The 54760-nt window shown below is 41.8% G+C and overlaps 1 protein-coding gene across 1 annotated transcript; it reads left to right on the top strand.

Moving 5' to 3' along the window:
• Positions 1-4363: 4363 nt before the first annotated feature.
• On the top strand, positions 4364-48984 carry fat2 (FAT atypical cadherin 2). The gene is made up of 24 exons (XM_036548236.1): positions 4364-4551; positions 9171-12452; positions 12680-12991; positions 15487-15545; positions 16491-16802; positions 17823-18033; positions 20370-20509; positions 20886-21161; positions 21549-21759; positions 22327-26379; positions 26829-27025; positions 27389-27542; positions 28162-28395; positions 29312-29701; positions 33328-33539; positions 34032-34169; positions 34649-34792; positions 36089-36286; positions 36901-37702; positions 38289-38452; positions 42468-42921; positions 44060-44213; positions 44949-45478; positions 46128-48984. The coding sequence occupies exons 2-24, from the start codon at positions 9200-9202 to the stop codon at positions 46610-46612; spliced, it is 13083 nt and encodes a 4360-aa protein (XP_036404129.1). The 5' UTR covers positions 4364-4551; positions 9171-9199; the 3' UTR covers positions 46613-48984.
• Positions 48985-54760: the final 5776 nt, after the last annotated feature.

Below are 54760 nucleotides of genomic sequence, written 5' to 3'. Positions count from 1 at the left end.
AAATCTGCATCTTTGTCATGCAGTCAGTTCCCTTATAATTACGTCACTTCACACTGTAAATGAACTGTGTTAATTAGCATTATTACAGATTGTCAGGAAACATCTTGGAGCATGCGCAGGAAGTTGCTATCTGTTCTAAACGTCCCGTGTCTGTTTGTTATTTGTTTACAAACTGATGCCTGCCCATTTTGATGAGGGAGAGGTGATCTCTTTAATCTTTATTTGCATGTGTAAACCGTCAGAAAATGTTTCTCAACTTCACTGATGGTGATGTTATCACAGTGGTGTATGATAGACACTGACATTGTCTTGGACTTTGCTACAGTCAATCCAGCAAATAGCAATCCTCAAAGCACAGACAATTGCTGATGGAGTGTCAAATTTGTCCTATTATCAACATGCATATATATATATATATATATATATATATATATATATATATATATATATATTCATTTCCTTTCTTCAATTGTGGGGATGAACAAATTTTATATGAAATGGAAAAATTCAGATGACTAGGCTACTCGAAGAGGAAAACCTCTTTTCCACAGTTATCATTATCTCTAACAGCATTTTCCAATGCTGTAGAATTCAATTCCACAGTGAACGATGGGAAATGAATCGCCTCAACTTAATCACCCCCTAACCATTGACAACTTAGATTCTTGATTAGGAGTCCAGGAAATTGATTATGATACTTCTGATGAAACCACAATCAACAACCTCTAATAATATTACCAAGTCATCTCTCCCCCCCAATGTACTGTTTGTTTCAGTTGGGTCCTTCATCTTGTTTTTGAAATGGATTTCTGGGTAATAAATCATTCCTCTCATCATTAAAATTTCCCTCACACCCACAATTGTTGTGACTGATGTAACTATTCCTTTCCCGTTAACCACAAATGAACCCCTGACAAAAAATGTAAATGAATAAATTACATAAATAAAAGTGGTATTTAATTAAAAACAAATCACATTTTGTGGCAGACAGGTGATGAAAACTCAGTGAAGCTCAGGATAATCTTGCCTGGCCTTTGAAGATTTGTTTATGGTTTAGATTTCCAAATTACTTTGTATGACTTAAAAGCACCCTTCTTTTCGTAATGTGGATATTTAATGTCTTTAAACATGCAAATGTAATGTTTAATGTTCATTTGGATTATTCTGGAGATTTAGTAAATGCAATGGGCCATGCCATGAGCATAAGTATGCACATTCATCCAAGGAACTAAAGCTCTGTAGTCATCTCTCAACTCACATTTGAATGAAGCCACAGTCCAAAGCAAATGTAAATATTTCTTATTTCAGCCTAAAGGCTGACAAAGATACTAACGAATAACAAAGCACAACACTCTAAAAATAATGAACAATTTAATTTTGGTTCTTCAATGGGGTGACAGTTTTCATCTTATACCATATTATTCATCTTATACTTTTTGTGTTACTGTGCCATGGGCCTTGCCAAAACAAGGGCGCAAATGATGATGTTATTCTGACACTCTTAGCATGCATTGCAAGCACCATCGAAACCCTTTTGTGAATGTGGAGACAGGCCTGTCAGTCATGCAGTCTGTGTTTGTTGGGAGATGTTTACACATGCCACACATTTGTGGGGGAGAGATCACCTTTTCCTCAGATGGACTCCTAAAGGCCCTGAGGTCCTGCCTGACAGATCACCAGACCATAGAGAGGTGTGAGCTCTCCACCCTTTGTTAGTGGAAAGCAGTTCCTTTTCACACCCCTGAAAACCAGGGAAACAATTCTCCCCTATTCACTTGTAGAACTGTGGCCAGAGAGAAGGAGCAGGAGGTGGCCTTGTGGGTCAGTTCTCTCCAAAGAGGGACAGCTGGTGCCTCTAAATTCTGCTATTAACAGCATGGCCAGTCCCCTCAGGTGTGCACAAAACTCCCAACCAGACCATGGAAAAACACAAGTTGCTTTGGGAGTGACCCTCATAAACTTTCCATTGGTGATCTCTGAAGAACTCGTGAGAAACACAAGGACACTGTAATTTGTCTTTTAATGTTTGTTATTGTTTAACACTTGGATTTTTAATAACTAATAATAAACCTTGTTAGGCTGTAATTCAGTGAGAATGAAATACGGGATATATACAGTATGCTACATGTCTTAGTATGCATAAAATGACATTATCATTACCTGCCACTTTACACAAAGATGACTGGTACTTCCAATCAAACAAATAAAATGGTTTAATGAATTTCAAGAACAGACTGCACATGATCTGTAAAATATATGAAAATTCAATGTGTGACTTTTTATGTATTTTAGTAGAAACCTTCTTTGCATAATGTGTTACAAACCTGCAAAAAACTGTTGCATAATTGATAGTACTGGTTTTCAGCAGGGGCAGAAATGATGTCTTGTATATGGTGATGTTAAAATGAGATTTCTAATGTCCTGAGAAATGCACGTTATTTCCAGGAAACCTAATTTCACTCAGTCCTTGTCCTGTATATGACCCCAAGTTCCTTTTAGAAACAGCCGGGAGAGAGGAGAAGAGAAAGGTGAACTTATTGAGTGAGGTATACTAAAGGGGTCAAGCCAATGCTTGAGAGAGGGTGAAAATCTGCCATCGAGAGGCTGAGAGGTCAGCCTAGGTCTTAATGAGAATGCTTGATGCTATCTTGTGCTGACAGCAGACGACATAGCTTTTTCTAGAAGTTTGTCATTGGTGGGCTATCAGCAAGAAAGATGCGAAAGAAGGCAGAGAGGCCATTTTCAAATTAACTGTCCTTAACATTTTTTCAGGATTAACAAGCTTAATCGTGACTAATTTCATGGCACTGCATTACTGTTATACACTTCCAGTATGTCCACTATGTCCAATATGTCAGAGCAAAACACATGAAATATACCTCACAATCACCAGAATATAGCTTTGGCAAAGAAACTATTCCTCATAATCAACAGTTGTTCTTTGCGAAACCAGCTGTCTACTAAAACAAACAGAATCCTCCATGTACATACCACAGATGAGTGAATCTCCACCCTCCTTTTCCAGCACTCAGGAGTGTGTGTTGTACTTTATGTTCAGAGAGCAGCTCTGTGAGGTCCACCCACTGCCAGTGGCCCAGTGCCCACCTTCTGTTGGGTCTTGTTTTGTGGGCCACGCAACCTCTCCCTTTCACCGGGCCCGTGCGGTATTGGCTCCATCTGTGTGGCCTGTTTCCACCGCCTCCTCTGCCTGGAAGACATGGCTGTCCCAAACGAGAGGAGGAGAAGCAGCCCCCCCCCTCCGCATGGCAGTCCAGAGCCAGGAGGGTGGACATCGTGAGGCTCTGCTCGACCCACTTTGAGGACACAATGTCCTTTCACAGAGGGCTGGTGTAACTCCTGCGTCCTTATTCCTCACCACTCAATACACCCCACAAATTGAAAAATACAGCACTGGGCACAGCTACCAATTGGTGTTTACATAACAATAGCACAAAGACAATGTGCCTCAGGGTGTGAACAATAGCTTGAGAACCTGCGCTAAGTAATTACATTTGAGAAGCAGCACTGTGTTCTCTCTCCCCCCTGAATTCAGGTATGCATCAGAGTAACTCCACTATATTGGTATAGTGAAGTGAAGGCAAGTGCAGGTGAACCCTGTTAATGTCTTTGTTTTTGGACACAAAATTATATATAAAATTATATATTACAAAAGGAGCTTTTGATGTCAACAACATAACTTAATTTAGAAACCACTGACACATTCTTTTCTTAAACCTGATATAAGGTGAATCAGTGTATTAAGCAAGAGGGTACTAACCAGGTTTAACTGTACTTAAACTATGAGAAATATTATTAGAACCATGTGTCACTACATTTTTTAAAAATTAGCTTTCATTTTCCAGTGCAGTCTGTATCTGATAAAAAAAAAAAAACTATTTTAAAAATACACCTATTAAAAAAGTTAGCTCCACAAGAAGAAATAAAAACAAGCATGCCCATATGATAAATCTGATGAGAAATTAAATAATCTAGCCTGATTCTTTCAAGAGCCTGAGCACCACTGACCCTTGACTACAAATATAACCTTACAAATAAATGACTCAAATTTCAATGTTGAGTTTTGCATGTGATCAATTCTGACTTTTGTGTGCGATGTCTGGGGGCTCAATGTGCAGGCATTGATGGGGTGTCCTTTCCAAACGTGCCATCACCAACTCCAAAAAGGACAGAAGCACCTCAAAGAGCTTGTTGCAACACACCCTCCCAGAGCACTTTCCTGGCCTCAACCCAAATGCAAAGAAAAAAAAAACAGCCCACAATCTGTGTTCCTGCTCCTGGGTGAATGGGGGAGGGAGGAGGGAAGGGTGTCAGAGAGATGAGGGAGGGGAAGGACCTGAGGGAACAAGGTATCTCCTCACCACACAAACTCTGTTAGCCTGCGTTGTCAGTCAGTTTTTGGGACAGGCGCAAGCCGCGGTACAGTATGGGAGCACGGCGCCTTTCGATAGCCCCTGACTGGATTACCACTCTCCGCAGAGCGTGAGGACAGGTTGAAAAGTTTCAGGGGTGAGCCATCTCTGGGGACTTATGGTAAGTTTTGCTTTTGTTATTTCAGCCCGTAGGAGCCACTTTACTCAGCTTGTCTCTGGCTCTCCACTTCCTAAAGAAGTTATCTAGCTTCATCACAGGTCCTTATTGTTGAATTACCATGGGAAACATAGTTTATGTTTAAGCATAAACACCTGCATGGTCAATTTCAATGGACCTGTTATTTTATTAAACCCAGTTTTGTGTTCTTTTACATTTAATGTTGATTCTATACTTTGTGACATTGCTCCCTGGCAAGATGATATTAAAAAAAAATCATAGATAGATAGATGCTCTTACCTTTCAGTGAACACTTTAACATTCCTGGCTATCGTTATTTCTCATAAATGGGATTAAAGCTAGAAATTATAGGCAGAAATGTTAAAATGTTTTATTGGTCACTTGGGATTTTTATTTGCTTATTTTACTTCGTAAATTAAGTATATTTTTTACATTTTACTATCTTTTGAAAATGCAGTTGAGAATTCAGACTTAGAGTTGTCTTGTAGTTTTTTAGAAGGGACTGACTTTTAGACTGCCAAAAAGGTCTGGATGATGTTTAGTGTGACAGCAGTTATCTAAGGCCACACAAACAAGTGCTGATCATTATTTTGTGAATGGTTCAGTTTGACATCTGTCTGTAAAATGTGCAGTCTGATCTATCGCACCATGATCTCAAAGTGTCATTTGGGTGTGCTTTGGTGCCATTTGATGGATGTGCTACCAGATAACCTTTGAAAGTCTGGCAATTCATTTTTACGATCATAACTTCCTATTTTGATTTATTGATGTTACCCTCACATTCTTGTCAGTCTGTACCTGCACCCATAAACGTTTCTGTGGTAAACAGAAATAAAGTAAAATTCTTTAAAGTTACTTTACTGAACTTATGTTGACCTGGAAGCAGAAAACTCATTGTAAACATCGCTGTGGGGTTTTTCTAGGCATATTACTTAGGCCTCCGTAAAACAGTATTTAGATCGTTAAGCCAGCATTAAGGATTTTGACTGTGCCATTCATTACTATGACCTGTCCTGGCAATTTGGGTAATTACCTCCCAGTGGCATTGGGTGTGGATAAAGTCAATTGCTTTAATCCACAGTTAGTTCGGCAGTTACTCTTGACAGATGAGTGACATGCAGTGCTATAAGGGCTAATTTTAAAGCACACTTGAATGTATTTAACCATCTCACAATCTTATTGTGTATTCTATATCACCGTGAAAGTATTAATAGGAGGTGCATGTCCTTCTACACTACATCCCCATTTATATTTGTGTAGCCTCATCTATTTATGTATAAACAGAGTCTCAGAGAGGTACAACATGCTACTGGTAACTGTACAAACATGGAGTGGTGGAAGTGTTTGGGTTTGAAAATAGTAGGGGGTAATACAATGAAACCATGGCCTTCTTCTGACAACCACACGACTGTCAGAGTAAAAACTGGAATTGTGACTCGTCTGCCCGAGTATCTGTACTGTACATTGTAAGTGTAATCGGATAGCGACTCTCTCTCTGTATTTGTCAAGATACACGACGTCTACACAGACAGGGGTATCATAATGCTATCAATGGCCTCAGGTGTTTCTTTCCCTCCCTCTTCACCTTTTCTGGTGTAGATCCCAAGGTGATCCAACATTTTTGGCCAAAAGAGTACTGTAAAAGATAGTGCCAAACCAAAATGCATCTCATACTTGAATCTTAAGTTTACCCACCATTTCCTCTAGCATGTAAAACATAATTAGATCAGTTGAAAACAACTATCTCTTTTGACATGTTCAAGTAAACAAGCTGCAAATTTCAGAAGGCAAATGAGGAACTGTTCAGTTATGACAGTTGATGCACAGGCAACGGTTTCTTATTTTACTTATACCATAGTCAGGAGACTTATGATAGATTTGTAATATTATTAATTAGAAAATCTGATTATGTAGATATTAATCATGCCATCCCAAACAAATGAGTGTTTTATAGGTGGTAGAAATGACTTCTGAAGCGTTTGGAAAATTAGATTAACTGTTCATAGCTGTTTATTACAGTATTACAATCTTAAGGCTAATGTGTAGAGTAAACAATCCTAATGTGTGTGAAAAGGCAAACCAGAAAATAGGTAAGTACTGATATGGTGAAACGGGGTGAGTTTAAATCCGCAAGCTGAAACACAGGTCCTCACAGCAGATCTGTTTGATCTCAAACCCCGGAGCAAATTCAATGGGGAGAGCAGGCATGCAGTGGCACAATTTGCATAGGTAATAAAAGGCTACAACCACCAATGTGGAATGCTGATTTGAGCGACAGCTTTCAGAGGGGGAAACTGGCATGCAGACCCAAAGAAGAATGTAATAAAAGAGGAAAATCAGCCATTTTCAGTCAAGAAAATCCGTACCATGCTGGGGCTTTCTCTCACACATACTGGGGATGTGCTTTTATCAGAGTGGTTATTTCAGATAATAATGGAAATTGTATTTCTTTATAACAAAAATCTCATTTTAGCTGTTATTGAGGAAAAGTACATACGCACACAAAAAATAAGAATGCTGAGCTCTCAAAATCCTGCCCGAATGGTGCCAAGTTTGCCAAATGCTTTGAGGATCAGGGGGGTGATGTTGAAACGCGATCTTAGAAGGTTGGTGCCTGGGCTGAACATGTGCATACAGGTCGGCGAAACTGCGGTTTGTAGAAGAGGGCTGGGACACACAGCAGCAGATCAGCCCACAGCTTACAGAGCTCACTGAGTCACTGTTTGCCTGGCCAACGATTTCACAATCATTATCCGACGCTTGGATCGCTGTCGTTTGATTTTCCCACTAGATTGGTAAGAAGAAGATCGCTCCAGAGGGGCCCTGTGCAGGCTGTGCAAGTCACAATGAAACAGAGCTTTTTAGGAAATGATTAAGAGGCACAATCAAAATAAATTGGTCATTTTGGTTCACAGTCTGTACTCATACTTATTACATTTACTTTCTTGTGTTGTGTGTGATACGTATTGGTATCAGGTCCCATTGTTTTTATGGCATTTACAAATGGGATTTATAAAGGGGCTACCATGACATTCTTGAGGGTTACTCCATGCTGTTATGGGGCTACCATAATCAGTAAAAGCAATAGTAGTAATAGTTGTAGGAGTGATAATACATTCTTGTATTTACCAGTATTAGCCTTATTAGGACCCCCAACCTCAGCACCAAATCAGCACACGTATCTGTCAACACCCATTGACTTTTGCAACCTAGGGTCTCAGCAGCCATTGTTAGGGGTCAAGTGAACATGCTCATTTCCTTGAAAATTCTGTTTCAATGGACGGATCCTTTTGGGCAGTCAACCCTCACTACTCTATGCAACATTGAAACACAGGAGCTAATGCAAGTGCTGCAGCCTTCAGGAATATCAAATTTGTCTAGAAAAAAAAAAAAGATATGAATATCAAATAATGGACTGAATCCAAAGCATTCACATAGCTGGTGACAAGTGCTGATGGTGTCCTATGAGGGATTCCAACACAAACAAGCATTCCTCAGAAATCTCCCTGGTTGATCTCATTCCTGATGCAGATGTGTACCAAATCTCCTCAATCAATGCTTAGGCACTGCTCTCATGCTCAGGCCCCACAGGTCTGTCTCCGTGACTCTCCTGGAGGGTTCTTCAGACCCAAATGCAGGTAGCAGGCATTCTAGCTAGAACAGGCTGTTGCCATCTATGTCCAAGCTTGTTGTATCTGTCACTTCTGGTTCATTAAGACAGAGGATTTTAAGTTATGCAATAGTTTTAGTGCCATTATGTGTTTCTTTTTTAGATGCTTGCCAATACATTGCCATTTTCTGATGTAGACATGTCCTGTCATGTGTTTCTTTTGGAAATCCCTCAATCTGTTATTCAAAAAAAAAATCTTTCTTTCCAAGATTCAGATTTATTTTTGAACAGGAGCAACAGTATCTAAGCATCGATGGTAGTCAAAAGACATCTGAATGGAACAGACTCAGATGGAACAAATTGTCATTCTGTCAGGGGTGCCCGCAAATAATCACACTAATTATTTTTTATCTCCAGTGAAGGCTTTGAAATAATAAACATCGCTCTGAGATTCCACATGAAAGAGAGACATAGTCATGTGAATGTGCACCACCTGCCTAATGCAGCTTTGAGCCCATGTTCAGACTTAAACAATGTATTAATTGCCTTTGTCAAGGCATGCTGGTACAGGAGGTAGAATGCCTGTCTGCAGGTTTTATAGTGTGCAAAGCCTGCATGAATGGTGTTCTATTGTGTGCTTTATGCACACAATGCAACATGCACAGAACAGCAACTTCAAGAAAAGGCTATGTGAGGTTCGGCAGTGCTTCTCTTAGGCAGACAATTGGTTTTTTTTTCATTTTCTTTCATTTTTCAACATTCGAGTCATCTGCAATTTAATATTGACTATATCAAAATATAATGTAGTTATGAATTACTTGATTTACACTTCTCTGAATAGTGTTTTTATATGCAGTAATTTATATGTAGGAAATTTTCCATAATAGGAAAGATTTCATCTGCAAATTTTATAGATGGATTTACTATAAAATATCTCATAATATCATATTTAAAATGTTCACGACATGTATGTTTTCTCTCATCTGCACAGAGCTGACGATCCATGAGGAGCCGCTAAACATGAGTGCCACAGAAGCAGGCCTGCTGCTTGCTCTCACGGCTGTCTTATTGCACATAGCGAGCTGTCATGGGAGCCTGGAAAAGGGCTTCTCTCCTCTGAGCTTCACCCACCATCTGTACAATGCCACGATTTATGAGAACTCTGCCCCAAGGACCTATGTGGACAGCCCAGTCAAAATGGGCGTCGTGGTTACAGATGTCTTCTGGAACATCAAATACAAATTAGTTGCTGGGGATGATGACAGTCTTTTCAAAACCGAGGAGGAAACTGTGGGAGATTTCTGTTTCCTACGGTTAAGAACTCGGAGCAGTAACTCTGCTCTACTGAACAGGGAAGTGAGAGATAGTTACACACTCACCATTGAGGCCACCGAAACCACCTATGACTACCAGGCCAGGACAAAGGTATTGATCCGAGTGCTTGACACCAATGACCTGAAACCACTGTTTTATCCAGCATCCTACAATGTTAACATCAAGGAGGACACTCCGCTGAAATCCAGTGTGGTTCGTGTCAGTGCCACAGATGCTGACATAGGTAGCAATGCTGACTTCTATTACACCTTCATTAGCAGAACACACCCCTTTGCAGTCGACCCCTTTACAGGGATGATTAGCCTCATTAAGAAGCTTGACCACAGTCGAGCGCAAAGGTACGACCTCACAGTTTTAGCTGAGGACAGGACCAAGAAGATCTCAGGGATACAAAAGTTTGGTAATGAGGCCAGGGTTGTGGTGAACATAGAGAAGGTCTCTGTTGAACCTCCATTAATCCAACAAGTCACAATAGTAACACCCAAAGAGGATGACAACAGACTATATGTAAATGTTGCTGTGGAAGCAAGGACGAAAGAGGTTGAATCATTAAGTGTTGTTGCTGGAGATCCAGCTGGGTATTTTGAAATTATTCCAGCCAATCTTGAAGGATATAACTTCCAGGTAGTTTCCACAAGAAGGATAGACTGGTCAAACTACCCATTTGGATTAAACTTCTCCCTTCAAGCAAAAGATAGGAGCAATCCCCCATTGCTTTCTTTGACAAAAGAGGTCCATGTTTCCCCTTTGAAACTTACCCCATTAAAATTTGAGAAAGAAGTCTACCATATTACATTAAGTGAGTTTGCCCCACCAAAGAGTCCAGTAGTCAGAGTAACAGTTAAACCAAGCAATGCTAATGTCACTTACCAAATCAAAAATAACCCAGATAGTTTGAAATTCAAGATTTACCCCAAGAGTGGCCTGGTTGTAACCACAGAAGGTGTGGACTTTGAAAAGAAGTCTCGTTATGAATTCAGCGTGACAGCAAATCACGGGGAGGTGCAGGCACGTGTCATCGTTGTCATAACTGATGAAAATGATAATGCCCCCACGTTTGCACAATCTTTGTACCAGGGTTCGGTCCAAGAGAACGTGCCAATAGGCACTAGCATTTTAACAGTCACTGCTACGGATAGGGACAGGGGTAAGAATGGCTTTGTGACCTATGCCATCGCCAATGCGGGGCCACTGCCTTTTGAGGTGGATCCCTTCACGGGAGTAATTTCAACTTCAGAGGAGCTGGATTATGAGCTGATGCAGAGGTGGTACCACCTCAGAGTCTGGGCTTCTGATAGTGGTAGACCCTTCAGCCGAGTGAGCGAATGTTCTGTGACGATTATCATGAACAATGTCAACGACAATGTACCATTGTTTGAGAGGGTTGGCTGCAATGCCACCATCCCTCAGGACTTTGCCGTTGGAGAGAGCATCGGTGCCATGTCTGCTGTAGACCTGGATGAATTACATCAAGTCAGATACGGGATTGAGTCTGGCAATGAGTACAACTTGTTTGAGATTGACCCAATGACAGGAGTCATCAGATTAGTTAAAAGCATTCCCAAATCTCTGTTCGTTGGAGAGATGCCTTCGTTTAACCTCAAAATAACAGCTACGGATGGGACACACAGTGCCGTCACGACCACTGTAAGCATTGTCGTCACCAACACTGGTACTGAGGCCAGCATGCATTGTCAAGAAACAGGGGTTTTCAAGAAGCTGACGGAAAGACTGATTGAGTCCATCAAGCTTGAGACAGCTGTTGAAGAAGAGGACACATATTCAGATATCCACATTATTAACAGGCACTCTCCAAAGTTTGAAACAGGTTTGCCAAGCTCCATTGACCTCAGGGAAGACTACCAACTGAATTTCACCATCTTACATTTTCGAGCTATGGATGCTGATACAGGTTTTAATGGCAAGCTTGTGTACTCTATCTCTAGTGGAAATGAAGATGGATGCTTCACCATCGATATGGACTCTGGAGATCTTAGGATTATTTATCCTTTAGATAGAGAGAAAAAAGCATTCTACATCCTGAACATTACCGTCTATGACTTAGGGACTCCACAGACATCTGCATGGAAGTTCTTGGCTGTGAATATTTTAGATGCCAATGACAATCCACCCATGTTTGATCAGTCCATGTATGTTCTGAGCATACCTGAGAACACAGAGGTGGATAAAAGCATCTTTGAATTCCATGCTATTGATAATGACTTGGATGATAATGGAATCGTTAAGTATTCTCTGCTAACATCAACCGAAGCATTCAAGATCAATGAGCAAACCGGAGTAGTGAAGGTAGCAGGGCGATTGGACAGAGAAACAAATCCAAGACATGACTTAAAAATTGAAGCAAGAGATCAAGCTAAAGTGGACTCTCCGTTATTATCAGTAACTGATCTGGTGGTGGTCTTAAAGGACATCAATGACAATCCTCCCAGGTTTGTGCCAAAAGTCTACAGGATTCAAGTGCCTGAAGATGTACCTGTAGGGACAGTGCTATTATGGGTTGAAAGCTTTGACTTAGATCTCGGGGCAGGAGGAGAGATCAGCTACAACCTGAAGAACAGTGAGAATGATGCTTTTTTCCTGGATACATCAACAGGTTGCCTGACTCTTGAGAAAGAGCTGGACTTTGAGAGGAAGTGGTTGTATAATCTCACGGTTCGGGCAGTGGACCATGGGCAGCCGCGTTCCCTGTCATCCTCCTGCTTCATAGAGGTCGAGGTTCTGGACGTAAATGAAAATCTGAACGCCCCAGCCTTTTCTTCATTTGTCTACAAGGCACCAGTCATGGAGGATGCAGTAGTAGGCACCTCGGTAGTCACTCTGACTGCAGTTGACAAGGACTTAGGGAAAGATGGAGTCGTGAGGTACCGTATCCATGATGGGACTGGCCTGGGCGTGTTCATCATTGATGAGGAAACAGGTAAACCTAAAAAACTCTATTGTAGCTGTTATTATAATATTAATTATTATTTTTACTTATTATTATACTGTGCCCTGAGTAGCAATACTAAGTTTACAATTAGGGTGAACATGTTACCATTGTTAGAATTCTAAAATAAGGGCTTATGAGTATTTGGCATTATAAAAATAATTTGGTTGTCTTTCTTTTTACTAAAGTCAAATGTTATTTGTTACATATTTTTGCAGGAGTTATTCGAACTGCAGACACCTTGGACCGAGAGACTGTTTCCCACTACTGGTTGACAGTTTATGCCACAGATTTGGGCACTCTACCCCTGGTGTCCTGGACGGAGGTGTTTATTGAAGTGATGGACATTAATGACAACCCTCCGGAGCTCTCCAAACCCATTTACTTTGGGTCGGTGCTCGAAAATTCTCCCAGGGACAAGTTTGTGTTAAAAGTGGAAGCCACAGATGTCGACCTCGCCTCTGAGGGCAAACTCACCTTCCAGATCCTAGACACACAGCGCACATATTTTGCCATCAACTCCAAGACAGGTAAATGAGTCCTTGCTCACAGCTCCTTACAAATGTTCACCTACACTGGCAGGTTATATTTTGTAGAGACTTTGTAGAAACTACTGGTGATGATGGTCTGTCCCTATGATCTCATATGTGTGATGACGTGTATTTTCTTTGTTTTGGGTTTAAACACCAGAATATTTTCGTACTTATTCATTTATCATGCATGCAAGCAATCCTTTGTCCCTATGTTTCACAGGGCAATAAATAGTTGACCTTTGAAATTTAAATGCTTTCATGTTACATGTCTAAACACAAAGTAGGTATTACTAGGGTGTGCCACGGAGTGTACAAGCTCGTAGCTGACATAAGTACTTTCTTTTTTCATGAATACAGCAAATCTACTGAAATTATATATTTTACAAAGGTGGGCTGGTGCTTGACACACGACCACCCAAACAGCAGGTCTGAACTCAAAATGTCCAGTCACCTTAGACTTTTTAAACACATAAGTCTGTGCATACTGAGCCCAATAGACGTGACCCAGCTTGGTCTTTGAAGTGCTCGCAAATTAGCACAGCATTAACCTGCGTCGCAAGCTTGTACTTGTTCATTCCCAACTTCTAAACTTTGGGCTGCTTGAGCAGCCCCACCCCAGGCCAACACTTAAGGACTGCAGAGAGGAAGGATTCCAGTAATGCTGAGAGGACACCATACAAAAGCTATGGGTTGCCAAAAATTTTCACAAAAATACCATTTGAATACAGTAAAAGGTCCTACACAATAGAGAGGGTATTTGTCTCTTTTCAGTCATAAACTAGACAAATACCCAATGGCAATGTCGTGGTTGTTAATTTGTTAGAGGACACTCTTAATACATTTAAGAACACCTCAAAAAGCTTTTGCTGCCGTATGTATTTCAAAACTTTCAGAACCCTTTGACATTTCTCACCTTTCTTGTTGCAGTAACAAGTAAATTTCATCATGGTTTGTGAAGCTAAGCTGAATTGTAATACGGGCATAGTTTATTACTGAAATAATAGCCACAGTAAAGTTAGCACCTTCATAGGTTTAATTGGATTAGAAATCACTGATGCAAAATGCTCCACAGTAGTGGGGCTGGGTGCGGGGGCATTACATAGGGCACCTTACAATACCCAGTTTCAGATGAAGTCTGTGGGTAACAGAATAAACCTTTCCCAGGAATCAACAACAAAAAATCATGAAAAACTACTAACAAAGCATAGCTGCAGAAAACAAGCCCTTCACCAGTCAAGCAACAATGGCCCAAGTCTCACTGACGTGTTAACTAAAATTTCTTCAGCGTGACAAAGCCTGGGTTGTTTCTCTTCATGTCAGGGCTTGAGAAGAATGAATCACTGAGACAGAAGGAAAGGAGTCTGGCTAAGCCCTTAGCATTGTAGTAAAGTGGGGACTGTGCAGAAACTGTCACAGAACACGAGTTTAATTCCATTTACATAATTGCTGAAACTTCAGCCTTAAATAAAGATGACTTTGCATTTTAATAAGAATACTACAGAAAAAGTCCCAGAAAGGAGAATGTGTGACTTGTTTAGTGAAGGTAAGCCACAGACACTAACAGAGGTTGCAGCTTCTTCAGATGGGAAAGGATATATTGTTTGCTGAAAGCCACAGGTGTAAATTACAACACCCACCTCTAGAAATAAAACAACTGTTAGCGGGTTACAAACAAGTGGCACAACCATCTTTCCCAGGCTGTGGCTAATGAGAAAAACACACTTACTAACGGGGGGCGCAGACAGAATCACCTGCTGGTATGGTAAAATCACCAGCAGGATTTGTTTTGAGTGTCGTAAAAGGCTAAATTACCCCATGGGATTGAGCTCCCCCTTTCTATTTCAGGCCTCCCTCCCACAAGTGTTTATTTCCATGATGGTAAACTAGCCTTTCACTTCCATATGCTTTGCCTCAGATGAAATGTTTGCAATATACAGTAGAGCAGATCTGCTCTTATATTTCCACATCAATAACTGAAGCTATCACCAAACCTGTTTTGCAAACAGATGTGTTTTTGGTGCAGTGTCTGGCTTTGATCCTGGAGTTAACACCTGTGTTGTGTGCTGGAAATCTTTTTTTTTTTTAAATAGCATTAACTGCTGAAAAGTGTAACAAAGGAGTTATAATCTCAACAGATAGTCTTTAGCAACCTGATGCTCCTCAGAACATCTAATGGACATTGAACCTCCTTAGCCAAAAATGTTCTAGTTAATTTAGTTTCTTTTCTTCTGCTAAGTGTTTTGGCTGTGAGGGTGTTTTGATTATTTAAGGTATACAGGTTTTGGAAAACAATAGTTTCCATAGAATACTCTTGTGTGGGAATAACAAGGTTCCCAGAGGTTCTAGTTCTTTCCATGAACTGTAAAGTAATATAAACACTGCAAAGAAAACAAGCTTGGTGAGAAGAGAGAGCGAGATGGACAGGTGTATTTCCTACACCAGAGAGTCACATCATTGTCCACCTCATTTACTTTCTGTTTTTGTTTACTTAGGTGCGATCACCACTCAGGCTGTCCTGGATCGTGAACAAAAAGCAGAACACATCATTGAGGTGAGGCCACATGCTATTTCTCTTTTTCTCAATGCAGCAAGAATACGTAGTTAAACCTCACAAAAAAACAGCATTTGTCTTGGAATTTCGTGAATGATTTAGAGATATGTATAAAGTACACATTGTATAAATTACTACATGTTGACCACCCGAGAATGTGAACATGAAAAGAATTACTTTTATGAGGATACGTGGCTTCTGACACTGACACCAGTAACGATGTGATAAAAATTTAAGCAAATCCTCAGCCTCTGTCTGTGCCACTGGTTTTTGCTAGGAGCAAGAGCCACTGTCTTTAGAACACCTGTTAGAAAGAGAGCGAGAATTTCCCTTGAATATTAGGTTACAGATTAAGCCTCGTTTTCACAGCGCTTTGAAGTTCTAGCAAAAGTCCTTAGACAACCCCTCAATCCATTCCTCTCTCTTGCATGTGTCAGTGCAGACCTTTAACAAAAGAATGTATTCTACTGTAGCTACTGCAGCCTTTGTGAAATAGATTTTTGTGGTTGGCTTTTGTGTATTTATTTATTTTTTTGCCATTTTACGTCTCCAGAAGAAAAGAACTGAAAGGTGTCTCGGTTCAAACTGATTTCTTGATCGAGCATGGCTCTGTCATCGTTCATCCCCAAATATTACAGAAATCTGAATTTCCTGCATATCAATACCTGGTTCATGTACACTGATAAGAAAAAAAGTCTAACTTTTTTTTTTGTTTTCCATTTTCATACTTTTTTTCATTTTTTTCTTATCATATGAATGCATGACTGACACAGCAGAGAGGTGACTGAGGGCCTTACATTTCCCAAGTAACTGTTTTGGCTGCTGTGAAATTCCATTCCCCCTCACAATGGGTTCAGCTGGAGAGCTGAAATGATCCACAGCCCCTTGACATCTGAGGTCAGGCCACCGTGGAGACAAACAGCCCCGACTGTTTCTGCCCCTCAGGTGATTGTGTCTGACAACGGCACCCCAGCGCTACGCTCCACTGCCACAGTGGTCATCCAGGTGCTGGATGAGAATGACAACAGCCCCCAGTTCAGCCACAAGTTCTTCCAGGTGAAGCTGCCGGAGCAACAGGGACTGGCTGAGCCGCGGGAAGTGTACAGGATGGTCATCCGGGACAACGACGAGGGCCCCAATGCTGAAGTCAGCTTCAGCCTGGAGGATGACCTGGAACAGAAGTTTGACATCCACCCCACGACTGGCGTGGTGTCCTCCAAAAGTGACTTTGGGCATGGAAACTACACCATCCTCACGGTACATGATCATGCTGTTTTACATTGCTCCTCTGTGCTGTCAAAATGCTACCCCTTTTTAGCTTCAGAGAGTTTACTGCAGTCATTTGAGTTCAGATGCTATCTCAAGGGTATAACGGTTGTGCAACGCTCCAGTCCTGGAACTACTCCATACCGTCGCGTGTTATGCATACTGACATTCCGGATAGGGGATATCAGGAGAGATCAAAGGTGTGTCAGTTCTCCAGTCTGCCACATCAATAACATTCCTATTTTAGCCCTAATTGAGACTCCATTATAGAACAAGACACAAAATAAAACAGCAGGTTAGAGAATTAATTCATTTCAGTTTAAATCCTCAATAGTTGCTGCAACTGACAATAGTTTTTCTTGAAACCAACCCTCCCTGTGCCTCACTCAGATTTCACTGATACAACCCAATGCTGCATTATATTTTCATGAATTGGAATTTATTATTATATATTTATTTCACTAAAAGACACCCTTACCTAAGGTGTCATACATAACATACATATACATTTGTATGTGGGCAGAACAAACCTTTTATTAAAGCATTTTATAAAATTGATTGTTGATTACAATTTAGTAGTGCAATACTTCTTCATACCATACCCTACCAGAAATACTGACCATTAGTATCCCAGCTAAAGCACCCCAGCCAACCTAGTCATCATGTTGTAATGCTGGAGGAGATCCTTCTGTTTAGCTCAAGGAGACCAGCTCCAGCTTTAAAATGCAGTACCATAAGCCACGGTGGTTTACCAATATAAATCTGTAATTTTTTCCTTGCATGTTTGGAGATTTCTAATTTCTTTTGAATGCAATGACGCTATAGTCTCCCAGATGCACAGAAACAAGTCCATTTTCTTAACCAGAATTAACAAAAAAATTAGGTATAAAAGCCATACTCCTCTATATATTAGTTGCACCAGCATATTTTAGCAAGCTATGAGACCATTTGTGGGTTCATTACAGAACTTCAACCAAAATTCATTAAATCTTTCTGATGCTTTTATCTCAGATTAAAGCGACAGACCACGGAAGCCCAGTAAGGATGTCCACAGCCCGTCTGGACATTGAATGGCTTCCCAAGCCGATGCCCACCTCTGAGATACTGGCCTTTGATGAGCCACACTTTACCTTCGCCGTCATGGAGACGGATCCTGCCACTCATATGGTGGGGATCATCAGCACAGAAATCACCCCAAACCTGCTCTGGTTTGACATCATAGGTGAGAGAGGCAAATCACTGTATTTCTGGTCTGAGGTCCAGTAATTCCAAGGTAAATACATTAATAGTCTTTAACTCACACGTGATATATTTCTGATCCCACTTCAGAGAAATCACACATTGAATAATGTTTTTTTTTGTTGTTAATATTTTTAAAGATGTGTAATATTTTTCAGATATCACATGAAATAAATGTGCAGGATTTTCATAAACTGTTTTTCCCCATAAGGAAAAGCAGCAGTGAGAAACCATGAATTTGAAAACAAAACAAAAAAAGATTAAACTGTTTGTTCATATAGTCTTAAATGCAAGACATATTTGCCCTTAGGAAATGTGGTAAAATTGCTGTAGCACTGTATTAAGAATTTATGATAAACTGGGTGCTATTATTCTCAGTTATTTATTTAACGAGAGTGCTAATACAGGTAAAATGTCATTTTTAGTGTGTACATATTATATGTGGTATGCCTCACCAACACGTAACATTGTGAATGCCATACCTGTCATAACAATAACTACGTGGATCAGTGTTTTAATCCACTTCCAATCCAAGAGCAGACAGTTCATAGTTTTTCATTCCACTTCATTTTATGGCCATGCCTCAGCCGATTGCTGCGGTCAAGGAATTCTCATTAATCTGCTCTGTGTTATGGCCTTGTTTAAGTGGGCAGGGCAGGCTCTTAGATTAATACCCCCAGATAACATCTCAGCTTGGGGGTGTTGCCTTGGCCAGAGGATAGTATCAACAGGCTGCCTGTGATGACAGGCCAGTTCTCTGTGAGAGATCTCAGCAGTGACAAGAGCACCTTCAGTTTGCCAGTGCTGGTGTCTTTGTTAACCTCTCCAAAAGATCATCTGGTGCTTGATGGCCAAAACGGATGTTGTCCCCAAACCAATGCTCAGTTAGAAGTTCCAGCTACACATATCCATGGCCCCAGTTCTGTGAACATAACATAAACAGCCCTGCAATGAAAATTAGCTACTCAAAAAGTGGGAGGTAAGGACACAGTAGTTTTTTGCAGATCCTGATATGAACTAAGGGATGTTTTGTCTGTGTCATTAGACCAATCACTGCCTTTAAAAAAAAAAAAAAAAACATAAAATAAATTAATTAATCATGATAGTATATGATAATAATGGTGGTAGTTCTTTAGTAAACCTAATAATTATACCCCTCGAATGGAATAAAATTGGGTGTCTAGTGCATAATCCTATCATTTTGCCCAGATCCTTCTATTGGGATTATATTAGTAAAAATGTAGTCCAAAGTTTACAAAAATCTGCAGAATTATCACTGCACTGCTAAATAATTTCCCCACTTCTGCAGTTGCATGAAAGAGAGCATTTTACTATTACTCTCTGCTGCTTCTTTGACCTTCTTTTGAGTTCTTTGAGCAGTAATTTTCTGGCCTACCATCTGGAAAACCTCAGTTCTTCATTACTACAAATGAAACTGAGAAGTCTTCAAAATAGCATTTTCTGCTCCCTCCTCTCTTGAAAGTTTTCATCTTCATATTTTATCTGGGCATTAGACACAGTTGGTGTACATGTGCGTGTTTTTATACTTCAGTCGAAAAGAAATGCTAATTCTAAAATTAAATATACAAACAAATGAATCTTCTGGAGATGGGAGAAGTGGAAGTCCCAGTTTGACACTGTCATTCTGGTGAGATGAAAGAAAAGCTTCTTTAAAAATCAAGCCACCGAGCCATCAAGAGGTAGATTTCTTCATAAACACCATCTGGGAAAACAAGCATGACTTCACCCCTACTGGTGGAGACGTCTGTTCTGAGTGCTGCACTGCCAAATGTTTCCCCTTAAACAATTGTGTCTCCACACGGCGCGCTTCCTCACCGAGAGACCCTTTCCGTGTGACCTTGTTCCGCTCACCAGCAGACGTGAGGCTGCTGACGAAAGCGGATGCCTCGTTGGGTTTGCATGAGCAGCTGATTAGGCCTTAAGGTTTTAATTTCGCAAAGGCAAGGTAGATAATGAGTCGTCAGGAAAAAAAAAACTTTGGGTGTCTGCAAGAACTCTGATGACGTAACCCAGTGAGGGGCAGGGTTTCTCGCAGAGTCGGGTTGCATCACAATGGGGTGTTGGTGCAGATAACATCATTTTGGAGTCTCCAGCAATCAACGAGTTGTTGAGGTACATCACCACTCACGCATTCAGCCACATCCTGCAGGTTAGGACTGATGGGGGACTTGAGGTGACTATTCAAACTATTTCAGGAACCGTGGAAAAATGCAGTCTGTTGCATAGTCCATATTAGTGGGGCAGGGGGTGGGGAGTATTTAGGTGGCCTAAGTTTTAACATCCATTGGGACCCTGCAGGTGGCGATGACGAGCGGGACTTTGATATTGAAAAGAATACTGGGAGCATCGTGATTGCTAGGAGGTTGGACGCAGGGAAGAAATCCAACTACAACCTAACTGTGAGGGTCACGGATGGGTCCCAGGCCGTAACCACACAGGTGAGCGTGCAGACACATGCATAAACCCTGTCTCTGAGGATTGTTATTACATAAAGTCCAAGACAAGCATCTCCAATTTTCTGTCATTATCGGTGAGAAAGAACAAGCTAAGAAGGCATCCATCATGCTGTGGCTGTGATCCTGCTCTCCTTTGGATTACAGCATTACACTTTCACAATATACTTTTTTCATGGTTGATCTCAAGTTTCTCTAGCATTATGAAAGTATGTTAGGAGTGCAAATCAGGCTGTCTTACACAACTTCAAAGTGCTGGGCAGGTTTTTTAAGAACTGTTCCTCTTTACAACATTATTCATGGCAAGTTAAAAAGCAAGGGACTACACTAAGCACTGGCATGTTTGCAATTGATCTCTTAGGCTTACATACGTGTGCTGGACATGAATGAACACCGGCCCGTGTTCCTGAAGAGCCAGTATGAGGTGAGGGTACCGGAGGACACAGCGCCCTGGAAAGAGATCCTGCAGATCAGCGCCAGTGATGAGGACAGCAACAGCAGGCTGCTCTATACTATCCACAGCAGCACCCATCCAGACAGCATGAATTGCTTCCAGCTGGACCCCAACAGCGGAGTCCTTGTCATGAGAGAGGAGCTGGACTTCGAGATGCTGCCCGTGCACACCCTCATTTTGATGGTACGATGCTCACTTCTCATTGTTGTTACAGCATTCAGGGTCAATTTGGCAGATAAAATGGCCATGAATGTGTGACACAGACAGTACATGTCCATGAGAGAGTTACATACAACTGTGTATGGGGATGTTGTTAACACACACAAATACTCAGTATGAGTCAGATTGAATAGGTTGAGATTGGTGATCATGGTCTTTACCATGTGACATATAAAAGCATACATCCAGTGTAAAAGCAATGCTTGCCTTTGAATAGCAAATTAAACCAAGAGCTCATTTCATGCACAACATTGGGCTTTGCAGGCATACTAATTTACAATAAATTTTCTGTGCAAAATGAAAATGAAAACATTTACCCTAACAGTCCATTTCCCCTTTTTGATGTCCCAGGTTCGGGATCACGAGATACCCATGAAAAGGAACTTTGTGAAGGCTGTTATCTATGTGGAGGACTGCAATGACCATTCTCCTGTGTTCATGAGCTCACGCTATGAGGGCAGTGTTCTGAACCTGGCAGCCACTGGCACAGAGGTGCTGCGAGTTAAGGCCTTGGATAAGGACAAGGGCAGCAACGCCGAAATCGTCTATTCATTCCATTCAGGTACAGATTCACTGTTGTCATTTACATTTACATTACATTTGCATTTATTTATTTGACAGACTATTTTATCCAAAGCAACCTACAAGTGAGGTACAATACAACACAAGCGAAAAACCATACAGAGTTAACAATAAGTACTGCATGACAAAGTTCCAAAGGTTGGCCAGGCGAGGTACGAACTAGCAGGCAAAGCTAGCAAGTGCGTTACGCCATTGCAACCAAGCCATTACAACCAAATCTTCACATTTGTTGTCAGTGTTTGCTGCCACAGTGATGTGTGCTGTTCTATTCCCAGGTTTGTAACTGACAATAAAAGGGTGTGTCAACAACAGAAACTGGCATAAAATAGTTAAAGCTTCCCTAGCATGCTGTGTCAAGTGTGCATTACATAAGTTTAGATAGTCTTTCCATACATTTTCCCTGGAAACCAGATCAAGGGCACACACAGACATACTGTAGGTGGTCACATTATGAAATGACCTGCACAAAGTCAAGAGAGAGTGTTGCCTTTGCAAAGAATGTCTTGCATTGTGAAAATGCATTGCTTTTCTGTTTTTTTTTTCCTAGGGAACATTGATGGTGCATTCAGTATTGACCGTCAGACAGGAAGTATAAAGGTGGCGAAGCCTTTAGATAACCTACCACAGGAACAATACCACCTCACTGTAAAGGCTGCAGATCAGGGCTTCCCCCAGCGCAGTGATCTTAGCTCTGTCACCATCCGTGTTAAACTCTCAGAAAAAACGCCACCCAAGTTCACTTCAGATGAATACTTCACTGAAGTCAGTGAATCTAGCCCCTTGGGTTCCCCGTTTATCACTGTTACTGCCTCCAGTCCTTCTGCTGTGCACTACAAGATCAAAGATGGGGACCCCAATGGAACGTTCCATATCAACTACTACTCCGGAGTACTTTCCCTTCAAAAACCTCTCAATTTTGAGGAGCGCTTCACCTACCAGCTTAAAATAAGAGCCTCCAGCCTGGCAGGAAGCTTCTCAGATGCTATGGTTTATGTCTATGTGATCGATGAGAATGACAACCCACCAGTTTTTCTTCAGGATGAGTTTGTTGGGCAGATCAGTGAGTCTGCGCATGTAAACAGCATGGTGATGGGAGAGAAAAACACCCCTCTGGTGATCCGGGCTACTGACGCAGACAAGGATGTCAATGCCCTGCTAGTCTTTCAAATCCTCGAACCTGAGGTGCAGAAAACCTTCAGAATTGATCCCAGTATGGGTACCCTCTCGATAATATCTCCTGTTGACTTTGAATTGACTCCAGAATTCCATTTTAGCGTTCAAGTTCAGGACTCTGGGGAACCGTCGTTATGTGCGGCCAAACCAGCAAAAGTGACCATTCGAGTCCTAGATTTCAACGACTGCCCACCCGTTTTTACCTCACCAGTGTATGAAACATCGATCACGCTTCCCGCTTTTCATGGCATGGAGGCCATCCAAGTGACAGCAAATGATGCAGATTCAGATGTGTCCTACAGCATTTATGACGGTAACATTAACAATGCTTTCAGTATCCATCCCACTACAGGCATTATCTCTCTGGACAATGTTTCCAACTTCAAACAACATTACCAGCTCTTTGTCAAAGCCTCTGATGGCTTATACAAAGATACAGCCATGGTTAAAATAAATGTCACCAACATCACAATGACTAATCTTAGATTTGAGCAGAAATATTATGCAACCACTGTGATGGAGAACACAACCTTTATTAAAACCTTAGCAGTTGTAAGAGCTTCTGGGAGCTATTTGAATGAGCCTTTAATATACACAGTTCAAAACCCAGAGGGGTTGTTTTCAGTGATCCAGACTTCTGGGGTTCTGGAAACCACTGGAGTTCCTTTTGACAGGGAGGAACAAGATGAGTATGATGTGGCAGTACAAGTGAGGGACCTGCGGAGTCCTCCTCGCGTAGCTGTCACCCACGTGAAGGTGTATGTAGACGACGCCAACGACAACGCACCTGAGTTTCTGAACTTGCCTCACTCCATCATGATCTCTGACGATGCTGAGCCAGGGGATGTGCTCTATCAAGTAACAGCAACTGATAAGGACCTTGGGGAAAATGGATCCATCATGTATGAACTTGAAGAAGACTTTGACCTCTTCAGGATAGATCCTTATCTTGGGGATGTGTCACTTCAAAGACCCCTTGACTTTGAATCAATGAATAAGTATGTACTCACTGTGCTAGCTGGGGATGAGGGAGAGCCGAGCTTGACATCTGTAGCAGATTTGCAGATCCAAATCAGAAATCGGTCCAATCCCATATTTCAGAGCTTGCACTACCCTTTGAGGATTCCCGAGAATATTTCACCTTTCACAACCATCCTGCATGTACAAGCCAGGAATCCTGAGGGCTATCGCCTGATCTACAATCTTGTTGAAGAAAATGCCTCAAGAACATTTCACATTGACTTTAAAACTGGTGTCTTAAGTGTCACAGATCGTTTGGATTTTGAGACTCAATCCAAGCATGTTCTGACAGTTAGGGCCACTGATTCTGTGACAGGAGCATTCTCAGATGCTACGGTTGATATAGAAGTTGAGGATATTAATGACAATGCCCCAGTATTTGAACAGCTGACTTACACTGCACAGGTATTAGAGGGATCACCCATTGGCACTTCTGTTATACAGATTTCTGCCACAGACAAAGACTCTGGAAGAAACAAAGCAATAACCTACCAAATAATGGGGACTGGGAAAAATGAAACAGACTTCTTTGACATCGATCCACTCAGTGGCCTTCTAGTAATAACCCAAGTACTGGACTATGAAGCTATTCAGCAATTCCATTTGAAAATCAAAGCTATAGATAATGGGGTGCCCCCTATGAGCAGTGAGGCCTTCATCACTGTAAATGTCACTGATATCAATGATAACCCTCCAAGCTTCAATGAGGATCAGTACCATGCTACACTTAATGAAATGGCTACGTGTGGCCACATAGTTATCAAAATCCAAGCATCGGATCCTGACAGTGAGGATCTCAACAATTTAGAATACACAATACTATCTGGTAATGAAGACAGACATTTTACCATTAACAGATCATCAGGCTTAATTTCATTTTCCAATGTTTGCAAGAAAAGCCTGGATCCTTTTTATAACCTCACAGTAGCTGTTTCAGATGGTATTTTTCAAAAGACAGCGCCAGTTAACATTGACATGATGAACAGTAACAAACACAGTCCCTACTTTGACAAAAATATCTATGAAGCTGAGCTGGCAGAGAACGCTGAGGCTGGAACCCGTGTGATCAGACTGGCTGCAATAGACCCTGACGATGGTCCATATGGCAGCGTGGACTACACGATCATCAACAAGCTTGCAGATGAAAAATTCACCATAGACAACAAGGGACAAATAGTAACATCTCAGCCCCTGGACAGGGAAAACCCAACCCAGAGAGTGATTGCCATTAAGGTTATGGCAAAAGATGGTGGAGGCAGGGTTGCATTTTGCACCGTGAAGATAATCCTCACTGACGAGAACGACAATGCCCCTCAGTTCAAGGCTTCCGAGTACCAAGTCTCTATTCAGTCCAACGTTAACAAAGGCTCCCCCGTCATCCAGATAATGGCGTATGATGCGGACGATGGCAAGAACGCGGATGTCACCTACACTGTTGATGAGGCGGAGGAGGTGACAGAGGAGGTCATTGAGATCAATCCCTTCACCGGTGTCATCAGTGTCAAGGAGAGCCTTGTTGGCCTTGAGAACAAAATCTTCAATTTCAAAGTGGAGGCTCGAGATGGGGGCATCCCATTTTATAACTCCACTGTGCCTGTGCAAGTCAAGGTGGTGCCACCAGAAGTGCCCCTGCCAAGGTTTTCAGAGCCTCTGTACACCTTCTCTGCCTCAGAGGACCTTCCTTTGGGAGCGGAGGTAGGAATAGTCAAGGCTGATGCGGATATGCCAATCATATACAGCTTAGTAGATGGCAATACAGTGGAGAGCAACAAGGAGCGGGCGTTTGCTGTGGACAAAGATACTGGGGCTCTGTTTGTCCAGAAGAGCATAGACCACGAGAAGACAAAGTGGTATCAGATTGATGTCATGGCCCACTGCAACCACAATGGAACTGATGTGGCCTCGCTTGTGTCTGTCAGCATCCAAGTCCAAGATGTGAATGACAACCATCCCGTGTTCGAGGCTAACCCTTATCAGGCATTCCTGGCTGAAAACATGCCGCCGGGGACCACCGTCATCCAGGTGACAGCAAACGACCCGGATACAGAAACCAACGGGAAGGTGACTTACAGGGTGGAGCCAGAGCCGGATGATGTCAGCGAGGTATTTGCCATTGACAGTGAGAGCGGCTGGATCACCACCTTGAAGGAGACGGATTGTGAGGCCACCAGGCTCTACCGGTTCTATGTGGTGGCCACTGACAATGGAGGAAAAGTCAAGCTGTCTTCTTCGGTTTTGGTGGAGGTGACAGTGACAGATGAGAATGACAACCCTCCACAGTTCACAGAAGAGGCTTACCAGGGTTCTGTCATTGAGAACAGCGGGTCTGGAGAGGCCATTGTCACTGTGAGCATCACTGATGCTGACATATCAGGAGAGAACAGGAAAGTCACCTGTTACATAACAGGTGAGCATTATTAAAACTAATCCAAACCCCACTGGGGGAGGAAGCAATTACAGTGTTATTGCATTTCATTTGAGGTAACCTGAAATATAATCACATTTCTGTCACTCTGAAAGAGAAAGTTAGATTACATTATTTTTTCTGCGTTCCAGCAATCATTTGATATGAATTGAATGTGTTCCTAATTTAAAACAAATGCTAGGCTACTTTTTCCCAATATCAGTCCAACAAACCGATAATATTGCTCTACAAAATTAAAAATTCAGACTGAAGTTTTTAGACTGAAGTCTTTAGTGTATTTATTTATTTATTTATTTATTGTTCCTGAGCTAATCTCTAGTTTCTTCTTAACATGCTTATATACAGTTTAGGAAAATGGTGAGCTGAAAGATTTTATTGACTTAGTCATCCAAGCGGCTTGATGTAACTACGTTATTTGACATATTGCATAGATGGAGACCCACTGGACCAATTCTCCATTGTGCAAGTGGGAGAGGAGTGGAAGGTGACCCTGAAGAGCCCTCTAGACAGAGAAGCTAAGGAGAAATACAGCCTAAAGATAATTGCCACCGATGGAAGATTTCAGGCCTCTGCCACAGTGGATGTTCATGTTCTTGACATTAATGATAACAGTCCTTTGTGTGAACAGGTAAAGAAGACACACAGCCCCATTAGAGTCCTCACCCTGTGCACTACGTTATCTCTGGGTCTGAGCAGAGCACATTACCAGGCAACTTCATTTGTACCCTTTGATTAAACTGAGGGGAAAATGAACCACAATCATGCATATATTTTCACACTGTCATCTACTTGACCATTCATAGTTTTTGAGATGGGATTATGTTGAATTATGGAACAAGGTCTATAGCAAAGGTGTAAATAATTATTACAATAACAGTGAAGGAACTACATTGTATTACATTACATTGTAGAATTGTAGTAATGGGCATACATTGGTATATGACAAATATTGAGAATTCATATGTATATTTGTTTTTTTTTTTCACTCCAGCTGCTCTACACAGAGGTCATCATGGAGAATTCTCCATCTGGATTGTTCATTTTGAAAGTTTCTGCTACAGACCCTGACATCGGCACTAATGGCCAGATAGCATTCACTCTTCATGGTCCCAACGCAGACAAGTTCCATCTTGACCCACAGACAGGTAACACTCAACTTTCTTCTGGGAGGAGTGTGTGGAGATAAGTGCCGTCCATTATTTGTTTTTAGGAGGAGATAGCATCTCCCTACCTTGGGAACACATCAGAAAAGAATGGGTGCTTTCTGTTGAAAAGACCTTTACTCTCTGCTTTGCACGTTTTCACATTTTTTTCATAGATTCCCATTCTCATCAGTCGTCGATAGTATTGTTTTTCGTGTCTGACTCATCCATCACGGTTTATTATTGTTTATCATATCTGATACTAACATCTTATCTCTATAGCATATCATATTACTTAAATTGTGGAGAGCTTGGTTTTTGGTTCTTGTGAACTTTAACTTAGGAGGTTACTGGTGTGGTGTGTAAATTGTTCACAGAACCTTTCCTACATTCCCTTTTATCACAGTTATGAATAACTTTCCTTCATATTCCTGCATGTTGATATCCTGCTTCCTGAAGGCTCTCAGCTCTTCCCAAACAACTGGTTACACAACCAGTGATCTTTTGACTTGTTCAGACTTAGAACCCCTGCAGAAATATACATGACTGAGAGTAAAAATATTTAATTTTATAATAAGAGGTAACCTTTGTGTGTGTGTGTGTGTGTGTGTGTGTGTCGCAGGCGAGCTTTTCACCCTGGGTGTGTTAGACCGTGAACAGGATGCCGAGTATGACCTGGTGGCCAAGGCCTCCGATGGTGGAGGCCGCTCTTGCCAGGCAGACATTCTGCTGATGATCCAGGACATGAACGACAACCCACCCAGATTCTCCACCAGCCATTATGAAGTGACTGTTTTCGACAACACCACCGTGAGGACCCCTATCGCTGTAATTTATGCCAAAGATCCAGATACCGGTACGTCCCCTCCACAGGTGCTTCTCTGCAGTCAGCATAAAGTATGATTAACAGCATCAAAACTAAACAGAACTTAGTGGAAGAGTAAAAGAAAATACACCATCATATCTTCATGGATTTGCATGCCCCAATCTGTCAAACTAATGCACCTATGAAGTCAGCACTAACTAACAAAAGAGTTGTGACTAGACCTAATCAACTAAAGGCTGCTATCATTGAAAAGCGTACAATCCCAGTTGTCTGTCAGCTCAGATACGTGCTTTTAACAGGTGGTAATGCGTAGGTGTCCTGTATTTGATCTTGGATATAGAGGAGGGAGGCATCATTAGGGAGGAACACAGCCGCTCCTAAATATGTGCTGGAACATGTTTCCACTAACCTCTTCTCCCTCACCTGTTTGTTTTCCTCACAGTCTGCAGATTTCTTAGGTTTCTTCACTGTTTAAAGTGACTCCATCAGCATTTGTCTGCATTTTCCCTCTGACATTATACCAACATGGATAGGGTATCTCTATATTAATACACATTAGACATAAATTAGCTAAATGCATATGAGGTTATACGTGAATAGTATCGCTTAATCATACATAATATCATAAAAACATTGTATTTTTAATGTTAAGTATTGAAAATCCACTACCACTTTAGATTACCATTGATTAAAACATAAGAATAATCCAGAAATTGTAAACACATTATTGTCACAGACAATAATAATCCCTAACCTAGAACTCATTCAGGTAGTTAGCCAATCTTGGTTTAAGATTATTTGTTTTATAATTTATGTAAATGGTGATGTTCTCAACTAAAATTAATTTACTCAATTATAAAAATCCAATGAATTCAAACACAGAGTTAAGGAAAAATGTTTTGCAACGACATTAAGGGGACTAACAGGCAACACTCTTCCCCTACAGGCATAAACTCAGAGGTGGTTTATTCACTACTGGGCTCCGACAGCAGCTATTTCTCCCTGGACGAGTTCTCAGGTATCCTGCGTTTGGAGAGGTCCCTGACTGATGCACCCCAGTCCAGTTTTGAGCTGAAGGTCCAAGCCACTGACCGAGGGCTCCCTCGCCACCTGTACTCTATTGCCACGGTGGCCGTGACTGTGGTGGACCTCAGCGACTACCAGCCAGTCTTCCTGAGCACTGAATACACCGCCCAGATCCCAGAATCCACCCCTGTTGGGGCAGAGATCTTGAGTGTCTCTGCCCTCGCAAAAGATGTGGCTGACAATGCGCCAGTTGTGTATGCAATCATCTCTGGCAATGAGCATGGGAAGTTTGAAATCGATTCAAAAACTGGTAAGGTTCAAAATCAAGTTCAAGAATCATTTGTTTGTTTGAATTTAATACCTGCTGTGCATAAATACATGTAGATAACATTTCGTGTCCCAACATATTTGTGAATAGCTTTACAATGCTGACACAGATGCCTCTGATGTATGTGATACACATTTGTTAAAGTAAAAAAAAACTGAGAGGGTTGAGAAGTTGATCCAAGCATCGGAGGTGAGAAGGCACTGCTGCGTAATTTTTGATTGTTTATACTATTTTCAAAAAATAAAAACAGGTTTTCAGCTTTAAAACTGATCACATCATGTGAATAACCATGAAGACAGTCAATACATGGCCCACTGCTTTTTATGTCTGTGTACAACAGTAGTTCATTTGGGAGAATCTGTTGTTCTGCATTTCAAGGAAGTGGTGACCAATAAGACGTTTCTATGACTCTCTTGACTTCCCTTTGCTATGACTCTGACACTCCCTCTGTAGGATATGAGCTGTGTTCAACTGCTTGTACCAACATGCCCACATACAATTACTCACCCTCATTTTGTGCGCTTTTCAGCACAGTCTTCCAGAGAATTCCCCTCCCTTTCGCCCAGCATGAGGCTGACGGTGGATTGAGGCATCTTCATTATTATCTGGCAGACAATTCACTTCTCTATGGTTTTATTCAGGGAGCTATTAGGGGCTTGTGGTGGAAATCGAGTGGTGATATCTCAGCTCACTTGCAATCAGCCTGCCACACACTGAGTTCCACACATGTATGTCGAAAGGCGCCATTTTAATATATGTAGTTTGGAGTTGTCCTTCATTTACAATATTACTCAGGAAACGAGTTCTTATGCTTTTCGTGATCTATTGTCCTTCTTTATATCAAATGGACAGCATAATCAACAGTGAAAGTGTTGATCTGGATGAGTGAAGGGACAGTTTTGTTTATCCTTGAGGTTTATTTTTTGGCCTCAACACTGGATGCATTCCCTGGGTTGTCATTTTGCCAGTTATTTCAGTATAACAAGTTTGTATACTTTTCTTACCAGCGGAATCAACAAGGAGGTGGTAGCAGACATAATTTATTTCATGACATTAATTTCAATCTCATACTAGTAATCAAATAACAACAGAACCAAGCAGAGCTGGGTCTCCCAGTAGATGTCACAGTTTTACATCTTATCCATGTACATGGAAGGAGCTGATAACTGTTTCTAGGTGTCCGTAATGGATATTGAGATGCTACATGTTTTCTTTGAGTGTGAGACAGTGTTATTCCACTTACGTGGTGAGCGTGATTCAGTGACATTGGAGGTGAGGAACTGCAATCCTTCAGCTTGCAGCTTCCTGTAACAGTGTCTGTTCAAAGCATGTAGACATTAGAGACCAACCGTTTTTCTCATTGTCACCTGCATATTTAAAGATCTGTGTGATAACAGCAGATTATTTGAGCTTTTATTTTAGCATTTCACCTAATGAGGAATTCATATCATAACAGCAACTCATGTAGTCATCTCATGTCACTTGATGTTCTTAGGTGGAGCAATCTCAGATACTCTTGATGATGGAAAAGGATTCATTTAGGTGTAATGTCTGTGAATGTAGTTTACACCTTTGGTGTTCAAGACTCTCATATTTTGCACATGTGACAAATGCGTCTTTATTGACAGACTAGCCAAATGTCAGCCTCGGTTTGTCAGGAATTGGGTAGTGGGGGGGGGGGGGGGGATGAAGGATTTTGGAGAAAGTGTAATGACAAAAGCAGCAAGTCTCAATCATTTAAAAAAATCCTCTCCCATGTGATTTTGTACCTGTCAAAGCCTGGGGTGGTGTGTGGAATTGAGGAATGCGGCTGGTTTTGTTTGTTATGTGCCATCTTGTTTTATTTTAATGAAGTGTGCATAGGAGACTGGCTGGCGGCCCAGGAGTCTGCTTGTGTCTGTGCATCGGGTTTCTCAGTAAGTGAGGGGGAATAAGCGGCAGCTACCAGTGGCAAGCACAACCCACATTGCATGCTGTTTAATGTCAAATGTGTTAGACTACATTTTATTGTGATCATCTTTCAGATAATTTACTTTATCTTTTCCAGTCCACACTACCCCGTGCGATAAATTGCTCTTGAGTGCGGGTGAGCATATGACACTGAACTCAAAAATATGAAACATAACTCAAGTATAACAGGAAATAATGATTTTTATTCTACACACATAGAGTTTAACTGAAGTCATTTTCCTCCATAAAATTTTACTTAGATGAATATCTAGCAGCTAGTAAGGTGAGGAAAGAGCTGTTACGAGAACTGACCACCACGGCCACTACAGAAATGATATTGTCCTCTTCTTGGTTCACTTCTGGAAATTTCTCAGGAGGCTTCTGCTGCATCCCATCATACATTCTACAGGAAGGGGTGCATATGTACGCATATGAACAAAGCAACTTTATTAAGAACTCACATTCTCAGTTATCCAGCTCAAAAGCAGGTAGTTTGACCATTAAGGACAATAGTGACACTTTGACGTCTGCTTTCCTCTGGCACCGTGCATGATGTGTCTTGACCTTTCAGGCCAGTTTGCTCTATTCTCACAACAGGTGCTATTGCAGGCAGAGGCAATGACACCAACTACTGTTCTACTTTCATGCAGCCTATGACTATTGTGAATACAAAAAATACAGGTCACTGACTCCTTGGTAAATGTAGCAGGTGTGGTTCCCATGGTAGTGATTGACTGCTGAAACATTAAATTCAGACACATTATTGTAACACATAATTGTAACGTTTATTTCATACAGACTTTACAATCACTAGAAATTGTAAAGAATCACATTTACTGTCACTGTCATTTATGAATTAGATGCAAAGGCCTACTTACTGTGCTAAGTACAGCAGGAAACTTTGCAGCATTATTACTTGTGACAAATTTGTATCTTCCCATTTTTCATAATTGTATGTGTTGACCGTATGGTGTGAAATGGTGCCAACTGAATTTCCTCAAGTGAGGATAAAAAACTTAGAGTTTGAGTTCAGTCTAAATTTTAAACAACCACCCGATGGTTTGGCTGCAAAAGAAGTGTGTCAGGCACACGTGATTCTCCCAGTGCTGATTTGCACCAGAAGAACTTTCAATGATGTGTGAAAACCAAGGGTATAATTATGATTTATCTATTTTTTACTGCATAGAAAATCATAACTTGCTGCCATGGCAGTGCAATTACTAATGCAAGTGCTGAATTTGCTTGACAAAGCTCTGATTGTCTCCAGGGGTGGAGACTATGTGCTTTGGCTCAGATGCCAACCCAATGTGGACGTGTCTCATCCCACCGGCTTAGGTGAAGATTACATTGTCTTTGTGGCAGCACTGACTGCATTTAACCCCATTTTTGCTGGAGGCAGAGGAACTTTCCCTGTGTGGTTAACATAAGGTGGAACATCCGGGTGATATTCCAGGTGATATTGCGAAAGCAATGTCAAACATCAGCTTTTCCTCTACGGGGCCATTGAAGATCTATGGCCTTTTTGAAAGCGGAACATGTCAAGAGTTGGCATGCAGTCCCCAAGGCCATTTTCTTAGAGGCCAACATAGCAAATCAGTCCTGACAGCCTCCAAACCTTTTCTGTACACTGGATGATATAGTGTTCTTCTGGGACGCAGGTGCTCTGTTTGTGAACGGGTCCCTGGACTTTGAGCGCTGCCGTGAGTACTACCTGTCGGTGGAGGGGGCGAGAGGCAAGTCTTCTCTCAGCGACATTGCCATGGTGATTATCAACATCACGGACATCAACGACAACCCGCCCGTCTTCAGCCGGGGAGACTACAGTGCTGAAATCTCCGAGGATATCTCGCCTGGAGACATGGTGATGCAGGTATCACTGACAGTTCCGCTCGGCAGTCACTGTGCTAAAGATGATAGTGCTATCAAGTGAGCTCACAAATGAAGCTAGGATTGACTTCTCAGTCATATCGGAGTTTGAATACATTTATAGAGGCCTCAGTGGAATGTAAATAGACTAGGATTTGATGTTAGGTAAAAGGACTGGTTGCCTTATGTCTGCAGCGAAGTGAATTTATTCTAAAATGAATCAAGTAGGATTGGTTTTGTGTTCATTAAAACATTTGTAAAAATGATTACAAAAGAATTACATCAAAAATGACTATAAACTCTAAATTCTCCCTCTTGATTTAAGAGGAAATCACTATTTTCTACAGAAGTCTTTGTAGTAACTCTGCTTTCAAAGTAAGGTACAACTAAAATGAGACGTAAAAGCTACCAAAAGCTGGAAAAGGAAAAAGTAGGCAGTCAGGTAGAGGGAGAAGCTTGCACCAGGTCACTTATGCTCTCTTCTTGCCTGCGCAAGGTTTCTGCTGACGACCTTGATGGGCCACTGAACAACCTCATTCATTTCTCCATTGTGAACGGTGACCCTCAACAGCAGTTCAGCATTGATCCCCGCAGTGGAGAGATCAGAGTGATCCGCAGGCTGGACCGGGAGGAGGTGAGAGCTGGGAGATGGGGCTGGGCACATGAGACCCAATAGGGCTGGAGGGGTGCGGGGGTCATATTGACAGCTTTTAGGTCTCTCTGGGCTTCCCAACCCTTCTCTGTAGAGATAAAGTTTTTAATTTAAGAAATAGAATTTATCTTGGCTGAAGATACGTTATCACAAATAAAAGTTGACTGTTTTCATCCCTGCGTGTCATTAATTACTTAATGAAATGGCACAGTTTGTTCAGATAAGTACAGGGTTTTATGCTCTTCATCCCCCTTTTGAGAAAGTGAATAAAAATTTATAAATACAGCATTATGTCAATATACAGTACTGTGCATCCTTCCTCCTTTCATTGCCATCACGATTACTTATAAAATCCCAGATCTGACAGCAATCACCTTCAAAAAAATATGACCCTGCATCTCACAGTACTGGTTCAGTTACAGCATTCTAATCCCCTGAAAACTTGACTCTGACCCTCACAGGTTACCCATTACTCCTTAACTGTGCAAGCTGCGGACAGAGGAGAGCCTCCCTTGTCCACTGCTGTGCAGGTTACTGTGACGGTCTCTGACGTCAACGACAACCCTCCTGTGTTCTCCCGGATTGACCACAGTCTCGTCCTCCAGGTAGGGGGCACCACACCGGCTCTGACAGCCAGGGCACGGGCACCAGTAGACTCCCCTCTGCTGCAGCAGCTCGATCAGAACTCATTGAGAAGTGAAAAAAGTCACTAAGATCTAATTCAGCTGTTCATTTAATCCTTCTTCCCTCCCACTTATCTGCTGCGGTATTCTGATTGGTTGTTTACCCCTTGGGTGTCAGTCTTATTCATCTCTTCTAATTACGGGTCCAACTCTGCTGACTCAGAAAGACTTTTTACAGCCCATTTACCTCCACCCAAGGCATCTGTGATGTTCAGTGCAATGGGGGCTATTTGGTGAGACAGTGGTGGTCAGTTACAATTAGGCTTATCTCTGTGAACAGGATACTCTGTTTCAATTACACATTCTACTTATGTCAGCTCAAATGGGGCAATCAAAGGCAAGGTGCACTCATTGTGCCAAATGGAGGCACAAGGCCAGACAAATAGACTCACAATTCCAAATAGACCGCTCTCCTCATTTGTCCTCAAAGCATTTCAAAGGCTAGCTGCAGAACCTGGCTGATTTTGCTCTTGTTTGAAGAGAAACCCTTGCCCTGTAAAACAAAGGGTGCACTACACCTTTGATCATCAGAATAGATATTGGGGGAATGCGAGAAACTTGGCTCAAAAAATCTTATACAGTTCATATCAGATCGAAAATGATGACAATCCCTCTCATGCGAGAGTGTTCAACATGAATTTTTAGTGGTGTTTTCTTCAATTATGAATTTATATTTGCTGGTTTTATTATTCTTTCAAATGAATCTCATTAACATGCAATATTGATCCCAGAGAAATGTAATTTAGCTTGTTTACTCCACCCCATTGGTACGTGTAGTGATGAAATTGGTACGTGTAGTGATGAATGTGAATCAAAATCTCAGAATCTAAATCCCCGCTGTTCCCAGTGAAGATAACACTGTTTTCCCACTCTGATACGTGATTTTCACAAATGAGAGCCTGATACGGTGAACACTGAGAGCCTGTGCAGATGTCCGCTGTGCTTGTCAATTCTAACCTCAACCACAGAGATTACTCTAAGCGATATCCCTGAATCATCACGAAATGGTTTCATTAATATTAAATACATATTGTATATAACCTTGTATTTGCATGTCAAACTGAAAACTTTTCCGGTAGCCAATATTGAAATATTCACTTTCTCCATTATTATGTAAATACTGTTTGTCATTGTCCATATTTACAAGAGTAATTGAATAATTATGGTGTTAACTTGTTGTTTCCATGGTGATCTATGTCCTCATATGTCCTCCATCAGGAAGGCGAGCCTGTGGGAAGCAGCATTCTCCAGCTCATGGTGACAGACCGAGACACACCCCAGAATGGACCCCCTTTCTCCTTTCACATTGTGTCTGGGAATGAGGACAGGCGCTTCCACATTGACCAAGGGGGGCTACTCTCCATTGCGGGCCCGCTTCGGAAGAGGACTAAGGCGCAACACCTGCTGAAAATACAGGTAGCACAGGTCCCCTCCATCCCATAATGGAACCCCTCTTGTAAAATCCTTTATCCTTCAGTAAGCTGCTGAGGCAGACAGCCGCAGTCACATATTAACTCCACATAAAACCTTTTGACTGTAGATGTTTAGTGTTTTACAAGGCACCATGTGATGTAATTGTTAGGCCTCTGAACCTTAGAGTCACTACTTTGAATTCTGTGCAGCACACTTAGATGTGGCATTGAACAAGGTACTTTACTTCAAATGCGGTCATGGAAATGAATGGGTAATTGTGTACTATACAGAACCTTAAGTGTTAAAAGTCACTTAAAAGAAGAAGGCACCTGCTATGCAAATAAGAAAAAAAGCACCTTGACTATAACACAATTTGTTCTTAAAACCTGCTGTGCAGATTACATCTCTTGCTAATGTTAACAGTCCATGCTTACTTAGGCAATGTGAATACTACCTTATTTCTGAAAGTCAGAATTCCATGCTGTAGTATATGCATTGTCTACTAATCTACTCAGTAGCTTTATGATGTAAAAAAAATAACAAAAACTGCACAACTGTTAAATTGCATGTTCAACTGTTTATTAAGTCATTGCTTTGTCATCGTTTCTTCACTCCAGGTGACAGACAGTGGTCACCCCCCGCTGTCCTCAATATGTGTAGTCAGAGTCAATGTCACCGAGCAGAGCAAGCATCCTCCAGCTGTAGTGCCCCTGGATGTCTTCATAACCACCACGGAGAAGTCCTTCTCCAGCAGGGTCATCGGCAAACTCCATGCCACTGACCAAGACCTCCACGATGTCCTGTCCTACAAGCTAGCCTCGGAGTCCCCAGACAGCAGCCACTTCTCTGTGGACGAGGTGGACGGGAAAATCGTGGCAGAGCATGCTCTGGAGCCAGGACTGTATTTTCTGAATGTGAGCGTGTCAGACGGGCGGTTCAGAACCTGGGCAGGGGTGCGGGTCCATGTGTGGGGCGCCTCCCAGCAGATCCTGGACCAAGGCGTCACCCTGCAGCTGGCTGGCCTGTCACCCGAGGAGTTTGTGGGCGACCACTGGAGGGCGCTGCAGCGCAGCCTGGGAGCGGGGCTGGGGGTGCCCAGACAGGAGCTGCACGTGGCCAGCTTACAGCAGGAGCCGGGCTCCACGATTCTGGAAGTTCTTCTTGTGTGGAGGCAGCAGGGCGGCACCGCAGAGCCGCTGGCAGCCAGCCGCCTCGCCAGCGTCATCTCCGACGTGGAGGACACAGTGGGCATCAATGTCCTGAGGGTGCGCCAGGGCAGCTGTCTGGGAGGGGACTGTCCGCCGAGAGACTGCAGGAACATTGTCCGCATGTCAGGAGAGAAGATGACCCACTACACCTCAGCCCGGACTGGCTTCATCACCCCGCAGCACTCCTGGGAGAGCGTGTGCTCCTGCAATGGTATGCACCTCTCATCTGCTGTATGATCTCCTTTGTACATTTTTGTGAGGATTAAGCAGCAAAGGAGACAGGGGCTTCTGCGGAACATCCATCCCTTAGATCTTTAAGTATCTTCCAATTGTCTGGCTGACAAAAAACATTTATGTATATGTATTTACATGACTGCTGAGTTGGAAGGGATTATTGCTGGTTTATTTTGTCTAAAGCTCAAGCCTGGTACAGTCAATGGATCAGATACAACACAAGAAAGTGCAGTAAGATATTGAGTAGTCAGACACATGCTGCAGGTAGAACATGCCTTGGCTAGGTCCATGAGAAAAATATGACTACAATAACGTGTGGTGAAATGTAAAGATGAAATTCTTCCTGGGGTTGTAGGCTTTGTCTGGTGCTTCTTTTTGATCTCCCTCTTATGAACAAATAGAAAGAACAATTAGTGGCGGTTAGATTAGAGAGTACACTATGTGTACATAAAAAATTTTGGATAGGTTTACTTGGAAGATGTTGTTATAAACAACAATGTATATATCAAACATACACAGAGTGCTGAAGGACTTTTTTCATATCTGACTACTTTATGTTTCAGAGTCGGCAGTGAAATTTGACGGGAAGGGTTACCTCAAGTACCTTTACCAGGCAGATGGGGAGAAGCAGTTGGAGAAGAACTTTCGGCTTTCCCTCCGCATCAAGACTTTTCAAGGGCAAGGCCTGGTCATGACCACTAATGCCACCGACTGGGGATCCCTGGAGGTAATGCTCACTGCCACATTCTCACTCACATCTATAAGAATACTAAAAACTAAAGAAAATATTTGTTTTGCAGCGTTTACACATTGAAACACCTCCTTACATGCTTGCTTATGGCTTTTACTTCTATAAATATTTTCAGTGATTCATTCCGTGTATGTGCTTTGTGATCCTATTAATATGCAGTGTACGATGCATTCAAAGGATTTTTTTTTATTTTCAGCAGGGAGTTCAGAGTTTACATGATATTAATCTCATGAAAAATTCACAGAACTGCAAAATGCACAATATTTTGGTGGTGTGTGCATGTAGAGATGCATAATATGTTCCTTTTTTCCGCTGTTGGTCAAACAAGGTTTTGATGCAGCTGTGTAGTGTCAATCATACATCCTTCTTCTATTTGAAAAAGATCCAGCTCTTTTAGAATGCTTTAGTGTGTCTCGTATTATTATTATTTTTCTTCTTCGCATTGACAGCTGTAACAATGACACAAAGTCTTTCCTTTGGGGTTACTCTGCACTCTTCAATTTTCATGGAGCACTGTTTTGGAATGCTATTGTTCATTTACCAACACCTCCTTAAGTATGTTTTCCTGTCCTCTTTGCTGAGAAGGGTCACGTACACCTGTCCACAAGTGTTCGTCTTTCCATTTGAAGGTAGAAAAAAGATATTGTCAGTGAAAATGAAGGACATGCCTGGTATAGTTTTAGCTGTAAATTTGCCGGCCTAATTGATGACTGTAGAGCAATCTTTTAGCAAAGCTGACATTTATGGTTACAGTTTGATTCACTGCTTTGCAGTGTCTGAGCTGCAGTTGAAAGTGTTTTGCGCTAACACCATCTAGCACTCCTGCTGTGTGTGTTGAGAGTGGTGAGGTCTTCTCCCACTGGCTCCTGTACAATAGCTCAGCCACATCAATAGTGTCAGGGAGCGGTGAGCCAAAAGCGAAGACAATTGGGTGGGTAGAAAACTGCTGAACACCCAATAAAAGTTTAGTCTAGGAAGATACTTTGCTTAGGTCCCTATTTTAAATGCTTGACTTCCGATCAAACTCATGCTAATCCTGTAAAGCACATTCCGGAAGGGATTAGGGTGCTGTTGACGCATACGTTATCATATAATTTCTCCCATCGCGGTATCAGATGATCGATCCATTTCTATGTAAGAGCGATGTTATGACGAGTGCTTGTTCAAAGCCCTTTGCATCGATTCCTACATCGTAAGATCCTCTTGCGTGTTTTTTTTCCTCCTGGCAGATTATACAAATCATGTCTCCATCATGTTTTGCATTTAAGGTACATGAAAATAGCCAGCCCGGAAGGGTGGAATGTCTGCTACAACAAAATTGTCATGTTTGAAGAAACCCACTGTATTTTTTGCAGTGAGAATTTCTTACCAAAGACCTAGATAAAATTCTGACCTGCACTTCAAATGCTTCCAGGACCACCCCTAGTGGCTTCCTTATTTGTGTCTGGATTAGCAAAAGCAACTTTGTAGAATGTTACATTTGAAATGGCTGAAACATCAAAAGTAAAGTCAACTTTTTCCTTTTTTTCAAACAATTAGCTCTGGGTTTTGTATCTTGGCACCCTGGTCCACTTTATTGTCAGAATATGTCTTCAAAAGGAATTGTTAAGCATGCAGCGTCCTGGAATTCCTTTAAATATTTCTCTTTTTCTTTGCTGAGCACTTTGAGATGCATAACGCTGCTTACGGGTTTCTCTGGAGAGCTTTGCTCCAGTGCCTCTTGACAAATTCTTATCAATTCTCAAACCTCATCAATATTCCAAATCTAAAGGGAAGCCAGGCCTCACATCCATCACACACTAGTAGGATTAAAATGAACTAACCTTGTCCAGAGTCTTTTTTCTGCACCTTTTAAGTAATTACCTTTGAAATGAATATTTGGTCCATTTGAAGAAAAATCCTCCAAAAGGAGTGAGAGAAGACAAAAGAGTACTTGTCAGTAAAGAGATCTCTGTGGCATTTATGAATACTGACAGCTAAAATGTAACATCATTAAAGGGAACAGTATTCAAGGCAGTAGAGCAGATACGCTTTAGATACTGTTAGCAGTCATGTCTGACACATTGATGGGGGATTAGCTCTCTTCTCAGTAAGAGTTAACACACATAAGGTCCACCTGCTTTGGCGTACGGGTCTAGGCTAAGCATTCAGTATTTCCTTTCTGAACTCATGGGGATTTTTTATGGATAATGCATTCCCATACAGCATCAGTAATTAAAACTGAGCTCAATCAGCTCTCCAAAGGTTTCAAAAGAGTAAATATTTTACATCGTAGGCTTTCTGGTATGACATATTTGTCTTGTAATGTTTGTGGATGCACTATCATGATAAGCCAAAGCCAAATGGCAAGTGCATATACATTTGTGCTCTTTTAAAAGCTTTTTTACAGCGCCACCATTAACCTGTGTTGTGAAACCAATCATCAAACCAAAACATTTTATGCAAGAATTTTGTGGTTGGTTTTACAGATGGGATTAATTCAGCCTTTTTACTCTACCAAAATATACATGTACAATATGTATGTGATTTTACTCTTGGTATGGTGACAATCACATCAAAACAGGCTAACATGTACCATGATGTCATGATGTCACTGTCATCGGAATGACTTTTTGCTGTGTGGCATCTGAGCTGCCTTTGATTGCAAGCTGGTGACACATGGGTAATGGATGTAGTGAAACACATAAAGAGCTGTTAGGCCCTGGTTTGAATTGTAAAACAGGTGAGTGAAGTAGACATGCAGTTATCATCAATAATGCGCAGACCCTGCCCAGGCAGACTTTGGAGTCGTACATCTGAAAATCAGATTTGTCATTGTTGCTGTTAGAATATTACATTAGCATATGCAGTAGATTTTTGATTTGACTACTGTTATAGAAGGTCATTGCAGTTGATAACACATGGCTAGTATTTTGGTATTCCTAGAAATGTGCCCTCATATTTACCTCCCCAGCTATCTTACCAAAGTCAAAAAGATTTAAATCTAAAAAAGAAAAATGCACTACAAATCAGTAGACACAATAATAAAACTGGTTAAATTCAGCCACACCATGGATGCAAACTCTTTTCTAACTAGCTATCAAAAACTGTATAGAAAAAGCTGATTCATGCAGCTAACTGTTATGAATGAATAAATAGCAATTATTGTTTCTGTGGGCCGTGGGATAGAGAGGCTAGCTAATATGGTGGCACTAATTCTTAACAAAATGCAAATGTATCAGGCCGAGGCATCAATAGCAAACACTCGAGAGTAGGTGCAGAATCCACATCAAATATGAGCCCATGTGTATAAAAGAAGATTCCAATCTATGGGCTGAATGCTCGGCACCGAGAGATCAGAGGAGTGGGCCTTGTGCTAGTTTACTCTCGGAAACCCTCAGAAGATTCAGCAGTAGCAATTAAATGTCCAACGTGAAGCAGATTGTCATCAATAATGCAGCCCCTATACATCTGTGTTTCACTTGTAAGTTTAAGATGCACACACAAACCATACATTTTTAATGCATAGGAGAGGAAACCAATTCATAAAGGAAACATGCACATATATCAAAGGCAAAAAGGACTGCATTATTTACATGCAAAGTGCTGAAATGGCAGTAATGCCTGGTTGCATGTTTATGAGCTTTGCATTAGGTGATCTTGCATCCCTAACAGTGCATCTGGTGAACGTTTAATTTAATACGGCTATCCTGAATTGGCCCTTAAACCCCTATAACTCCACCGTAGAGTTACCAGCTTTGTGGGATATGGGTGTTGATATTACAGCCTTATTTGTCACCACCCCTGCGGAATACCAGCTGTTTCTGTCCCTTCTGACCCAGTGATTATAAAACTCCTTCAATCCAATACTGCCTTGGGTTCCACAAAATGCACAGCAAAGGAATTGCAGCAAGAGAAGCTGTAGTTGAAGAGTGACAGCGAAGCACTGAAAGCAGCATGAATGTGTGATTTGCACAGCGGGCTGTTCGCTGATCCTCTGTGTCCTTTGCAGCTCGTTGACGGGGAGCTCAAGTTCAAGTACGGCTGCGGGAATGGGCTTCCAGGCACCCTGCGCGTTCGGACCGACCCGGTGTCAGATGGCCGCTGGCACCACGTCCTGCTGGAGGTGAACGGCACGGTGCTGAGGCTGACGCTGGACCGGACCCACTCCACCTCCATCACGCTGTCCGAACAGTGCCGCCTGCTCCAGCCACACGGGGCGCTGGTGTTCGCGGCCCCGCCGGGCCACAGGGAGGCCCATGTGCAGGGTTTCAGGGGCTGCCTGGACAACCTGGAGTTCAACGGAGAGGCCCTGAGGGACACGGAGGAGCGAGACGGACACGGGCTCAGACTCCAGCCAGGGGAGAGGAGGGTGTTTGGACTGTACCAGTGCTGCTCACAGACAGAGGGGTGCGCCAACAACCCATGTCAGAACGGAGGAACCTGCGAGGAGAACTCAAACGGAGGTAGGCTCACAGGATGGCCGATACACTAGGGTCAGCTCATAAGGGGTCTTCCCACAGGGTGTTCCTCTAGCCCACAGTGTTAAAAAAAAACTGGGCACTAGAACAGGCTTAAGGTAAGGGCTATGGGTAGGAGTAATGCTTTTATCAAGAGACAGGAATGTCAGTTTCATTAAAGCTGACATTATATGCACAATGGAAACTGCCGTCCATGACATTATGTGGCATTCATGGCATATTTCACATTTGAGTCCTGCATACTTGCCCTCTGATTTCAGACCAAAGGAAAAAAGGTGAACGGATGTTTATTTTGAGGAAACTTCACATGTACTCTGAACTCCAGCTCTAGCTCCATGAAAAAAGGCAGAAAATCTTTTTAAATGTCATGGTGGGATTTGGGGCTGCCTTTACAATAATCTATGTTGTTTGCTTCAGGAAAATGTACATAGATGCAGAAGGAAGCAGATCTTAATAAAATACATTATATTGAAGGTGACAGAAAACATCAAAGCCAAGATTTTTAAAATAAGATGTGTTGTTATTTTGAATTGTATTGGGATTTGGTTGTTATCCCAGAACTTCATTAAATGTATATCTTCTCTTTCTTAACAACAGTATCAAGGGCAGTATGCTGTACTATGAAGTATTGCGAAGGAATTGAAACATGGTAGCATAAGAACTCGAAATCCTTCTCAGGATCACCAGACTTCTGTTGGCTTGTGGCCTTACAAACATGACCTATATACATATAATTCTATAAATAAATAAAACTGACTCTCAAGTTACATAACCATCGAGTACTGCCAAGATGAAACCCTGTTGGTCACACTTGTCTCAGGAAGTTCAAACCATAGTCCTCAAACATCTGTCCAAACTGAGTTTGGTAGTCAGAAGTTCATAATTCACAATACTGTGCCAGGCGTAAAAAACAAGTCACTTGCTTAAATTAGTCCATCAAATTTAAGAACCAAGCACATTGTGGTTAGATTGGATGGATCTTAGACTCTGATAGATAGTCTGAGTGCAGCCTTTGTTTATAGATGCTATTCCCAGGAGAGATGCATCTGGTAGTGTCCCTTTAAAGTTTGGCAGCTTTCTGAGACCTTGAGCTGGGGTATCCACCTCTTCGCTTGCTTTTCAGAGTTCCGCTGCAGCTGCCCACTGCAGTACTTTGGCTCCCGCTGCGAGCTGGGCAACAACCCTTGCTGGTCCCAGCCATGTGCCCACGGAGGGGTGTGTGTGCCAAAGGCTCAAGGTTACATCTGCAACTGCCCACAGCAAATCACTGGCAGCAGGTGGGTGTTACATGTTAACGGTGATCATGCTGTGAAACCACACAAAATATGTCTCTTCCTACTCCAATCCCCGTTACCTTGGCCAAAATGTTAACTTGTGTAGATCCACAAGTAGATTTACAATATTTGCAGTAATACTACTTAGTTCATTTTTGTATTTTACTTTGACCATTTCACAGCTATGACGGTTTCTGCTCTTAGTTTTACACTTTGGTAATTCTCTTCTGCTGCTCTTTGGACTTTAAATTTACAGTAAATATAATAAGTAAGAAGTAAATATAATAAGTGACCAGAGGAAACTATTAGGAACTAATTGATAGAGATTTTGGAAAGGGTTCAATGTAAACATTCCCATTTCTTCTAAGAATTCCAAATTAGATTAATTAGAAGATGCATTCTTCCAGTCACAAAACTATAAACGACAGCGAAACACTTGAGTAATTGCTCTGTTGCACCTGTTACATTGCTGTCATTCCCAGACACTGAATTATCAAGATGCATGAGTATGAAAAGCAAAGCAGAGCAGCAGATGCTTTTCAGATGAACCATCTGGTCTTGATCTCCATGTTAAAGAGTTTCTGTCCAATATCATATTGTCGTTTTTTTAACCAGGTGCATTACATAATCGTATGTTGGATGTGCTCCAAGCCTCGTAAGCATTTTAGAAAATACTGTAAAAATTCATGCTCCCATTTGTTCAAATTTGCATTTTGTCCTCTTTACTGTTTTCTACAGATGTCAAAACCTCATTGATGCATGCTCACCGAACCCCTGCCCAAGTGGTTATGACTGTAAAATGGCAGAGGGCTCTGTGCACTGCGACCCTCTGCCCCAGGTATCTGGGAATTTCGGCTTGCTGGAGATTGTGGAGATCTCCGCCAGCGTGCTGGGGCTCCTGTTCTTGGTGGGGCTCTTTGTCTGTGTGCGCAAGCGTTATGTCCAGCGGAAAAAGCACAAGCCGGTCAGCACCCGTGACTCCGATGGCTACTACCAGACCAACATGGCCAAGAGCATGATGGGAGACACCCAGGACACTCCGCCCATTGAGATGAACATGCTGGCGCAGTCCAGAAATGACTTGGACCACGACCCGTTCAGGTCCCTGAAGCCTCGTGGGCAGGCCAAGCTCGGCTCTCTGGGGGCGCGACCCCAGAGGTCACAGGGTCCAGTGGTGTGCAGCGTAGCCCCGAACCTACCCCCTCCACCACCTTCCAGCTCAGACAATGAATCCATCCTGAAAAACAACTGGGAACTGGATTATGATGGTGAGTCCATGCATGCTGTTTCTGCTAATTGTGTTTTTTTTACCCCTCCTTTGGATGTCATTTAATTTAGATGAAAAATGAAAGAGCCTGAAGGACAGGCAGCAGAAGATGATTGAGTCTGGAATGATTAGAAAATAACATGGAGCTTTGCACGACATCCTTGCCGCTGAACACCTCTTTCTCTCATCGACTGTCTCTTTCTTTCCCTCCACCCTTCAGCTGGGTCACTTTCTCATGCATATATTCATGGAAGCTCATTTATGATTTCTAAATAACCATTTGACAACAATCATGTGGAGGAGAGTACAAGAAGAGGGTTGCTTTGCTCCCTTACAATGGGAAAACTTGTTATCCTTCAGGATCCCTGTCATTTGTAAAACTGACAGCTTATGTAAAAGTAAACGCTGTGCATTTTATCACAAGACCTCTGGCCATCTAGTTGCATTCTTTATGTATCCAAGGTGACTCAAAGTATATCTATTATTATAATTATTATGATAATCTTTTTGTATGTGAGGAATGTGTAAATGCACCTTGGAGGGACTAAAAGGATAGAGAACCTTTCCCCAACTGTTAGAAGCATTCATTAGAGGTTCCCAGCTCACCAGAGGCTCATATTTGCTCTTTTCACACTTTTCCCCACTTACAGTGTATCCTGCTGACCCTGACTATTACGGCCGGCCGACCGTCCAGGAGTTCCCACAGTTTGACATCGTGGAGGACACTTTCCCGCCCGTGACAGCCGTGGACCCCCGCAGGACAGCCCGTTTCGGGGGTTTCCCCTTCCCCCTGGAGCGCTGCGACCGCCGGGCCCCCCTTCCCCCATGCTACAGCAACCAAAACCTGGATGACTTCCTGGGACCCGACGGGCAGCCCCTGCCCAGTCCCCAGTGCCCCAATGAGTACACGGCCATCAGCTACTACCCCACCCAGCATACGCGCAGCCTGGACAACGTGTCGGGCAGCAGCTACCAGCGGCTGAGCATGCGGCTGAGCGTGGCCCAGCCCTCCTACGCGGACTGCGGCGGGCCCTCCCAGGGAGCCCCGCCCGCACAGGCGCGCGCGGCCCGCAGCTACGCTGGCTCGGACATGGTGGAGAGCGACTACGGCAGCTGCGAGGAGGTCATGTTCTAGGCGCGGGCGGTGTGTGTACGGCGTGGGGGGAGGGAGGTGAGGCACGCCCAACATACCGATCAGGCAGCTTTCAGAAGGACACCCCGGAGCTAAGCAACTTCCAGAGACATGTTGGCCGTCAGATTCCCCCTGAAGCGGCCCGCGGCACCAAACAGCAGGGTGGGCTTTAAGCAAAGCACGTTTTTCCAGCTTTCATTGTTTTTCACTTTTGAGGAAATGACCACAGAGGAAAATGGCCTGTTCCCTCTTCCCCAGGGCCTGCATCACTCCTCATAAACTCCGCAGAGGTGAACAAATCTTTGCTTTCCTCTCTACGAGTCCCACTACGACTTCATGAAGCAGCCTGTATATTGGTAGCAATTACCAGACATCAACATCCTACCAGCAAATGTAATATTGCAGTTTAAATTTAGTCTTGATCTCTTAAGCACACTACAGGCTTTCTTTTGGGTTGTCTGGATTTGCTGTTGACAATAACTTTGCTGTGATGAATGTGAACAGAAACACAGACATTGATACTACACCGGTAGAGCAAGAAAATGACTGATACATAGCCAAATATTTTTTTCATTTATTCATGTTCATATTTTTCAGAGACTATTTATGTGTTTTTTATGTGCTTGAACTCATATCCTCTTATATTTGGACGTAATGAGGCCAAAACTGTGTTTTGGCTTGATGGCTTGCTTGAATCAATATGAAATGCTTTAGTGTTCAGCGATGTACATGAAACATGCAATTGTTGTCACTCAGCAGCATTAAGGGAGAGCCAGACAGGTAGAATCCAAAACAAGCACAATAACACCATTTGATCTTCTATCTAAAAGTCTAGCTATGAATTCACAGACCACTACTCAGATACATTTGATATGACTGCCGTGATCAAAAAATAGCTTTCTTTATGTTGAACAAATTGAAATATTCTATCAATGCAATGACCAGCTTATTAGTTAACTAGTAAAATCAAACAATGCTATATCTAGATAATGAATTTTTATGCTATAGGCCAGAGTGTATTTGTTGTCCTGGGAGATGTTTCGACAATGTTGAAAGTTCATAAATGCAAACATGGGGGCTGGCACCTCTTAAAAATGCAAAAATAAAAATGAATAAATAAATAAAATAGATAAATATATAAAAAGAAGAAATAAATCTTTGTTCTGTTAGTGACATGAAGCATTTCCACTTACAATATGATGTACTTTAAGAAGAATGTATCTGTACAGCTAGCATAATGTGAACAGTCTTTAGGTTCTTTGTCTTACATGCCATGTGCATCTTGTGAATCACTGACTTACGTGGTCTTAATGAGGTACTAAAGAAATGCTAATACTTATTTTTAGTGTCGGGTAAACACTTGTCCTTCCCAAGCAGCCAACACAGTAGCAGCACTGATAATGTTGTGTGAATCAGAACTGAAAGATAACTGAAAGTAAGGGCTCATGCCAGGATGTTGTCTATGATGTTTTCTTTTTTCCACATTTTTTTCATTCACTAATTAACAAATCAAAGAGCTGGTAACCAGCTAGTATCTAGTCATTTTTTTTTGGTTTGTTTTTAGCTTCATTTCATTTTGATTTTTAAAGAAAAACAGATGCAAAACATAGACACAATTTCTGTGTTATTAATGAAGATGTGCATTAAATAAGTGGGTGAATATGTCCTGTCACATTCACTTCTGAAAAGGAAACAATGTATCATTCCTCCTTAAACAAAGTGCCAGAGAATACATGCTCCAAACAAGCAAACAAACAGCACTTAATAGTAGCCTACATTCTCTGTGTTTTCTGTCTCTCAAGTTAACAGGGAGACATAGATGTAGGCCTGATACTATTGTTTACAGTTACAGAATGTTAGAATAGGTCACTGTAAGGGATTTCTGACATAGAGCTGTTATTGTTATTGCTGTGCTCCTTGTGCAAGATATTATTGTGTTATACAAATATTTTGTGTGAAAAAAAGTGTTTGTTTTATGGCCTGCGGAATCATGTCAGTGTGTAGAGGAGTTGTGCTCTTTTCTTGTGTGTAATGGAGACCAGTTTATTATTTATGGAATGGATGGAATGGTTGAAACCAAATGAGTGAAGACCCCCTTCCAATGTCCTTGCTGGTTAGTCTTAGTCTAAGGTTCCAGCCAGCAGTTCATTGAGGTATATTATGTGGGGAGGACCCTGAGAGTCAAAGTGACTGAGAGGGGAACTACAATAAAGCTTTGGTCAGATGTGTAGTACATGTGTCAGTTCAGTGAATTCATTTGAATGTAACTTGATATTCTCATATTGTGTTTCTCAATGTGGGTGAACCCCATGTTTTCATAATTGTTTCTCTGTGAGAGAATTATCCTATGTTGCTCCTTTGTTTTATTCATTTTCTTTATTGTAAAAAAAAAACAACAGAAATAAAAAAATATATATATTGTTTTGTATTATTATAAGAGAGAAGAGTTCATATTTTTTAAATGTTTTCTCTTGGTCAATGAATTTTCAAATTACTTTGCAGTTCTTTTTTCAGATGCACTGATGACTGTATTGTGCCATGTTTTATGAAAATGGAAATATATTTGGATTGCAACAAGTGTTCATTTCGAGTCTGTTGTTCATGAAATAAGACTAAGGTCCACTAGGGGGAGACATAACATATTTGTAATGAACAGTATCATCATCAGAGACCTAAGATCTAATGTACGGTATAATTTTACGGTGTGTTTTTCATAAAGAATAAATTAATGTAACTGAACAAAATAAAATATATTTCCCACATGCTTTCCTGAATTATGTATTTTAGAAACATCTTTTGTTCCTTTTGACCACTTGAAAAAATCAAATATTATTTCATTTTGTACAGTTTTTAGACATTTCATCAATGTATCTGAAAACAAACTGACATATTCTGTAAAACGTTATTGTAAGGATTTACTAGATTTCACCACATCTGAAAAAATCCATTTTTTCTCCATTAATTGTTCACTCCACAGTGTACTGTGTAAGACTTTCCTTTTTTACAAGACTGCAGGCAACCATGGTGTCAATAGGATCTCTGTCTAACCAGTATTTGTACCATTCATGTGATACTGTGAGGTATGGATCATAGCAGCACAAAATGCAATTACTACCGGAAGTATATGCTCAAAAGAACATAGCATTAAATATGTGTTGGCATTCTGGAGACAGCAGCTGGAGGGGGATCGAAGCCTCAGAGTATTTGTCTCGGAGTCTTGGATGGCCGCTTTGCTGGCTTGTGTGATGTCAAAACCCAACCTGGGGACCCTGTGTACATAGAAACGGGGAAGATGAGGAGGAGCAGGGAGACGTAAATGGTGATACATGAGAAAAAGAGGTCAGTGATTCCATTTTTTATGCTGGCACGACTGGTCGTTGGGAGGAGCAGTAAGCTCCGTGCTTCCAAACATTTTAAAAACCATTAAATAATGCTTTCCACTGGGCCTGTCACTGGTAAAGCCTCTTGAACTGCCTGAGCTGACCTGTGATTCAGATGTGTATAAACAATGAGAGAACACAAATGGAAAAAGGCCATAACTCATGGAGCAAGCAGGCACTGAGGGAACTACCTCGGCTTTAGTCAGGATAGACCAGAGATTGCATACGTTACGAACATCAGCATTTTTGGAAGATTTATGCCCCTTTGACATTCTCGCAAGAATTTCTGTTAAGGTTTTATGCGTATCCCAATTAAAGGGCAAAGAGACTTCCCCAAATGTATACAATTCAGCAAGTGCAGCTGAAGTCCCCAGGGTTCCCACCAGCTGGGTAATAAATAATCCCATTAAAAGTGACTTTCTCCCTGGTGATACTTGTCTCAGCATGTCTGGACACTGTGGATCATTTTGAAGCAGTTTCCAAGTTTATTCTTGCAAAGCACTTTCCCTATGACACAGCGGTTTATTAATTATGGTTTTCCTGGTGCATTTATCTATCAAATCAGAATCTGAATAATTTGACGGTCCACTGATAAGGTAATAGCATAACAAGCTTGCTCCAAAATGCATATGTATGGTTTTGAGACTTAAATTGACTTGAACTAAAATACTTTCCTCACCAAAAAAAGGGCCATATTTCATTGCCAAAAAAAAGAGGGATACTGAGTTATTATAGCTATTACAGTTATTATATTGTCATTCTCACAATGCTGCTGAAATGTCATAAGATTCGGTTGCAGTGTTTCAGCTCTGGGCTGAAGGTTCTTGTTCATTCTCCTTGCTGCCTGGGTCCAGTGCTGGCTGGGTCACGGTGCACAGTGCTGCACAGAGTGTGAATGGCCTGCGCTCCAGGAGCCTGCCATGTCCTCACATGAGATCAGGTGCCCTCCGGGCCTTCCTGTCCGACCACCTGTCACTCACACCTCAGTGTCAGGGCCCACCGCTCGTCACAGCAGGTCCCCGTCACCTGGAGGTTGCCCCGTCAGAAAGGCTCAGCACTCTGAATGCCTAAACCCTGAAGAACATTGCATTTCATGTGCGTACTGGAGCAGCAGGGGCTGTTAGCGGTAATAGTCCAACTGAGGAGATGGTATTCCCCAAAAATGATGTTCCATCTCTGAACAGTGCGCAGGGAAACAGCTTTCATGCATCTGGGTGAAATCTCCAGGAAGGCAAGAGATGCAGCAACACAGGAGAGCCAACATTTGCAAGCTCTGTGAGCACAGCGTTATGGCTGAGACAGTGACCCTCTGCAATTTCTGGGTCAGCAAATGGAGCACCGCCCAAACAGCTGTGTTTGTACTGGTACATTGCTCTTCATTGTTAATTGCAGGGTAAAAATTATTACTTCATTTCAATACAATACTATTTTTGCTGGAAGACCACAGAGTCATTTGAATTGTGAGGATGAATAAGGTGGACAAAAAGCTTCGGTTTAGGTTGAGGCCATGTTTATATGCTCAACAGATGTCCTCATCCAAGGCAGTGGTTTATATTGCCATTTATACTACTAGATATGTCAGTGAAGCAATTCAATGACATATCTCATTCAATCGGGCAACAGCAGTGAACCCATAACCTGATAGGAGAACTTACAGTTCTATTTCCAACATATGTTGCCCAAAGTAGGCCGTGGAGGTACAGGGTACACTTGAAGACATTGCTCAAAATCATAGTAACCCTGCTGTCCCCTGGGAGTGTCCTCTTTTGCAAAGGATGAATTGACCATGACCCACACAGCTTTTCAGATACTTTGACAACTGGTTCTGGCACTTTATATGAATGCCGCTTGAAGTTATTATCACACTGCAGAACTCTCATTATTAGTCTATATATCAGTGCAAACCTGCTGGACCTTAGAGGTGTTACACACCTAGACACACATATAGCAGGTACTTCAGGGGAGGTGAAACTTTACAGAGTTTACAGAGTTAGCAATTTAACAGCACAAAAAAGTAAAATAATTTAATCAGTAGCATTTCTTTTAGTTCTGTCAGCTCATCTTGCCTTTGCTTACTTTGACAGGGAATAAATAATGACTTGTGCACCAAGGGTTTTCAGATCTTTCTTGGCTGCTGAGCTAAGTGGATTGCACATGGTATCTTAGTTACATCTGTCACAAGAAAGCTTTTCGTTCTTTACAACCACCTATGCTGCTGTTCAGCAACTAAGTCATTCCTGCTCACATGGAATGCTGCCTATTTGACATAAAGGGTCAAGGTTTATCCAAGTGCTTCTCATTTACATTAGTCCTGCGTCAAAGTGTTTAAAAGCAGCTTCACTGGAAGAGACAGAGTGACATGAGTGTCCTTGTGCTTTTCATTGTTGAGTAGGGGTGGATGTCATTCCCCAGTGAGTCTTGATGCTTGACATGCATTAAATCTGCACCATTAGGGCCATAATGCTATGTCTTGGTTGATGTGTATGCCTATAGTGTGTAGATTTCAGAAGATATAACCTATAAATTCATTCCATAAACAGTGGGTAATATAATTCCTATTCCAGTTAACTTCATAAACAGAAGCAAACTAGTGCTACCCTGAATTTTACAAACCTAGTAAAAAAAAAAAAATCAAATGTGAGGACAACCACGAGTTATCTAATTCATTAAAATATGCACCTCTTTCAACACACAACTGTGAATGCATTCCCAACAGGAATCAAAAAAAGTCTTGAAGACGAGTTGTCCTTAATGTGCTCAGCTCTTGACTGTCAATAAGAGGGCTTGCTTCGCCTACCCAGTCCCAGGGCTGGATTCCCATTCTAAATTATTCACCACCAGCGTCTTCAGAACCAGACTTCTGCAACAGTCAAACAGTGTGAAATCTCTGAAGGTAACGCAAAATGTATCAATAGCTCTTACCATCGGTTGATTTTAGACTTTTCCTCATTTTAACATGCATAAAGAATGCAAGCCGAGAAAGCTGAAAGTGGATACTTCTATAGATTTCCAAGACACAGTGTTAAAAGCCTGGCTTAGACAACAGCGGGGAGTCTATTTTTAGCAGTGGAATGGACTGAATTTACTTTTCATTTAATCTACTTTGCTGATGCCATCTGACGGCTAAGGATATCTGTAGGCGTCCATACCACGCGGTCCCCTTCAGTCTGAGGCATTGAGAATGCCCACATTAACACCCACAATTTAGGATGTAAAGGGAGAGAAGCAGGAAGAGGGTTCTTCTTCAAAACACAGCCATGCAACCATAAGTTAACATTTTAAGCAGCTTTGGCTTTTTTTTAAACTCTCATTTCACATGACTGCCACACTTACACAAGTACACACAAGTACACACGCTAATACACGCACAGTCAAACCAAGGAAATGGTAAAGAGTCACACACATAAAGACATGCAGGCAGTCCGCCACTGACACAGCACGAAATGGAGACATGCCCTCTTATTTACAGCAAGGAGCACAGCACACACAGGAGCAGCAGCATGGAAAATGACTTCACATCACTGTGTCTCATTAGATGTCAACACAGTGGACTGCTTTGGCACTGCAGACACAAATTCTTGCACACCTGTTGGATCAGAGTATTATTGACTGCCTACATTCTGAGGCAGACCCTTACTTCTTCTCTTTTTCCATCTTTCTTCCCGTCTTCTCCCCTCTTCTATTCTGCATTTTCGGGCTGACATATTGTGACTGGTCATATCTATAATTCAGCGTGGCTTTTCTGGGTGACAGCCAAATTAGCTTCCTTTCACTGAAATACATCCAAGTTTGCAGTTGCACAATTTAACTGTCAAGCTGACAAAGAAAATCATAATCTGATCGCAGGTCACAGCTGTGAATACATGCATAATGCAATTCACTACTTGTGAAAGAAAAAAACTTACAGTGGAAAAAGCACTCTGCAAAAAAAAAAAAAAAAAAAGGATTTGATCTAACCCGTGAAGATACCCAGTGATGCGTTTGACTACTGAGTGTCCTTTCCGAAGTCTGCCAGACAGCTGCTAATATAGATGCATCAGTCAACAAGACCTCGGATCAGCTAACGGTTTCAGTTACAATAATGTCTCAGTGTTTGAGTTCATGCAGAAAAAGCGCACAAGCTGAGCAGAAGCTTGGCTGGTGTGTGCTCTCAGCTGACTGCATTAGCTAGTTTAATGCAGCTGCTTCAAATCGTGTGTAGTCATGGCTATAGTAAGAGGGTGCAAGCGAACCTTGCTCTTACGGATTGTTGTGAGTCACTGCATATACACACTATGATTAAAGGTAATGTTGCTTTTTAATAAATTAATATAATTCTGGCTATAATTCTGTACTTATGTTATTATTTTTCTTGATGCTATATTTGCCTTGAAAGTCCCTCTGGATAAAAGATTCTGTCAAATAAATCAATGAACAAATAAATAAATAATAGAAACAAAGCTATTCAGCTTAATACCAGCACAAAACACAATGTCTCCACCTATTCAAAAATCCCTAAAGTAAAACTGAAAACCCAATAACACATACATCATAGGAAACTGGCTGGTCATGTAAGGCCTTTTTTTACATATTTGTGCAAGGTACTCCCTCTCATATTATTCAAATAATGCTCTTTCCAACCTCAAACCTGCATGTTGCGCTCGTTTTCAAAGGCAAATATTGTATTAAGATTTCTAATTGTAGCAAGCTTTTATGATGGATAAGGTAATGAGTAAGCCTCTGCTAGATGCATCTGTTAGTATGATTCTCTTTTCTTATATAATTGCATGAA

Source organism: Megalops cyprinoides, chromosome 16 (assembly GCF_013368585.1).
Source record: "Megalops cyprinoides isolate fMegCyp1 chromosome 16, fMegCyp1.pri, whole genome shotgun sequence".
Taxonomy (NCBI): domain Eukaryota; kingdom Metazoa; phylum Chordata; class Actinopteri; order Elopiformes; family Megalopidae; genus Megalops; species Megalops cyprinoides.
The sequence above is the reverse complement of the archived record's forward strand: the minus strand, read 5'-3'. Positions and strand labels throughout refer to the sequence as shown.

Excerpts from the sequence above, each read along its gene's own strand:
- fat2 (XM_036548236.1), top strand. The coding sequence starts at position 9,200 with ATGAGTGCCACAGAAGCAGGCCTGCTGCTTGCTCTCACGGCTGTCTTA. Across the intron at positions 21,760-22,326 it reads CGTCTATTCATTCCATTCAG|GGAACATTGATGGTGCATTC; the intron begins GTACAGATTCAC and ends TTTTTTTCCTAG. Across the intron at positions 33,540-34,031 it reads CTGGAGACATGGTGATGCAG|GTTTCTGCTGACGACCTTGA; the intron begins GTATCACTGACA and ends TGCCTGCGCAAG.